Raw genomic sequence first — 72,089 nt, 5'->3', positions numbered from 1 at the left:
TTTTGAGTCCAAAAGAACCACATTTCGGTTCCGTACTCTTAGGGGTTTAGGGTTGGGTAATGGGGTGGATATAAGAGGATTCAAGTCTTTTAAATTGAGGATGGGTTAATTGAACATGAGAGTGACACGTGGCTTGTCGTTTAAATTAGGGGTAAATTCAAACGAAAGTATAACGGTAGGGACTCAGTTGATCAAATAGTATAGCAGAGGGAACTTTTAAATAATATTCGATAATATAGGGACAATCCATTTACTAAATGATAGGCGACCTTTTCAAGAAGTAGGAGAAATACATCTGGATAAAAAAAAAGGTGTAAGCAAGCTTCTCTCCAAACATATTGACTTAGAGTTAGCCAGGTTTAAGGAGAATTTTACGTGTTAAAACTAATTGGGAGAAGGGTAAAAAAAAAATCCTCTACTATGTGAAAAGGATCATTTATATCCTCCTGTTACACTATTGGTCCATCATTATCCCCGACGTTATAAAATTAGTGCAAAAATATCCCTTCTCTGTTAGGACCCTCCACCATTGCTACTCCATCTCACATGATATGTCATGGGCGGCTTTCCAGCCATGCCCCATGACCCCCTGGGCGCGCCCCGTGGAATCCTAGCAAGCCTCCCAATGCCTAGCGCCACGGACGACCCCGTGGTCTTGGCCGCGCCAAGTGACAAGCGCGCATGTGCCTCTGTCGCCCCACCGATATCCCTCGCCAGCGCCCAGTCGCAGGCAGATGCTAACAGCGCCGCGCGCGCAGACCGTGATGCCAAAGACAATGCTGCTGACAACGGACCTGTAGCTGCCTTATAGAAAACTAAGTCCTTTTCATTGTAAATATAGAGTAGTTTTATTTCATATACTTCCATTATGTTTCTCTAGCTTAGTCAAGTCTAGTCTTGTAGCTTTGGATTATTTTTTTTATGCATTATTAGGGGGGATCAAGCAATCAAACTTTCTAGCAAGCAAACAATTCTCTGTACTGGTGTCTCTCCCCCTCGACACCGCGTTGCTTTTTTGTAATAGCTTTTATTAATGTAATCAAGCTTTCTTTCATTCTCAATTCTCATTTCTGTTCTCTCAATTGCTCTTGACATTGGTTTTCCCGTACGGCACTGACAATCTCGTCTAGCACAGAGGGGACCTCAGTTGGCGGACAGTAACTGCACTGACATCAGTTGCTTAGCCTTACGTCGCCTTTCCAAGGAATCTCAGGAAGGCACCGCGTAACAGTTGGTATCAGAGCCTAGGCACGACATCGGACGAGGGAACTCATTGACATTACCACCATTTCTGACCATGGTGAATCATGGGGACCGCATTGTGATCCTTGAAGAGACTGTTGATGTATTACCGTCCATCGTGGATACGGTGCCTGAACTAAGAACCGGCCTAGTGCAAAGGTTGGACGACCTGGACCGTAGAGTGCTCTAGGCCAAAGTTGACATAGAAAACATCAGTCGCGACTCCGAGGGAGACCGACAAACGGCAGTCACAGAGGCAGCCGAAATTTTTGGCAAATTTGAGGGACTCCAACAGGAGCGTACCGAAGGTCTAGCCTACAGGGCACAAGAGGCAGACAAGGTGACTACCATGTAACAAACTATTGACGACTTGACATACAAGCTCAATGTTGTCAATGCTGCTTTACAGGGCCTGCTTCGAGGAGGTGGAAACCAAATCGGGGGCGCTGTGAACCCCGCTTCCGCGACACAAAAACTGAAAATTCCTGAGCCAAAGCCATACAGTGGAGCTAGGAATGCCAAGGAAGTGGAAAACTTCATATTTGATATCGAACAGTACTTCGATGCTGTTGGAGACCTAGAAGAAGCTAAGAAGGTAGCAACTACTGCCATGTATCTTCAGGGTGATGCTAAACTCTGGTGGCGGGTAAAGTACGAAGCCATTAGGGCCGGTGAAGATGCTCTCGAGACATGGGCAGAATGGAAGGCAGCCATACGCCTACAGTTCTTCCCCGAAAATGTTGAATACAACGCAAGGAGAAAGCTACGGGAGCTCCGCCAGACCAAATCAGTGCGGGGATACATGCGGGAATTCTCCGCGCTCATGCTAAACATACGTGACATGGGGGACAAAGACAAACTCTTCACCTTCCTAGAAGTGTTGAAACCCTATGCCCGTATGGAGCTGCAACGACAAAGGGTAGATACCCTACCCAAGGCGATCCAAGTAGCTGAATGCCTTGGGGACTATCAAGTGAAAGCTCGGAAGGACAAGCCTCAGCCGCCTCCCGAGCGGGATTCAAAGGGGGCCAGCCTAGCAATGGTGGCCTTAGCAGAAGTGGGGGAGATCGGAGTGCATCCAAATCTAAGGCTCCCTCCTCAGGCAGCAATAGTGCTGCGTCAAACAACAATGACCGGGGGAGAAAGCCTCCTTTAGGATGCCGTCATTGCGGCGGACCACATTGGAACAATGAGTGCCCACATGCACAGATAAACGCCCATCAGGCTTTTGATGATGGGACTGATGACGACTCAGATGATGCGAATCAGACTAAACAAGTAGATGCCTTCAATGCAATTGTTGGCTCTATTTCTAAAGCATTAGCGGAGACCAGTGCTAGTATTCGTAAGAAGAAGGACCCAAGTCCAATCACCAAGAAAGGGAAAAAGAAGGCGGATGAAGGGACTCCTCTTAAACAAGAGAGGACCTTGCTATTCGTCGAGATGAAGGTGAATGGCAAGCCCATTCGGGCTATGATAGACACGGGTGCTACCCACAACTACTTGGCCTCGACTCAGGTGGAGCGCCTTGGTCTAGTTGTAGGAAAAGGTAGAGGTCGTGTCAAGGCTATCAACTCACCTCCTCAGCTAGTGGGGGGAATAGCCAAAGAGGTACCGGTGAAGGTTGGCCCTTACGAAGGAAAATTCAACCTGCGAGTGGTGATCATAGATGACTTCGAGTTGATAGTTTGGTTGGAATTCTTAAGGCAAACTAACACCATGCCCGTACCATATGCAGACATGCTGCTGATGATGGGAACAAATGGGGCCAAGCCCTGCATTATCCCGTGCATGCCCATGAAGATGGGTTGAGAACATTTCGGCCTTGCAGTTGAAGAAGGGGGTCAAAAGACATGAACCTACGTTCCTGGAAACCCTCTACATTGAAGATATAGAACGCTCTTCGGGTCCCATTCCTGCACCTATGAAGGAGCTACTACTGGAGTTTGAAGATGTCATGCCACAATACATGCCAAAGCGACTACCGCCTAGCGCATTGTGGACCATGAAATTGAGTTGGTGCCGGGCGTGAAGCCACCTGCCCGGGCGCCCTACAGAATGTCACAACCCGAACTCACCGAGCTTCGGAGACAATTGACGGAAATGCTAGATACAGGGATCATTGTACCGTCTAAGTCCCCATACGGGTCCTCTGTTCTATTCCAAAAGAAACATGATGGCAGCCTGCGACTCTGTGTGGATTATCGAGCTCTAAATAAAATCACCATGAAGAACAAGTACCTTATTCCGCTAATGGCAGACTTGTTCGATAGACTGGGTGGTGCGACGGTGTTCACCAAGATAGATCTGAAGACAGGTTATTGGCAAGTTCGGATTGCAGAGGGTGATGAACACAAGACGACTTGTGTGACAAGATATGGGTCGTACGACTTCCTGGTCATGCCGTTCGGCTTGACTAAAGCCCCAGCTACATTTTGCACTCTGATGAACCATGTCTTTCGAGAGTACATTGACGAATTTGTGGTGGTCTATTTAGATGACATTGTGGTATATAGCCAAACATTGGAAGAACACCTAGTGCACTTGCGGAAGGTCCTGGCTCGATTGCGGGAGCATGAACTATATGTAAAACTATCCAAGTTCTCCTTTGCTCAAAAGCAAATTGACTTCCTCGGACATGTCATCGAGGAAGGGCGGATCAAGATGGACCACCAGAAGATTCAGGCCATCACAGATTGGCTGCCGCCTAAGGATGTCCACGCCTTGAGGGCGTTCCTTGGCCTATGAAACTTCTACCGGTGATTTGTGAAGAACTACTCTCTTATCACAGTGCCATTGACAGAACTCCTCAAGAAGGTCACACCCTGGGATTGGGGACCGAGGCGAGCGGAGACCTTCAACGCACTAAAAGCGGCTATGTCTAGTAGCCCCGTCTTGGCCCTTTCTGATTTGGCCAAGCCATTCGAGGTAAAAATGGATGCATCTGACTATGCCCTTGGCGGAGTCTTGCTACAAGAAGGGCACCCTGTAGCGTACGAGAGTTGGAAGCTGAAGGATGCAGAGTGGCGCTATGCCGCCATGAGAAGATTATGGCTGTCGTCACTGCTTGCACCTTTGGAGGCACTATCTGCTGGGGACCCCATTCGTGGTCAAAATAGACAACACATCTGTTAGCCATTTCATGACCCAACCAAAGCTGAATGGTCGACAGGCCTGGTGGCAGGAACTCCTAGCTGAATTCCACTTCAACCTGGAGTACCGAAGTGGGAAGACCAATCATGTTGCTAATGCGCTCGGTAGGAGAGATGATCTAGCATCGGTGTGCATACTCGCCACCCTAAGGGGGAGCGAATAGCCACCTCCATCAAGGACCAGATACAGGATCTACTCATCAAGGATCCTGCTGCTCAGTATTTGGTTGACTTGGTAGGACAGGGCAAGACTCACCAGTTCTACATGGAAGATGGTTTTCTGAAAGTGAAAGGGAACCGACTTTATGTTCCTAAAGGAGGAGATCTGCGAAGGACTCTTCTAGCGGAATGTCATGATACTCTGTGGTCCGGCCATCCCGATGAAGAATGCACCATGGTGTTACTTCGCCGTGCATATTATTGGCCTCAAATGGCTGATGATGTCACTCAGTATGTGAAGACTTGTTTAGTATGCCAGAAGGACAAGTCGGACCGCTTGACACAAGCGGGACTCTTGGAACCACTAGCTGTCGGAGATCTCACAACTATTTTGGTTGTGGTGGATCGGTTTTCCAAGTATGCCACCTTTATTGCAGCTCCACAATGTATATCAGCAGAAGATACAGCTAGACTCTTCTTCTCTCATGTCGTCAAATATTGGGGCCTGCCCAAAGATATTGTTAGTGATCGCGACTCATGCTTCACTAGCAACTTTTGGACCCAACTCTTTAAGTGCCTTGGGTCAAAATTGAGTCACAGCTCAAGTTTTCATCCGCAATCTGATGGCCAGACGGAGCGGTTCAATGGTATGTTGGACGAATATCTCCGCTACTTTGTAACCGGATCGCAGAAGAATTGGGTGAAGCTTTTGGATGCTGCTCAATTGTTTTTCAATTCACAAAAGAGCTCTAGTACAAATAAAAGTGCTATTGAAATTGTTACCGGACAGCAACCGCTACTCCCACACAATGTGAATGCACCAAACATGTCTAAATCTCCTCGAGCTGCTAGCTTCTCGAAAGAGTGGAAGCGGAATTTGGAGACAGAGGAGCTATCTTGTCAAAGCTCAAAAGCGGATGAAGAGGCATGCTGATCAAAATCGTCGCTTTGTTGAATACCAAGTAGGAGACAAAATGATGGTCAAAATCCTAAAGCGGTACTTATTTGCGGGGGTCCATGACCCTCACCTATTGCAAAAATACATTGGACCCTTGTCCATTGAAAGGCGCATTGGGAAAGTTGTATACTGGGTGGATACCCCATCTTGGTGGAAAATTCATCCCATCTTTCATGTCAGTCTCCTAAAACCTTTGCGGGAAGACACGAAGGATCCTTCACGGAGCCAACTCATAATACCCAGTATTCGAGATCCCAATTAAACCGGGAAAAGACGTGTTGAAGCTATCCTTGATGACAGAGTGATTCATGCCTCAAGGAAAGATCACCAAGAGTTCTTGGTGAAAAGGCAGGGCTGTGATACAGAGGAGAATACTTGGGAGAGGGGAGCAAACCTCAAAGCCTACAAGAGCCTAATTGAAGATTATCTTGCAAGTAAGGCCCCGAGGACATCGTCAACTCAGGTGGGGGAGAATGTCCTGGGCGGCTTTCCAGCCATGCCCCATGACCCCTTGGGCGCGCCCCGTGGAGTCCTAGCAAGCCTCCCAATGCCTAGCACTACGGACGGCCCCGTGGTCTTGGCCGCACCAAGTGACAAGCGCGCATGTGCCTCTGTCGCCCCACCGATATCCCTCGCCAGCACCCAGCCGCAAGCAGATGCCAACAGCGCAGCGCGCGCAGACCGTGATGCCAAAGACAATGCTGCTGACAACGAACCCGTTGCTGCCTTATAGAAAACTAAGTCCTTTTCATTGTAAATATAGAGTAGTTTTATTTCATGTACTTCCATTATGTTTCTCTAGCTTAGTCAAGTCTAGTTTGTAGCTTTGGATTATTTTTTTTAAGCATTATTAGGGGGGATCAAACAATCAAACTTTCTAGCAAGCAAACAATTCTCTGTACTGGTGTCTCTCCCCCTCGACACCGCGTTGCTTTTCTGTAATAGCTTTCATTAATGCAATCAAGCTTTCTTTCATTCTCAATTCTCATTTCTGTTCTCTCAATTGCTCTTGACATTGGTTTTCCCGTATGGCACTGACACTCTCGTCTAGCATACGGAGGGGACCTCAGTTGGCGGACAGTAACTGCACTGACATCAGTTGCTTAGCCTTACGTCGCCCTTCCAAGGAATCTCAGGAAGGCGCCGCGTAACAGATATGACGTTTTGGTGAGATGGGCACCATGTGGGTCGCCACATCACCGTCCCAATCACATTTTACTAGCTTCTTCCCCCTCTTCCACCAACACCTTCCCCTTCACCGTGTCTCTCAAAAGAGTATACACCAGAAAAAAATACTAAAGGAAGTTGTTTACTTATTCTATTGAGCAAACATAACACATAATATATTGTTATCTGGACATATTGTACAAAAAAAAAATCTCCAGCATACATATGCTTGTATATTCCTAAAAAAGGAGGGAAGGCAAAGGAACTCATTAAAGCTTTAATTCTGGGAAGGAAGCTCATCTCTCACCTTAAAGTTGAATGTTTTATAGTTGGATTATTAACGCTCTTCAATTTCTTAATTCATTTTTAAAATGAGGAGCTTAAATAAATTTTACAAAAATTGAGAAAGTGGAAAAGATAACTAGCCATCCAGAATTGTTTGAACAAATCATATGAAAACACAACATACATCCAATCGAGAAAAAAAACTGAAAGTGGAAAAAGACCGAAATTTCACATTATATCCAAAAGGAAAACGAAATAAGCAAAACTTTGTATCCAATTTTACCCACTTTAAGGGAAGAAAAAATAGAGCCAGTAAAAGGAATCCAACTAATATAACTAGGAAACTCTTCATGAGCTTCAACTTACAAAACATCAATTCAAGCAAAAAAGGTGATGGTGGCGGTAGTTGAGTAATAGAAGAGGTGGTGGTGGAAGAAGGAGAGGGTAAAATATTGTTGAGGCCACGTGAGATGGTATGGCCATGGTGGAGAATCCTAATGGAGGAGGGGTATATTTGCATCAGTTTTATAACATCGGGAGTAATTGTGAACCAAAAGTATAACGGAGGGTATAATTGATCCTTTTCGCATTGTAGAGGGACATTATTGGCCCTTTTCCCAAACTAATTCATTCTGTCTTACGAATCTGTTCTCTTTTTTCTTTTTTTGGTTCTTCCAATATTCCGTACTTTGAGCGACTTCATTCCCCGAGCTCGAACCTGAGCCTTCTGATTGAGAATGAAGGATACATACCACCCCTCCACAATCTTTTTTTTTTGAATCTTTTTTGAATATAACTAGCCATTGCCTGTAATTCGAAGTATCCTCCGCTAGGTAAAACGTAATGATTCAATACCGTGTGAATTTGCTTTCACCTTGAAGGATGTATAGGGTCAAATTTGACCGTCAGCATCTCTACGCCAATGGGTACGCCCAGTGAGTATACGCCAACTAACGTAAGGGTACGACTCTGACGTGGGGATAAAAGCGACATCGTTTAGGACTCAGTGTCTTCACTAGGAAAACGTTACCTATTTTTGTAACTTTTTGATTATTTCGAGGAAGGTCTCTTATTATATAAGGGAGACCTTCACATTGTAAAAAGGGGGGATTATTCGGGAATAATACAACTCTCTCATTTTCTCATACTCTCTCTCTATCGCTATCTCTAACGAATACTTTCTCTTGAGTTCATATTATCACTATTAGATCTACAACAACAACTTCATTTTTCATCTCTAGGTCTATTATATTTGATTACGATTTACCCTTTCTTACTTTTGATTGTTTTTAAGCTTGCAAAGTATATCGATAACTTTTGAGCCAAACAATTTGGCGCCGTCTGTGGGGATTTCGAGAATCAAAATCATAGTATCCACCTAGAGAGCAACCAACTACCATTCTCTACACCACACGAAAACAAAAGATGGCTGAAAATAACACCATAATGAAATCAATAGTGGGTGTTACAGCTAATCTCCTTGATCCTCTCAACGAGGCCGGTGACGAGGGCATCTTGAATGCAACCCCTAGCATCACGCCAGGTGCAGAGATCTCATCTTCCCCATCCGAAGATCTGACGATCTTGCATGAAAAAGGAGCTTCCACATCTGCGGCTAAGGAAGCACCCTCGGTAGTCAAGAAGCTACTGGAAGAATGGCTAACAAGCACTCTAAGTGGCTTGGTTGAGAAGTCACCGCAAAGTAACGACAGGTGTATACCAACGGTAGATACCACTGCTGCCATGGGTGAACCTGAAGCTGCACGAGCAAATAACAAACCCATCGAGGCACAGACCAACGATGGCACGCTAATAGCCATCCTAAAGAAGATAGAAGAAATGGAGAATGAAAACAAGGCACTCCGCGACCAAATGAAAGAACATCAGGAGAGGGTAGACAAGATCCCCGGCGCTCCCAAGTTACTACCAAAACGCGACGTGGGGAGGTTCGTTGAACAACCATACACTGAAGAAGCTGCCCCTCACCCTATCCCAAAAACCTTCAAGATGCCACCCTACTTGAAGGTATATGACGGAACCACAGATCCCGAGGATCATTTAATCCACTATGTCACTACTGTAAAGGGCAACGACCTATCAAAAGAACAGGTACCATCGGTGCTGCTGAAGAAGTTTGGTGAGACGCTGACAGGAGGGGCCCTAACGTGGTACTCTCAGCTACCAGCTAAGGCGATATCAACGTTCGAGGAAATGGCGGATAAGTTCGTCACCGCCCATGCAGGTGCAAAGAAAGCGGAAGCAAGGGTTAACGACATCTTCGCAGTCAGGCAAACCACAGGGGAGGGACTTAGTGACTTCCTAGCCAGGTTTAATTGGGTAAGGATGAGTCTACCAAACGTATGGGAAGGTATGGCAGTCGCCGCTTTCAAGAACGGGATAAACAGGAATGGTTCAAGGGCAACCAAGAAGCTACTAAGCCGCCTCATGAAATATCCCCCTACCACATGGGAGGAAATCCACAACGCCTATTGCGCTGAGGTACGAGCGGACGAGGATGATCTTAATGGGCCGACCCAACGGCTAACAACGATACACTCAGAAACAAGGAGGGATCGACGCAATGAAGGACGGCGAGAACAACTCCCACGCTCCAACAAAGACCGACACCAGCCATACACCAGATCCTCCCATCCACCACCAAGGCATACGGACGCGCTACAGCGACACGTCGCCCCACTCCGAAACGAAAGAGGTACGCCTCCTTTATTATCCGCCCATAACTTTTGTGTGTCTCCTTCAGAAATAGTGTACGCACTGGAGAAGCTGGGCACCAAAGTGCAGTGGCCGCAGAAGATGAAATCAGACCCCGCCACAAGGAAATCAAACGTCCTATGTGAGTTCCATCAGGAACGGGGGCACAAAACCGAAGACTGCATAGGCCTACGGCAAGAGGTGGTCAGGATGCTGAACCAGGGATACCTGAGGGAATTACTCAGTGACAAAGGGAAAATCAACTTTGCACGCGGACGGGAACAACCCCACGGGCCGCCGAAGCCTCCCTCCCCAGCACGCACGATAAACATGATCGTCGGAGGCAGCGACGACTTAGCGATTAATCACGTCAAGTTCGCCACCACGCACAAACTAAAGCGGACCATCGCCCATGAACGGTATGACGACTTCGAAGATAGTATCACCTTCGATAAGTCTGATGCCGACGGTTTGTCTTTCCCTCATTACGATGCTTTAGTTATCACTTTACGTATCGCTGATACAGATGTTAAAAGAATCATGATTGACGACGGAAGTGGCGCCTGTATTATCCACCCGAGGGTCCTCGTACAAATGGGACTCGAGGATAAGGTAATACTGCATTGCATAACACTAACTGGTTTTAACAATGCAGTGGAACGGACATCCAGAGAAATATCACTACCCGTTTTAGCAGGAGGAGTCACGCTGGAAACAACTTTCCACGTGATGAACCAGGAAACGGCGTACAACGTCATCATAGGGCACCCGTGGATACACGCCATGCGAGCGGTCCCTTCAAGCCTTTACCAAGTGATCAAATTCCCTACCACGCCATCTGAAAGAAGCCTTCGGGATATTGAGAAGGACGGGATGAAACTGAACCCGAGAAATGCGCCTTCGGCGTGGCCTCAGGCATAAGCCTGAGTTATCAGGCACGCTCGCCAGATGGGCCATAGAGCTCAGCGAGCACGATATCTCATATCACCCAAGAAACGCCATCAGCCAAGCTGGAACTAGAGGCACGTCATGCCCCCAACACTGACCTATGGCCTTGTGGGCCGAGTACGACTGTTGCAGAAGTATGGAGCTCGACGACTCATAAGGAGCTTTTCAATTGGAAACAATGACAAGCGCCCAGCTCGACTACGACAAGCAAGTAATTCGATGATAGTCGATGTTACGTACATGGCTAAGGCCATCGACAGTATTATTCCAGTTATGGCTCGGCTAAGGCCATCGACAGTATTATGGCTAAGGCCATCGTCGTCAACAAGTCGACCCAGCTCGACTACGACAAACAAGTAATTCGACGACAGTCGAAGTTACGTACATGGCTAAGGCCATCGCACGATATATTCCAAACAAGATTCAACGACAATTGAAGTTACGTACATGGCTAAGGCCATCAACAGTATTATGGCTAAGGCCAATTGGACTTAACAGTCGCCAATCCTGTTCGACTACGACGAAAGGCACTCAACACCCTCTCCCCTCCAAAATGAGAGTCTAAAAGGAGAAGAAAAAGGAAAGGCCGCACATAACAGGCATATCCGCTGCACCTGCTCGTGTGTTGCAACAGTTATACCCTCCTGGTCATAATCGGCGGTTAGACCTACCCCCGTCATCTCCACGTGGGCTGGACCCTCGTCAACCCATCTGCATCTCCACGGGCGCCTCAGTATCCGCCATCGCGCACCATCGCCCCTCACGGGCTGGGTGGCATCGGCAACAGCTCTCCTTTGTGGAGCCGACCTCCCAGAACGGATAGCATCGGCCATAAAAATCAGCCTCGATACTTGACGAGGTTCACTTCCCCTCGTCTTCAATCGCTATCCCCCCATGGAGAGTATTCAGCATTCGAGGCGAGTCGCGCACCGTACAGGAATGCTACAAAATAGCTCAAGATTGCGCCCACACCCAACAGCTGAGGGGGGCGAGCGCGGAGGCATAGCAATTAGCTATGTCAGGGACTAAGGTCAACCCGACAACGGACGCCGTTAGAGACCCCGACGTCGTGGAGGCCTGTAAAGCAACGGTCGAAGATCTTGACCCAGTCCAATTGGACGACACCGACCTTACGAAGAAAGCCTACATCGGGCACGGCCTCGCCAACCCAAGTAAGTATCGTGAATTCCTAACTAACCATGCAGATTTGTTCGCTTTTTCCCATTCAGATATGCCGGGAATCCCGCGGGACATCGCCACCCACAAGCTGAATATCGATCCATTACATCCGCCTGTGCGACAGATGAGAAGGAAATTCAACGCCGCTATCAATGAAGCGGTCAGTGAGGAAGTAGACAAGTTACTGGCCAACGGCTCCATCAGAGAATTGAAGTAACCCCAGTGGGTCGCCAATGTCGTCATGGTCAAAAAGAAAAACGGGAAGTGGAGAATGTGTGTGGATTTCACCGATCTGAACAAAGCATGCCCAAAGGATTCATTCCCACTACCCCACATCGACCAATTGATCGACACCACCGCAGGACATGAACTGCTGAGCTTCTTAGATGCCTACTCTGGCTACAATCAAATCATGATGGCCAAGGAGGACCAGGAGAAGACGACTTTCATCACCCACCAAGGGACTTACTACTACAAGGTAATGCCCTTCGGGCTCAAAAATGCAGGGGCTACATACCAAAGACTGGTCACCAAAATGTTCGAAGAGCAGCTTGGTAAGACTATGGAAGTCTATATCGACGATATGCTGGTGAAGTCGACAAGAAAAGAGGACCACATCGACCATCTGAAAGAAGCCTTCGGGATATTGAGAAGGTACGGGATGAAACTGAACCCCGAGAAATGCGCCTTCGGTGTGACCTCAGGAAAATTCTTGGGATTTCTCGTATCACAACGAGGAATCGAGGTTAACCCAGATCAGATCAAGACGATAGACGCGATACCTGAGATGTTGAACAGTAAAAAACAGGTGCAAAAGCTGACGGGGCGAATAGCCTCCCTATCCAGGTTCATCTCACGATCCTCCGAAAGGTGCCATAAATTTTTCAATGTGCTTAGAAAGGACAATGGGTTACAGTGGAATAAGNACTGAGAGGCCGCACTCAGCCTTAGCTGCATACGTGGTCAGAATCCTGCACACCTTCAAGGTGTAAGGAGTAAGCTGAGCCGGACACACATTGAAAAAACGGCAAAGCTCCTCCGCTAGAGGGTAAATCGGGAGACTATAACCGATCAAAAATGGGTACTCGTAAAATGTGTAGTACCCAGGCCTGTGCACATTGGCATAGTCCATCCCAGCCGGAGCCATTTCCACATGGTCAGGAATGTTGTGTGTCACTCGAAGGTCGTCTAGATGAGATTGCAGTAAATCACTATGCTCCCAGGGAAGGGCTGGACTTTTCGTTTGAAAATCCTTTCGAATATGCATTTCCTTTGGGAGGACGTTGTCTACAGTAAGGGGAACGAGGGCCTTTTTCACTTCCTCCTCCTCACCGCCAGAGGAAGGCGGAACCCTAGATGGGTCAGTGTCCTTGGTCTTTTTACCACCTTGACGACGTTTTACCATGATGATTCTGTTGGGGAAATAAGGCACTAACGACGAGAAATATGACTTCAAAGAAGTGGAGGAGTCTCACACGAAATAACGGTTACAAGAAAGAAAGGCAAAGAAGTAAACCAGAAAATGTTTTACAAAGGTTCGAAAGATGAATCGGATTGAACCTCTCCTCCATTTATAGGGTTAGGTTGCGCAGAAATCGAAGAGTCATGATTCAAAACGTCGCGCGGGGAAAACCAAAATGTCACATCATCCTCTGAACCGCTCAGGGGAAAATGTAATAATGACGCATACAGGCGATGACGTCATTCCAAAAAGAAAGCCACGCGTCAGTGGCTCAACAACGTCATACATTTTACCTCATTCATGTTGCCGCCCCTGGTCGAGGTCAAATTCTCCTAAGCCGAGGTTTGCATTTCCGCCCATTGAAGACGCCCACCGAATGCGTCTCCAACGAGCGGAGGGACTAACTGTATAGGGTCAAATTTGACCGTCAGCGTCTCTACGCCAATGGGTACGCCCAGTGAGTATACGCCAACTAACGTAAGGGTACGACTCGGACGTGGGGACAAAAGCGACATCGTTTAGGACTCAGTGTCTTCACTAGGAAAACGTTACCTATTTTTGTAACTTTTTGATTATTTCGAGGAAGGTCTCTTATTATATAAGGGAGACCTTCACATTGTAAAAAGGGGGGATTATTCGGGAATAATACAACTCTCTCATTTTCTCATACTCTCTCTCTATCGCTATCTCTAACGAATACTTTCTCTTGAGTTCATATTATCACTATTAGATCTACAACAACAACTTCATTTTTCATCTCTAGGTCTATTATATTTGATTACGATTTACCCTTTCTTACTTTTGATTGTTTTTAAGCTTGCAAAGTATATCGATAACTTTTGAGCCAAACAAAGGACATAATTTTATCAGTTACATCCTGCCCTACTTGATGGACGAGTGTGCTGCTTCTGGGTCTTTTGGTTCTTGCATTCATCAACTGCATGCAATCATTCATGAAGCTGAAACTGCAAAGGGATCAGGGGATAAATCTTCGGAAAGATACTGCCAAGAGCTTCCAAAGAATTAAAGTTCCCATGACTCTCTGTAACTACAACTGGTTAAACTATATTGATACATTGATATTGTGAATACTTTACATTATCCGTGTATACAACTTAAATCATAAAAGATATGACATGCTTATCCTCCTGAGATAATAATTATAAATAAATAAAAGAAGATACTTTGATATTGGTTACATGAAATTGTGTGCTTCATTGTATGGGCAAGAAGTGAAAAAAGATCAAATTTCTCCCAGTTCCTCATTCTTTGCTGCCCACTTCCCAAATTCGTCCAGCTTACCCACCAGGCAATAAATTCAACAAAATAACCTTGACTGCGAGTGTGAAGCCACAACATCCCATCAAGCCATTTCAAGAAAGAGAGACTTGACATTGACATGTGGATGGCCAAGAGCATTCGAATCACAAGCCGTTGGATAAGTACAGGTGGGCAGGTTTTGTTGGCTTTTAGCTGTTCATACTGGAACAGTTGTCCCACCTGGTATTTCTGATTATCTTTGCGAGAAGTATGGGTGTTTTAGAGCCTCATCGACACTAGGTCGATCTTCCTGAAATGACGATGCAGTTAACAGAACACAGAGTCAGATACTAATTTCATCTCAGTTAATTAACAAGGAGAAATGCCAAACGGAAAACATATGCGTCAGACGATGTAGGTTTTAGGCGTTAGACTTTTTGAAGACAGCTTACAGGATTCCATTGTAATAATTCACGTACTAGTCGCAGCGCCCATATGTTTGGAAACCTGCAGCAATAAAAAATATTCTCAGTGAGCTAGCAACTTGAAACTTTGTTGCCTCATAGTTTGTCCTTTTGATCAAGGTAAAAGGCATCGGGATTCTGGTAGGGAGTCCAGAGAGCAGACATGAATACAAACCCTATCTTCAGAGGATCCCTGTTTTTTATTTGACGAGAAAAGAACTCTTCAGAGCATTTCCACGGAGCTGGTGAAACTGAGGCCTGAATGAAGAAATAAGAATTTAAATGAAACTAATATCATAAAAAAGCAAATAAAAGTGAAAAGAGCATTTTGACAGATAAAATCTGAAAATATTGATCGACACCAACTAGCTTTTCCAACTGCAAATGTGGAGAAGTGAGACTCGACTAATTCAGTCTACTTATCAGACAAATGACGCATCACAAAACCATTAGGCTCAGAAATTTGGGAAAAGCATTTCACGGATTTAATGTGAAACTGAATTACAATATTCCACCACCTTATACTTCCTATTACATGTGAGATGTTCTTTTACACAGGTATAAAACTTCCAAAACTAGTAGGCTTCAGAAATGTGGGGAAAGCATTTTTCACAGGTTAGATATGAAAATGAAATACTTTTCCACCACCTAATATCTCCTGCCATAAACAGGTATAAGACTTACACCATACGGGGAAGTGCTCAAATAACAAACATCCACTTATATTGGTAAAATAAGGGGGAAAAATGAAAAAATGAGATAGAAGAATAAAGAATCAGTTGGATGACATTGAATAAATCTAATCTGTATTGGTGTAACTTGAACATAATAGCAAGAACTTGAACTAAGGTGATCTTTAAATGACGTACTGATAGCTCAATACACAACTAAAACAAACCCACTTTGCAATAGTTCCAAATAAGTGTCAAAACTTTATCACATTATATTGAAAGTGACTAAGAAATACTTGTCATTACAACAACAACAACAACAACAACAACAAAAACCCCAATAAAATCTCACAAGTGAGGTCTGGGGAGGGTAGATAGTCCGCACAACTTACCCCTACAGTGAATGTAGAGAGGTTGTTTCCGGTGGACCCTCGACACGAGGAAAAATGAGAAAAGAGCAGTAGCAACAAGCAATAACAATACTTGTCATTGTCATTGTCAAAAATAAATCTCTCAGACAAAACCCTGGCAACACACAGGATGTCTGTGGACCAATAGATTTAGAAAGAAAACCACTCACCTGGTCATATTTTGCTTTAGTTTGATGAAGTTTTGAGGTAACTCCAGAGCTCAGAATACACATTTCCATGAAAGATCTAAGCCTGTTAAAAAATATATTGCAGCGCTATATTTAGCAGAATGCCAACCTAACTGGAAAGAGTAAGAGCAATCCTTCAAACAAAAATTATCTTTTCATGCTCCCATCATCGGACAGACCATGTAAATGTGTAAAGGTCCTTTCCTCTATTAATTGATACCAAGTAAAAAACCTTTCCTCTCCAATGCAATGACTAACAAGGAGTAGCACAAATTGATTAGAGCAAATCTCCATCGAAGTATCTTATACAAATTAATACGAGTGGGAAAAAATTGAAATTCATTTGTAATTAGACTGTTGGTGATTTGTAAGGAAAAAGCCCGAAATCTTATGGGGTTTATGGATGAACTTTTCCTTACAAATATATACGGAGATAATATGCTGTTTTCCATTAACAGACTTAAGTACCAAGCAGTCGGCACCTGCCAATTGGCTTAAGATTGTTTCAGGAATTTAACTTCCGTTTTATTTTCTAATGAATCGTAGTCATTTAAAATGAAATTTGAAATCTAATTCAGTTGTTATTAGCTACCAAAGCGACACCGCGTATTTCAATCAAAATTCCCGGCTGTCTTAACATGTGATTAAGGTACACATAACAAGTCAACTACAAAGAAGAGTAACTTCAGTTTCGTGTTAGAATGTTAACTGTTAGCGATATAATGTCAGAGTAGAGTATTAGAAGAGTAAAGTAATTGTATTAGATGTCCCAGATTGAAAAATATAACATGTCTTGTTTTTAACACCTATAAATAGGTGTGTCTTATATTCATCAAATCATCAGGTCTTTAATACATCTTCTATTCTCTTAAAATTCTCTCACAGTACAACTCTATTCTTTCTCCATATTCCCATCACCTTAATTAAACATAGATTGCTGCAGAAATATAAGTCATGGTTAAGACATAATCTCATCAACTTTTAATCCTCAAGGTTCTGCTTTCAGTTGTGCAGAAATCAGACACCTTGTCTTCAGTGGTACTTAAGGCAGAACAACTACATCTTTTTGTGGACGAGTAACTGAAGACAATGTAATACTTACATATACTACCATATTGTAAAACAAGATACCAATCACCTCCCACGTGGAAAAATAATCAAAATAAAATGCAACATTTATGGTTTACACGTTAATTTTTTTCCATGAAGTCGGAAAAGTACTCTATCGAGTTGGCATAATCATTTCTAAACTGGACTTACTTGTAAGCTAGCTCCTTCAAGCTTTCGTTCCAACCCTCTAGGTGCTGATCTAAAAGAGCACGCGTCCTAGAACTCACCTGAAACATGTCTGGAGTACCCAAAACCAGTTCTAAGATCACTACACCAACACTCCACATGTCATACCTGTTCAACACAAACATAAAGCTCTGTGAGACTAGTGTATGTAACGTTTACAATAAACACACTTGTGATTAAGCTGATGTTCTTGAGTTTTTCTTTTTTGGGATAACTGTGGTGTCTGGGCCAGTTTGCGCGCACCTCGACTAATTCCACGGGATACCTGCCATCTCCCTCCAGCAACAGGGACCAGGTAACTCTATCCACCAAGGCTTGGATAGATGGGAAGAAATCACCTAGTGTTTTTTGCCTCTGCTGGGATTTGAACCTGAGACCTCATGGTTTTCACCCACTTCATTGACCACTAGGCCACACCCTTGGGTGCGCTGATGTTCTTGAGTTAATGAATGAATTTACGTTAATTGAATACCAATCATAATGATGAATAAAAATCTGGTTGCCTTCAGGAGTCATTCAGTTCCAAATTACACACTAGATATTCAAAAGACTTATATGACGTGTGAGAATACATGGGAGAAAAATATTATTGAAAAATAATAATGACAATGATACACTAAGACCTATATATATACAATACATGTCCTACTCCTAATACATATGAGATTAGGGTTATATGCTATTATATACTACTATTTATACAATGAAACTAACACTCCCCCTCAAGCTGGTGCATATAAATCATATGTACCGAGCTTGTTACATATATAACTAATACGAGGACCAGTGAGGGACTTGGTGAAAATATCAGCAAGCTGATCATTTGACTTTACAAATTTTGTAGCAATATCTCCCGAGAGTATCTTTTCTCTAACAAAGTGACAGTCAATCTCGATGTGTTTAGTTCTCTCATGGAACACTGGATTTGACGCAATATGAAGAGCAGCTTGATTATCACACACAAGTCCCATCTGACTAATCTCACCAAATTTCAGCTCCTTGAGCAACTGTTTGATCCAAATTAGCTCACATGTGGCCATAGCCATTGCTCGATATTCTGCTTCTGCACTAGACCGAGCAACCACATTCTGTTTCTTGCTCTTCCAAGACACCAAATTTCCTCCTACTAAGACACAATATCCAGACGTAGAACGTCTATCAAAAGGTGATCCTGCCCAATCAGCATCTGAGTATCCAACGATCTGCTCATGGCCTCGATCTTCAAACAATAAGCCTTTGCCTGGAGCTGATTTTATATACCGAAGAATGCGGACAACTGCATCCCAATGACTATCACAGGGAGAATCTATAAACTGACTCACAACACTCACAGGAAAGGAAATGTCAGGTCTAGTCACTGTGAGGTAATTTAATTTACCAACCAACCGCCTATATCTTGCAGGATCGCTAAGAGGCTCCCCCTGTCCTGGCAGAAGTTTAGAACTCGGATCCATCGGAGTGTCAACAGGTCTACAACCTATCACTCATGTCTCCTCAAGAATATCTAAGGCATACTTCCGTTGTGAGATCACAATACCTGAGCTAGACTGAGCGACCTCAATACCCAGAAAATACTTTAATCTGCCCATATCCTTAGTCTGAAAGTGTTGAAAGAGATGTTGCTTCAACTTACTAATACCATCCTGATCATTGCCGGTAATAACAATATCGTCAACATAAACGACCAGATAAATACAGAGATCTGAAGCAGAATGTCGATAAAATACAGAGTGATCAGCTTCACTACGAGTCATGCCAAACTCCTGAATAACTGTGCTGAACTTACCAAACCAGGCTCGAGGAGACTGCTTTAGACCATAGAGGGACTGGCGCAACCGACATACAAGGCCACTAGACTCCCCCTGAGCAACAAAACCAGGTGGTTGCTCCATATAAACCTCATCCTCAAGGTCACCGTGAAGAAAAGCATTCTTAATGTCTTACTGATAGAGAGGCCAATGGCGAACAACAGCCATGGATAGAAAAAGGCGGACTGATGCAATTTTAGCCACGGGAGAGAAAGTATCACTATAATCGAGTCCAAATATCTGAGTATATCCTTTGGCGACAAGACGAGCCTTAAGTCGATCAACCTGGCCATCTGGACCAACTTTGACTGCATACACCCAACGACAACCAACAGTCAATTTACCTGAAGGAAGAGGAACAAGCTCCCAAGTACCACTCGTATGTAAAGCAGACATCTCGTCAATCATAGCCTGTCGCCATCCGGGATGAGACAGTGCTTCAACTGTAGACTTAGGAATGGAAACAGAGGACAAAGATGACACCAATGCACAATGGGATGATGAGAGACGTTGGTAACTTAAACCGATATAATGAGGATTAGGATTAACTGTGGACCGTATACCTTTTCGTAGTGCAATCGGTTGATTAAGAGGAGACAAGTCCGCAGTATTAGCAGCGTCAGGTGTAGGACGTGAATCAAATGGGCCTGATGCTGGGGGCGGACGATGATGATAAGTCAGGAGTGGTGGAGCTGTAGAAGGTTGAACTCGACTAGGTGGTGGCACTGGAGCTATAGTTGGTGGCACTGGACTCGGTGGTGATACTGGAGCTATAGGTGGTGGAGCTGTAACTGGAACTGTAGGCGGTGGAGCTATGGAGGAAGATGAATGGGAGATAGGGACTGAATCTCCAAAAGAAGGAACAGGTAGCACCTCAGAAATATCTAAGTGATTAACTGGACCTGTGAAGTATGATTGGGTTTCAAAGAAGGTAACATCAGCAGACATAAGAAATCGCTGAAGGTCAGGAGAATAACATCGATATCCCTTTTGCGTTCTCGAGTAACCCAAAAATATGCACTTAAGAGCACGAGGAGCTAACTTATCTTTTCCTGGAGTAAGGTCATGAACAAAATACGTACTCCCAAAGACACGGGGTGGAAGAGAGAACAAAGGTAAGTGGGGAAACAAGACAGAGAACGGAAATTGATTTTGGATAGCTGAAGATGGCATACGATTAATAAGATAACAAGATGTAAGAACTGCATCCCCCCAAAAACGCAGCGGAACATGAGATTGTATGAGTAGGGTACGAGCAGTTTCAATAAGATGTCTATTCTTTCTTTCAGCTACCCCATTTTATTGGGATGTGTACGGACAAGATGTTTGATGAATAATCCCATGGGAGTTCATAAATTGCTGAAACAGGGAAGACAAATACTCTAGGGCATTATCACTACGAAATGTGCGGATAGAAATGCCAAATTGATTTCGAATTTCAGCATGGAAGGTCTGGAAAATAGAAAACAACTCAGATCGATTTTTCATCAAAAATATCCAAGTGCACCTGGAATAATCATAAATGAAACTGACAAAGTAGCGGAATCCTAAGGTAGAGCTAACCCGACTAGGACCCCAAACATCTGAATGGACTAAAGTAAAAGGTGACTCTGCTCGATTGTCAAGACGCTGCGGAAAATGGGAGCGGGTATGCTTACCGAGCTGAAACGACTCACACTCTAGAGTGGACAAGTGAGATAAGCCAGGTACCATTTTCTGAAGTTTTGACAAACTGGGATGTCCTAACCGTTTATGTAATAAATCTGGTGAATCAGTAACGGGAGAAGTTATTGGAGGAAGACAAGATGCGAGTCCATGTGATTTTGCAAGGATAAGGTAATAAAGTCCATCTGATTCACGTCCGGTACCAATGATCCGCCCTGTACTGTGTTCCTGTATAAAAACAAGGTCATCAAGAAATAGAACAGCAGATTTAAGTGATTTGGCCAAGCGACTAACGGCTATGAGATTAAAAGGACTACCAGGAACATAAAGAACTGAGTCTAAAGGTAAGGAAGGAAGTGGACTTGCTTGACTTATTGCAGTTGCCATGGCTTGAGACCCATTGACCATTGTGACTGTTGGAAGAGATTGACAATATGAGATACTAGTGAAAAGAGATTTGTTACCAGAAATATGATCAGATTCACCTGAATCAATAACATAAGACTCAGAAGGTGAAGATTGGGAGACACCAGTCATGCTACTATTTGTTGGAACCACGGAGGTTAATCCTGAAGATGTCTGTTTACGTGCTTTGTACTGAAAGAACTCAATATAATCCGGTAAAGAAACCATCTGGATTGGATTTAATGCATTAGATCTAACGAATTGTGAGTTAAAGGCTTCAGGTATGAATGCCATTATAATATTGCACCGGAAAAAGCAGAAATTTTCTGGAAATTACTGTTCACGCACGAAAAATAAAAAAGTGGTCGGAATTTGATTTAAATTTGATGGGTAGACTCAGATTTTTGAGGAGAGGACACTGTTCTCAAGAAGCTTTCCCGGAATCTGACCGGAAACAGCCTTTGCCGGAAAAAAAACACTGCTCTCGCCGGAAAATGCTTTTTCGGTAACTAATGAACCACGAAATCTTGATGGGTCGAGTCGGAAGATGCAGGCGACCAGTCCAGCAGAAAAATCGAACTTGAAAGATGCCGGAAAACTACCTCACGCGCCGGCGCGTGAGGTGACACTCTCGCCGGAACCCTAACTGCCGGAGGCGCGTGACGGCGCGTGTGAAGTGTGCCGGAGATCTTCACCGGGGTTTGGTCGCCGGTGACAGGAGAACCTTGTGGTGTTGGAATTTGCACAAACCCCAGTGAAACTCAGATTGACGTAAACAATTGCTTAAGTCACCGGAAAATTGCACGGTGACAATTGATTTCTTCCCGGATATCGTTGGAATGACGCACAACGATAATTATCTCACCAATGCTCTGATACCATGTGAGAATACACGGGAGAAAATATTATTGAAAAATAATAATGACAATGATACACTAAGCCCTATATATATACAATACATGTCCTACTCCTAATACATATGGGATTAGGGTTATATACTACTATTTATACAATAAAACTAACATGACGAATGCACAAATTATGTTATACAACTGTGGAGACATAATAACGGGCATATAACCAAAACTAAAATTAAGAAGTAACAAGAACATGACATACTTCATAGTAGTGAGAGTCAACCCTTGATACCAACTAGCATTCAAAAGAGCTTCAGGTGGAGTATATTCATAAGTTTGTTCAGCTCTGTGGAAAAGAAAAGGAAATAGAAATGAGAAAAATAAAAAATGTAAGAATATAAAAAGGTGGTGAAATTCCTTTGTATATCAGTATTATCACAGACAAAATGGCTAGGAGCAGCAAAAGAGATCATATGATTTTTTAAGTATACGTTTCTCAGCACAAAAAGTAGAAGATAAACATTCCATCATTTGGGTTATCAAGAAACTTCCCTAATGAATTCATGTTCAGCCCATACTTCGAGAGATTGTCGGAAGCCCTGTGATTAGCCCATATGAAAGTAGGGAAATGGTAATGCTCAACTGGTTATCCCAGTGCTTGGATCAAATGGACAACTAGTAACCTGATGCTAGGCTAGCAGGATAACTGAAGAACTAGATTAATCAGTGATACACTGAAACAACAATACATTTTCCGCGTGGCAATGTCTTATTTGGGTTGCATGCCCCGTGATGTGTCATCCTTGTTGTTTTTGATATACCAACCTTTTCACCTTTAGATCAACTGACTTAAAATTACTTTAAGTGCCGTATATGCTCTACGGCATAGGCAGACAACTAGGGTGGGTGGTGGAACCACTGATTACAGTGTTTGTTTAGTTCAAATATACATGCTACTATAACACTCAGCCAGCAAACTGGGAGGGATCAACATAATAGACAAGGGTTACAAAGGCGACCACACCATGATCGATTAGTGGGAGCAAATAAATATCAATAATATAAAGAACTCAGTAGTGTCGTCAATCAATAGTTGCATAATGCAGATGGTATACAAACATGATAGGAAATGACATCTGAATTCTATATCAGGTGACAATATTTGATCTTAGTTGGCGGGCATAGAGTCACATGACACTATAGACGGCGCACCCAAAAGAAAAACCACCACTCTATAACTAGGATTTACAAGTAAATGTACACTACAAGTTCAAAGTGCCTAGATGTCATTCAGTTAAAAGCAAAAAGAGCCGAAAAGAAAGATTCAGCAAATATGATACCTTGAAGGCCCAATAGACCCATACAAGTGCTTCAATGTGAAATCATCCACTGCGCTACCAAAGTCAATAATACGCCTGAAAATTGGTAAGGCTACTCAGAATAGGCAAGAAAAATGTTAACTATTATCCATCTACCAAATTATTAACTCATAATATCCGAGTCAGTGTGAGTCAATGTCCAATATTGGACAAATATTTTATTGAGTAATGACTAAACATTAGTTAGAGGCTGGGAATATTCGTGCTTCCTCTTTCCTTTTGATGACTCAAAAATACAACTTTAACCTTTACTCAAGGTAGACAAACATTCTTTCCAATCCAAAAAGACAAGCTAAAGAGAATCCTCCTTTTTTTTTCTTCTTCTTAGCCCATTCTGTCCTCTCCCTTCCCAAATTCCATCATCTCCACCCTGGCCTCTTTTTTCCTTCTTTTTCTTGCCAGACCTCCCATTCTGAGGAAACAAGTTCTTGGTATTGTTGACCAGCATAATTATAGGAGAAAAATCAGAGAATCAAATCTGTAATTAAAAGCTTGATTGTAGGAAAATTGTATTGTAGCTGAATATTCTCTCATTATTTTCATTTATTTACTTTCCTAGAATAGTTGTAGAACTTTTGTATAAAGGCATGTATCAGTAGGATGTAAAATACATTAAAATACAAAGAAGCCTTCTCTTCTTCTCAATTTCATCATGGTATCAGAAGCCATTGCAACCCTTTTGAGGTGAGTTTTCTCCCTTTGCAGCACTAGGGTTCCATGGGTTGAGTTTTCTCCCTCTTTCTTATAGTTTTCTTCCTAAAGTTTTTGTCCGAAGCCTTTTTTTCACCCTCCGTCAGTTCTATACAAAATCTGGTATCACTGGAAGGATTATACCTACTGTACGACCTACCCAAACAAGTTTTAGATTTTTTCGAGCACCAGAAGACAAGTCCGCGTAACCAGTTAGCTCCAGGAGCCTTTTTTCAGATTCTGAAGGTTGTTTTTGGGTTACCAGGTTCTTCTTTTTAGAATTTATATTCTGAAATTTCTTTTTGTGCTTCGGATTGTACAAAAATATGAGGGACTCAAAAACAGTAGATAACAATAATTCTGTAGACAATAATTCTATTTCACATGGTATTAGTATGGTAAAATTGGAGGATGCTGGTTCGTATTTTGCCTGGTCAAGGGCTTGTTTGTTGTTTATTAAATCCAGGAAGATGATTGGTTATATTACTGGAGAAAAGAAACAACCAGTTGTGACTGATGCCACTTAAGGTCAATGGGATTCTGATAATTCCCTTGTTATGACTTGGCTTTTGAATACTATGCACCCTCGAATTTCTAAACAATATTTGTTGCTTGACACTGCTGAAAAAATCTGGAATTCATCCAAGCGCACTTATTCTCGCAAGGGAAATGATGCCCAGATTTTTGAAATTCGAAATAAAATTCATGCGACTAAGCAAGGTGAGTTGACTATCACGGATTATTATTCTGAGTTAAGCGGGTTATGGCAGGAGATTGACTACTATTAGGATCTCCACGCAAAGTGTACTGATGATGCAGTTCTCTTTCAACGATTGGTTGAAAAGGAAAGGGTGTATGATTTTCTGGCCGATTTGAACCAAGAATATGATTAGACCAGGGTTCAAGTTCTCGGTAAAGTTCCTTTTCCTTCTTTTGAGGATGCATACTCTTATGGTCAACAAGAATCGAGTCAACGAGGGTTCATGCTTTATTCAGCATCAATGGAGAAGTCTGGATTAGCTGTATCTCATGAACAACCAAAGGCATTCACTTCTGATAAAGATCACTTGCACTGTGATTACTGTGGAAAACCAAGGCATACGAAGGAGACATGCTGGAAACTACATGGTAGACCAACTAGAGGCCGTGGAGGAAAACGTGTAGGTCCATCACGGGTTCAGGCTAATATTGTAGAAAATGTGGAGACATCCAGGGAAACTACTTCTGGAGAAGCTTTGTCTTCGAATGAAGTTCAACATCTTTGCCGCCCGAATAAACTTGACTCTTATAATGTTGCCACTTCCAGTTACGTGTAGTCAGGTATTGCCTTTAATGCTGACCTTAATTCTTGGATTATTGATTCTGGTGCGAATAGACACATGACAGGCTCATTTAAAGGCTTTAAAAACTACTATCCCAGTTCCAAAGGGGATTATGTCACAATAGCAAATGGCTCTCTAACTCCTGTCTCTAGAAGATGTTCTATTGTTTGTACACATGATATTACATTATCATCTGTTCTCCATGTCCCTGAGTTTCCTATTAACCTATTATCTGTTAGCGCCATCACCAAAAAACTAAACTATAGTGTCGAGTTCTTTCCTGATCATTGTATTTTTCAGGATCTTCAAACAAGGAAGAGGATTGACAGTGATAGATTGCACGATGACTTATATTGGATTGATGGAACTCGAGACTCTAGTCAGGCCTTTTTTGGAGGAAATAAGGATGTTAACTAAGAAATAATACAGTGGCATAGACGGTTGGGGCACCCATCATTTTTTTCTTTAAAGAAGTTATATCATAGTTTGTTTTCTAGAACTGAGTTTGAATCTTTGTTTTGTGATGCTTGTGAATTTGCCAAGCATAGTAGAAACTCTTATCCTTTGAGTGATAATACAAGTACAACTCCTTTTTTGACTATTCATTCTGATGTGTAGGGTCCTACTCGAACAGTTTCTTTATCTAGTATTAGGTGGTTTGTTACTTTTATTGATTGTTGCACTAGAATGACTTGGGTGTATTTGTTAAAGGCCAAAAATGAAGTTTTCTCCTGCTTTCAGTCATTTCATAAGATGATTTGCACTCAGTTTAAGACTAAGATAAAAATCTTGCGTACTAATAATGGCACAGAATACGTGGATAAAAATTATGGTGCCTATTTAGAGTCTTATGGGATAATCCATCAAACTAGTTGTCCTTATACTAGTGCACAAAATGGGGTTGCAGAAAGGAAAAATAGGCATTTGTTAGAAGTAGCAAGATCTCTTATGTTTACCATGAATCTACCAAAACCTTACTGGGAAATGCCATTTTAGTAGCTACCTATCTCATTAATATATTGCCACTAAAAACCCTCAATTTTCAAACTCCTTTGGAAGTATTAAAGGGTAAGAATGATTTTAATGTTCCTCCGAAGGTATTCGGTGTGTCTGCTTTGTTCATATTAGGAACTCTGGGAAACTTGATCCTAGAGCCCTTAAGTGTGTCTTTATTGGGTATTCTCCAACACAGAAAGGGTACAAATGCTATCATCCTCGCTCTCGGAGAATCTTTGTCAGCATGGATGTTACCTTTCGAGAATCTAAGCCCTATTTCAGTATTACATCATCACCTCTTCAAGGGGAGAATAAAAGGGAAGAGATGATTCTCGCGAGTTCTATTGTTGAAATCACTGCCAGTACCACAGGGGAAAGTAAAATTGAAGACAGAATACATGGGGAGACTATTGGACATTTGGATAGACCTGATTTGAAAACTTACTCGAGGAGAAATAGAGCAGAAGAAGTCATCATACAATCTGCCAAAGCTGAACCTTCTTCTACTGGTGAGTTACCTACATTTCCTAATGAGTTAGATGTACCTATTGCTCACAAAAAAGGAGTCAGATCTTGCACCACCAAACATCTTTTATCTAATTTTGTCTCTTATAATTCTTTGTCCCCCCCCTATAGAGCCTTTACCTTGTCTATTTTTACTGTGTCTATTCCCCAGAATTGGAGGGAAGCTTTTGCCGGTCCTAGATGGAAGCAAGCTATGATTGAAGAAATGAAGGCCTTATCAAAAAATAAAACTTGAGAACTTTTTACTTCACCACCAGACAAAAAGTCGATTGGCTGCAAATGGGTATTTACTATGAAGCACAAAGCTGATGGCTCAACTGAAAGATTCAAAGCAAGATTGGTGGCTAAGGGATTCACTCAGGTTTATGGAGTAGATTATCAAGAGACATTTGCCCCTGTTGCCAAAATGAACACTATCAGAATCATTTTGTCTTGTGCAGCTCATCTTGATTGAGACTTACAACAGTTTGATGTGAAGAATGCATTTCTTCATGGAGACTTAGAGGAAGAGGTGCATATGGAGATCCCGCCTGGATTCGATACCGAACAAAGTCAAGGAAAAGTGTGCAGATTGAAGAAAGCCTTGTATGGACTGAAGCAATCTCCTAGAACTTGGTTTGATAGATTCTGCAAAGCAATGATCTCCTTCGGCTACCAACAAAGCAATGCCGATGACACTCTCTTCATAAGTTATCAAAAGGGTAAACTCACTACTCTTCTCATACTTTATGTTGATGACATAGTAATAACAGGAGATGATAAAGAGAGATGACCCGATTGAAGAAGTTGTTGGCGCAGGAATTTGAAATCAAAAATCTAGGGAAGTTGCAGTACTTCTTGGGAATTGAGGTTGCTAGATCAAAAAGAGGAATCTTTATTTCTCAAAGGAAGTATATTTTGGATCTCTTGAATGAAACGGGTATGACAGGTTGCAAATCGATACAATCACCCATTGAAAGTAATCACAAGTTACAAAGCGGAACTGGAAAGTCAGTTGAAAGGAAAGATATCAAAGACTGGTTAGAAGACACATTTATCTCTCCCACACTAGACCAAACATAGCCTATTCAGTCAGCCTGGTGAGTCAGCTCATGCATGATCCCCGAGATCCTCATATGCAAGCTGTCTTTCCCATTTTGCGGTATTTGAAGTCTGCTCCTAGAAAAGGTCTGTTGTTCTCCAAACATAGCCACCTCCAAATAGAAGCCTTTACAGATGCGGATTGAGCTGGATCTCTAGATGACAGAAGATCTACATCTTGTTATTGTCCACTCGTAGGAGGAAACTTAGTTACCTGGAGAAGCAAGAAGCAAAGTGTAATCGCTAGATCAAGTGAAGAGGCAGAATAGAGAGCTATGGCTCAGGGTGTATGTGAACTTTTGTGGTTACAAAAGCTACTAGAGGAATTGAGACTGTCTGAAAAAAGGAAACTTTCCTTGTATTGTGATATCAAGGCTGCCATTAGTATAACTCATAATCCAGTCTAGCTCTAGCATAACCGAACAAAGCATGTTGAAATTGATCGACACTTCATCAAAGAAAAAGTGGTGTCTTGAGTTTGTTCCATGTGTCATCTGAAAAGCAGCTAGCTGATGTGTTTATCAAAGGTCTCAACAAACGGACTTTCCATAGACTGGTTTGCAAGTTGGGCATGTGTCACATCTTTGCACCAACTTAAGAGAGAGTGTTGACCAGCTTTATTATAGGAGAAAAATTAGAGAATCAAATATGTAATTAATAGCTTGATTGTAGGAGAATTGTATTGTAGCTGAATGTTCTCTCATTATTTTTATTTATTTACTTTCCTAGAATAGCTGTAGAACTTTTATATAAAGGCATGTATCAGTAGGATGTAAAATACATTGAAATACAAAGAAGCCTTCTCTTCTTCTCAATTTTATCACACTGTGATTAACTTTCACTGAGACTATAGAAGTTTCTTGAATCAAGGGAAATCTCTGAATTAGTGGAATAAGAAATTCCTGAATGCAGGAAACAAGAGTAAATTGTGTGCATACACTTCTCCACCATTACAAGGAAACAAGATACTTTAATGTACAATCAATCAACTGTCACTAAGACCAAAGAAAATTCAGAAAGGAGATATTAGAAGTGATGTTTTCCTGTGCTAGAACTATAAGAGTCATTTTAGGAAAGTTAAGTTCCTAGGTTGAGTATCATCCCGCATCGATAAATATCATACATGTTGTCTTGACACCTATAAAATAAAACATCTTGTATTCAGTAAATCATCAATAAATATCTTCTATTTATCTATTTTCTCACAGGAGCAAATATTTATGTCAGAGACTTAAGAAACTCCTGGAAGGAGGAAATAAGACCACGTTGTCTTCATGGAAGTTAGTTTCTCAACCATTCCGAGGAAATAAGGCACTTACGAAGAGAGACTGTCACTGAGATTAAATCAGTGAACTTAAATCCCTGGAAGTAGGAAAAAGAGTACATTTTCAGCACATAAATTATTTTCCCAGACACTTGATGATGTATCACGAAGTGGGAACCCAAAGGACGCAAATAAGACAGCTACTTTGCTGCAACAGGGTTTCAACCGAAACATGAGGTCATGTATTCGAGATTTCACTCAAGAATCTACAATAAACATCCAGCAGTATTAGCAGTTGACTATAATCTAGAAGACAACTCAACACAAAAGATATGGAAGAAATAGGTAAGTTGACGTACATCTTAGTTGTATAATTCTCATCTTCATTTGGATGACCTTTCAAGCACCTCCCAGAATCTTGATCCTCAAAGCAAACGACCATATTCTCTTGCATAAGACAATCAGAAGGCATACTAGTATAAATTCCATCCTATATATAAAAGACTCTTTGATATGTCATAGAAAGCTTAATGTGGAAAGCCTAAGTCCTAGAACAATCAAAGAATTGACAACTGTACTTCACATGCATATAGACAGTGGATACTTTAAACAAAGCTAAGAAATTACATAAAGCAGATTCTTTAAATCAGCTGAGAAAGAAAGAGTGAGATCAGCAATGTGTATAAGCATGAATTTCATGGATATTTAATTTAGCATCAGTGAGAAAGTAGAAGCTAAAAAAAAAAACAGCTGACAATCAAAATTTATAATCAACAACTCAAGAGAACCATCATCAAGCATTCTCAAAACTTCTTTTAAACTCAATTAGACTGGGCTGGCATATCGAAAGCATATCATTTTGTTCATACTGTTCCTTTTTGTCTCAGTTATAAGTTATAACAAAACTATTCATCCTAAAACTTTAACTGGAGTCCGACAAGAAGATCTAAGCTCCAACTCTAATTTATGCTAAGATAGGCCTTGTCCATTTTTCGCTTCAAACCTCAAACGTAATCTTTTTGTGTATTGACGTTCTGTATCCAGTGCTTGGCGGATTTCAGCTGATTCACCGGGCAGCTGGTAAAGCAACAAGCAAAGGTGTCGCCTTCCACTAAGCTAGGAGTACATAGGCTCAGACTCAGTAATTGAGACTTAAAACCTGGGATCTCCAAGTTATTACTCCTATGTCTCAACTGTTAGCCCCTAATATTGACACATGACGGATGTCGGGCAGAACCAATGTCAAGGGCTTGTACATTGCCCCTTGGCATAGGTTCGTGCGGGCGTTAGCAAGCAATGTGCGGAGCTGGGAGTGTGCCTAAGTTAGTGCATGGACTTGGGCAGGTCAGCTAGGCAAGGTGTCTTGGGTGATGGTAAGGCAGCCTTGATTGTGGGCGACAACTATGGCAAATGAAGGCGCATGGCACTTGGCTAAGGCATGCGTGCGGATCAGTGGGGCGGCAAAGGTTGTGACAAGGCATTGTCATGAGCTTATGGGTGAGGCATGGTCAAAAGACAAGGCAACGCAAGCAGAAGGCAAAGTGTGGGAAAGCTGTAGAACAAGTGTGCAAGCCATGTGACTGTGAAGAAGTGTGCTATGCATGTGCTGTGGAAGTTTACCCATGTGCAACGCACATGTTGCAGTTGGCCAAAGTGCTGAAGAAAAGTTCATTTCGTGGGAAGATAAATTCAAAAACGTGGCTGTATCTTTATGCTTGTTTTAGGCTTGGCATGTGCCAAGCACATTGTATAACTGCCCCGTGTAACTGCCCTCTGTAATCTGCCATAGGCAGCCCCCTTTATAATGTTGTATTTGATTGGTTTAAGGCAAGTAAGCATATGTGAGCCTTCCAACTGAGTGTCCTTTGTATATTCTACGAGAACAGATTAAAGGTTGGGTTTTACCCGTACTACTGTGTGTTGCTTACGTTTTACAAGTCTGAAATAATTCTAAGTGTCAAACTGTGTGCGAAAAACAAGGCTGAGTGGCTTGAGAGTCAGGCTGCTGCCGTGCAGTGCTGGTTGCGAAAAATTGGCCCCGTAACAACTGGTATCAGAGCTTTGCTCGTTGATTTGGGACCATCGCTGGTGGAGCCACTTCAGATTTGCGTGATCGTGTTGGAGGTGTTGATTGGCGTAACTGATGATCCTTTGGATCTGGATGATCTGATTTCTGAGATCTATCATCTAAAGGATGGGACGGGTTAGTTTCGTGATGGTATTCAACAAACTTGTGAGGCCACGAATGTTCAAGTTGAAGATCTGAAAAAGGAGATCGAAACTCGGAACTTGGAAATTACTGTTCTTCGAAGGGCGTTGGCTGCTCCTGGCCATGGCAGTGAAGAACGTTCTAAGGTAAAGATCCCTGATCCGAAGGCGTTTGGTGGAGCGCGTAGTGCTAAAGAACTGGAGAACTTTCTGTGGGATATGGAGCAATATTTCGTTGCTACCAAACTTCCAAACAGGGAGAAAGTCACAGTTACAAGCATGTATCTAACGGGAGATGCTAAATTGTGGTGGAGAACTCGCATGGCTGATGACGAAAGTGCAGGCAGACCCAAGATCGATACGTGGGAGAAACTCCGGAAAGAAATGAAGGACCAGTTCTTACCTAGCAACGCATCTTGGCTTGCTAGGGATCGCTTGAAACGTCTACGGCAAACTGGAACAATTCGTGATTATATTAAGGAATTCACTTCCTTAATGCTAGATATACAAAACATGTCGGAGGATGACAAGTTGCATAATTTTCTTTCTGAAATGCAAGCGTGGGCACAGAACGAACTCATGAGACAGAACGTGAAGGATCTCCCGAGTGCGAGTGCTGCAGTGGATTCATTGGTGGTACCCGGAGTCTTTATGAAATTCCTTCTACTTTAAAACCTAAGAAAAAGGAGGAGAAGAAAGGGGAATGGAGGAAGGAAGTTCGAAAAGAAATCGTGGAAAAGGGCAAGGCTACTGTTGACGGATCTGTTAGAAACAAAGGCATTGCCAACAAAAAGGGTGGTGGTTGCTAGACTTGCGGCGGACTTCACATTGCCAAAAACTGTCCGAATCGGGAACGGGTTAATGCTTTGCTTGCTACAGAAAATAATCGGGATGGAGAAGGTCAAGAAGTTGCTGCTGCCTTGGTAAATCCTCTGCAATTGCTGAATGTAATCTCGTTGCTTAATGCTACAAGTGATGAGACGAACCCTCACTCTTTGCTGATGCACATTAAAATGCAAATTGGAGAAAAGGGCGTGATAGCAATGGTAGATACTGGCGCTACTCACACCTTTGTCTCGGCGAAATTGGTGCAGAAGTATGGGTTGAATGTGAGCAAATGTCCCTCTTACATGAAGACTGTGAATGCTAAAGCCCAAGCCATTGTGGGTATGGCTTATAATGTTCCTATGTCTGTTGGGAACTAGAAAGGGAAAGTTAACTTGATGGTAATTCCATTGGAGGACTTTGAGGTGATCCTTGGAATCGACTTTATGCGAAAAAATCGCTTTGTTCCAATGCCTCACTTGGACGGGGTGATGATCATGCATGAAATGACTCCTGGTTTTGTAAAGGCTGTTCATCCTTATGGGAAAGAAGAAACTCAACGGAAGGCTTCATTAGTTTCTGCCATGATGGTCGAAAAAGGTTTGAAAAGGAGAGATGATACTTTCCTTGCTGCTATGGTTGAGGTGAAGCCTGATGTGAAGGTTGAAGTGTCGGACTGCGTCGCTCAAATATTGAGTGACTTTACTGATGTGATGCCACCTGAATTGCCTAAGAATTTACCACCGCGGAGGGCTATTGATCACAAGATAGAGTTGCTGTCGGGTTCAATGCCTCCTGCTCAACCTCCTTATCGGATGGCGCGAAAAGAGTTGGCTGAATTGCGGAAACAATTGAACGGGTTGCTCGATGCGGGACTGATTCAACCATCAAAAGCTCCATTTGGTGCACCTATTTTATTTCAAAAGAAACAGGACGGGACATTTCGGATGTGTGTTGATTATTGGGCGTTGAACAAGGTGACTGTAAAGAACAAATATCCGGTTCCGTTGGTGCAAGACTTGATGGACAGATTGAGCAAGGTTTGCTGGTTCACGAAGCTTGATTTAAGGTCTGGTTATTGGCAGGTATGGATAGCTGAAAGTGACGAGTCTAAAGCTACATGTGTTACGAGGTATGGCTCATATGAATTTCTTATTATGGCGTTTGGGTTGACAAATGCCCCTGCTACTTTTTGCAACCTGATGAATGATGTGCTGTATGGGTACTTGGATGATTTTGTCGTCGTCTACTTAGACGACATTGTTATCTATAGTCAAACCTTGGACGAACATATGTCACACTTGATTAAGGTGCTGTCTCGTTTGAGGGAGTACCAGCTTTATGTGAAGATGGAAAGGTGTGAGTTTGCTAGACAGGAGATCAAATTTCTTGGGCACTTGGTGAGCCAAAATCAGGTGCGGATGGACCCGAAAAAGGTGCAGGTCATTGTGGAGTGGCAGGTGCCTAATTCTGTGAAAGAGTTGAGATCTTTCCTTGGGTTAGCAAATTATTATTGGAAATTCATTGCTGGCTATTCAAAGAAAGCTGCTCCTTTGACTGATTCGTAGAAGAAGAATGTTAGGTGGGCGTGGTCTGAAAAATGCAGTGGTGCGTTTGATATGCTGAAAGAAGCTATTGCCTCAGAACCTATCTTGCGGCTTCCTGATTTTGAACTGCCCTTTGAAGTTCATACTGATGCTTCTGGCAAGGCTGTTGGAGGTGTGTTGGTTCAAGAAGGCCACCCAGTGGCGTTTGAAAGCAGAAAATTGAATGAAGCGGAGCAAAGGTATTCGGCTCATGAGAAAGAAATAGTTGTTGTGATTCATTGCTTGCAGATTTGGCAGGTGTATTTGCTGGGAACTAAATTCGTTGTGAGAACGGATAATGTGGCTAATACATTTTTCAAGACACAGAAAAAGCTATAAGTCCGAAGCAGAATCGTTGGCAAGAATTCTTGACAGAATATGATTTTATTTGGGAGCACAAGCCGGGAAAACACAACCAAGTTGCTAATGCATTGAGTCGGAAAGAGGTATTTGCTGCTGTTTATTCTATTACTCGACTTGAATATGATTTTCATGATAAGATCAAGTCGTGTGCTGCTAATGATCCATTGTACATCAAAACAATGAATCATGTGAGAGAAGGGACAGTAAGGCGGTACTGGATCGAGGACGATCTTCTCTATTTCAAAGGGGGGAGAATCTTGGTGCCACTTGGTGATGGGTTGCGTCGTGAACTGTTGAAAGAGACGCATGATACTCTATGGGCTGGTCATCCGGGAATTGAAAGGATGATGGCTCTGCTATCCCGATACTACTTTTGGCCCAAGATGGAGCATGACGTGGAAGCTTACGTGAAGAGTTGCCTTGTGTGTCAGCTTGACAAAACTGAGTGAAAGAAAGAGGCGGGTTTGCTGCAACCTCTGCCTATTCCAGAAGAAACATGGCATCTGTTTCTATGGATTTTATCAGCGGGTTCCCTAAAGTTAATGGGTTGTCTTCGATCATGGTTGTGGTTGATAGGTTTTCTAAGTATGCTATTTTTATTGCCCCAACAGAATGTCCTTCAAAGGTTGCTACTGAATTATTCTTCAAGAACGTGGTTAAATATTTCGGAATGCCAAAGGATGTGGTTAGTGACAGGGATGCACGATTTACGGGCCGCTTCTGGACGTATTTGTTCAACTTGATGGGTACAAACTTGAAGTTTTCAATGGCAAATCATCCCCAAACTGATGGCCAAATGGAGAGAATCAACCATTTGCTGGAAGAATACTTGAGGCATTTCGTGACTGCGAGTCAGCGAAACTGGACAGACTTATTAGACTGTACACAATTCTCTTATAATTTGCACAAGTCTTCAGCAACGGAGATGAGTTCGTTCGAAATTGTTTTGGGGAAGCAGCCTGCACAACCAACGAAGATTGCACAACAGAAAACTGGGGGTAAATGTCCAGCTGCCTACCGCTATGGTTGGGATAGACAAGCTATGATGGAAGAAGCAACAGATAGCTTGAAAATGGCACAGAAACATATGAAGAAGTATGTTGATCGAAACAGGCATCCATTGGAGTTCAGAGTAGGTGACAAAGTGCTGTTAAAGCTTACTCCACAGATTTGGAAAAAGATTGACAGCCGGGTTAGACATAAAGCTTTGGTTTCAAGGTAAGATGGTCCTTTTGAAGTTGCTCAAAAGGTTGGTGAAGTTGCTTACCGACTGAAGCTGCCTGAAAGAATGAAGATTCATCCGACTTTCCATGTGAGTTATCTAAGGCCTTATGTTGAAAATCCTGAAGATCCGGACAGGCACAAAATAAAGAGAGCTCCTCCCGAGGTGCGCACTCAGCTTGAGGAAGAAATTGAGAAGATTCTTGACCACCGGTTTCTTGGGATGCATAAGAAGAATAGGCGGACAGAATTTCTGATTCAGTGGAAGGGGAAGCCCGAGGCAGATGCGACTTGGGAAAAGGGTGGTACATTGTGGCAATATGAACAACAAATTGAGGACTACTTGAAGTCAGCCTCGACGAGGGCATCGAGTTCAACTAGTGGGGGTGGTTTGTTAGCCTCGAATATTGAGACATGACGGATGTCAGGCATTACCGATGTCAAGGGCTTGTACATTGCCCTTGGCATAGGTTCGTGCGGGCGTTGGCAAGCAATGTGCGGAGCTGGGAGTGTGCCTAAGTTAGTGCATGGACTTGGGCACGTCAGCTAGGCAAGGTGTCTTGGGTGATGGCAAAGCAGCCTTGATTGTGGGTGACGGCTATGGCAAATGAAGGCGCATGGTACTTGGCACTTGGCTAAGGCATGCGTGAGGATCAGTGGGACGGCAATGGTTGTGACAAGGCATTGTCATGAGCTTATGGGCGAGGCATGGTCCAAAGACAAGCAAAAGGCAAAGTGTGGGAAAGCTGTAGAACAAGTGTGCAAGTCATGTGATTGTGAAGAAGTGTGTTGTGCATGTGCTGTGGAAGTTTAGCCATGTACAATGCACATGTTGCAGTTGGCCAAAGTGCTGAAGAGAAGTTCATTTCGTGGGAAGATGAATTCGAAAACGTGGTTGTATCTTTATGCTTGTTTTAAGCTTGGCATGTGCCAAGCACATTGTATAACTGCCCCGTGTAATCTGCCATAGGCAGCCCCCTTTATAATGTTGTATTTCGTTGGTTTAAGGCAAGTAAGCATATGTGAGCCTTCCAACTGAGTGTCCTTTGTATATTCTGCAAGAATAGAATAAAGGTTGGGTTTTACCCGCACTACTGTGTGTTGCTTACGTTTTACAAGTCTGAAATAATTCTAAGTGTCAAACTGTGTGCGAAAAAGAAGGCTGAGTGGCTTGAGAGTCAGGCTGCTGCCGTGCAGTGCTGGTTGCGATTGGCCCTGTAACCCAGCTACCCAGTCAGGAATCAAAGCTCAAATGTAACTTAAGAACCATAGGTAGAAAGATAAACAGAGGAAATAGTGTTGTTCTTCAATTCAATTTGGTTGGAATAATCAAGAACATATATTGATTTTATTTCTGGTAGTCCTTTATCTTCACTCTTTGTTTGAGTTACATTGATGATGTTCCAAAAGTTCTTTAGTTTTGAAGCAACATCATCCTGTTCCAACAATAACATATCTTCTAATATCCATGGCTGTTGATCTCATCAGTTATATTGCACAAAGTTTAGATAAGAAAGGCCAGCAGAAAAACAACTCCTTTAGTGCATTATATAGTCCATGTCGGTTAAGTGTATGAGATGTAATCTTCTTATATGGCCTTGTATTTTCATCAATTGAGCTAACTTTTGGGATTGAGTTAGATGTAAGGTCTATTTTCAAAACATGGTTTTAAAGCAGACAGAGGTCTTTGGTTCAAGTCTAACCGCCACCTTTTATTAAATAAAAAATTTCACTTGCTTGACCCATGAAAAAAAATTCATTCTTGCACGTGAGATGTGTCGAAGTCATAATTAAGTAAATAAAGGTGTGCCTTCATTTATCAAGTAAATAAAGGTGTTTCAAACCTTACCTTCTACACTTTTCCTTTTAGAAAAAAGGTGTGCACTATTTAACAGCTTGATCTTTTAGATGAGATGGTCACACAAATCAACATGATTTCAGAGCCAGACCTACCCCTGACGTTGGGCTATCCAACAATGGGGCACCCGTTACTCCACGCTTCCAGATTTCCAAGCCTTAACGTGCAGGGTGGCATTAAATGCCACACTGGTTAAGTGTGTGTGTTGTAGTCTCCTTATCTAGTTTTGAAAATCTTTACCACTTGAGCTAGCTTCTGGAGTTAAGTTAGGCTCAACATACATTTTCTTAGCAGATATTATACTTATAGGGATACAAGATGTGAAGTGATACCAAGCCTTGTCATTTGGTAAAATCTTTGTTGCGAACCACTCTGAAGCTGAGAAGGGTCCTCCCCGAAACGAATCAATTTACCCCTACCTTCACTAGATAGGGGTAATGTCTGCGTACACTTCATCCTCCCCAGACCCCACTTGTGGAATTTTACTGAGCTTGTTGTTGTTGTTGTTACTTGACCTAAAACCTCCGAAAATATGGCTAAGGTTGATTGAAGATGATGTTAAGCAGCATGCAGAACCAGTGCTGAAGTGAGTACACTGTGAAGCATTCGGAATTTCATCGTGGAATTGGATATGTGTAACATCAGATAAGTAACCTTTACCACTATTCAAATAAAAAATCAGCTGCTACAATTATAAGTTTACTAGTTTTAGGGTATGCGCTTTGCGCGTGTACATATATTAATGAATACACAAATTTAAAATTTACACACATGTTATTAGATAATTTGTTTGAGTTATAAAATATAATTTAATTTTTTTTAATAATAAATATTATTCCCATTTAGTTAGCATAACAAATGAAGGAATTTTATTTATACGCCTTATTGTTATTTTGTCCGGACTTATGTCGAAACTTATGAAAATTGTTAATATTTACAAGTCTTTAAAGATTTATCAACTAACACAAATTAAAAATCAAATCTCTTGGTGTCTTAAAACGTTGCGAATGAAAAAGTTGGCATGTAAGGTTTAATGAATGAGTAATATTGAACTAATATTTTACAAGAAAAAACTTAGTATAAAAATTGTAGCGAGACGTTTTCATTTGTTAGACTGAATGCAAGAAAGAAACAAATGAAAACTCATTTATAATCTGGTTGCCTTCTACAATTTTACCTTATTGCTTAAAATTTGTTTTTTCGCCGATTTGAATCTTTACTTTTTACTATAATTAATTTTGTTATATTTTATGATTTCTTTCACTGTCGATATTCTTATTACAAAAATACAATTTATGTACTTTAAGTGTTTTGTTAATTTAACAAAAAACAAATTCTTATATGATAAATTTGTAAAATAATTGAATTGGATTCGTCTACTAATAATTTAATTCAACGACTTAATTATTTGTTCTCAACATTAAAAGAAATAACTTAATTTTTATTAATTCAAATTTTGAATATTTGCTCATTCTAATTTTTAAATATGTGAGAATAATTATAATTTTTCCAATAAGAATTCGATTACAAATAGTAAGAAAAATCATATGTTTTGAATTTTTATGTTTTCAGAATTCATTGTGTCTCCTATAGAATTTTGCTAACTCACGTTTTGCATAATAAAGAATCTTATAAGTATAGTTCAATACAGCTATAATATTAATGGGCTTTAAATAAAGAAAATTTTAATAATAAAATTTTAGTTGATTTTAAAGGCCTAAATTAGAAAAATAATTAAGCGACTATTTTATCTAGTATAAAATCTATTTTTAAAGGGCAAAATTGGCGAACGATATTTCACTAAGGACTTTTATGCTTTTAATATTGTATAAATAGATAGATAGGTAGATAAATATTTTAATGCTCTATTGAGATGTACAATTGCTCCAACTACACCAAATAGTTATGATATTTTGGGACGGTTCTAATTAAATTTGTCAAAATAACATAACATTTCAATAAACGGAGAGAGAAGAAACCAAAATTCAAAAGAACAATTTGTTAAAAAACTTGTTTTGCCTGTTTTTTCGCTTTTGGTTACCAAATTAGCCGATAGGCAACTGAAATAGACTAAAAAGGTGTAAATTTTTTGTATAATTTGGATTTGGCCAAAGATAAAATTTTATTATATTTAACTATTTAAGTTCAAGCTAATTTATATTATTTATAAAAAATAAAAAGGGTAAAGACTTGAAAAATAAATATGCCTGACGGGGATTTGAACAAAGATAGAATTTTATTATGTTTAACTATCTACGTTTGATACTAAATATGATTAAATTATGTTTTATCAAAATAAAAAGGCCAAAGACTTGGAAAAAAATTGCCTAACGAAAACTTGGAAACTTTGAAGGATTTAAGAAGAGTCCTAATATTTAGGATCTTGTACATAGTTAAAATAAGGAAGTATTTAATAAATAAATTTTTATTTGATTTCAAAGTCCAAATTTTTAGGAAAATAATTAGATGACTATTTTGTCTAGTATGAACTCTATCTTTAGAGGGTAAAAAAGACAAACGACCGACATTTCGCTAAGGGCCTTCGTGCTTTTAATATAGTATAGATATAGATAGATAACTCTAGAGTATATTTTCCGATCCTTTTTGATATTTTTGTACAAAGCTTTTTCAATTCTTAATGGGCAAAACGCAGCTGAAGTTTTGGACACATTCTGGTGACACATTAACCACAGGTATTTCAACCATCAACTGATGTGTAACAGAGATATTACGATCATGACAAGATTTAAGTGCCATCAACTGCATAGAACAGAAATATTGAAATGAATAGGTTCACGAGGAAATGGAAGATCATTCATCAGGATGGAATAAGATACTTGGAGGAGCTTTCAAATAAGAAAATAGTTATGGTGCAAGCAAAGTAATCAAAAACATGATATTCCGATTATTAGTAGTAGTTACTTTCATATGAAATGTGAAAATTCCCGCAAGGCAAAACCCCAGATTTCATTACTACAGGACTAATTCTAGATGATTAAACCTGCAGAAGATGACATTGGAAACAAGAACATTTTAGACTGGCGATGTGGCAATCAACCGAACAATATTTTTGCAAGAATGTTTAGCACTTTAGATTAAACTTGCAGATGATAGTGGAAATAAGAACATTTTGGGACGTTACGACTGACAATGTGGCAATCAACAGAAAAAAGTGTTTTTTTTTTTTTTTTTTGATGAAGTAATGAGTTATATAGAAAAAGGCATCAAGAAGATGCAAGAAGTACAAGAGGGGGAAAGAGTCAGCTTTGGTACAAAAGAGCTGACAAAATCCAAAAAGTTAATATGGCAATCTACGGGGGCTAAATACTGCCAACTAAATAACCAAAGGAGACATCTAGCTTTAAGTGTGTGTGTTGGAGTTGATATCCCATCAAAACATCTGTGATTCCTTTCCGTCCAGACACACCAAAAGATACAAGCAGGGATCATCTGCCAGACTTTTCTGATGACTCTATCAACTTTCCAACCAGACCAGCATTCATAGACTTCTCTGATGCTTTGTGGCATGACCCAACTGAGACCAAAGATAGAAAGAAACATGCACCATATGTCTGAGGCAACTGAGCAATGTAGCAAAAGGTGTCTGTTGGTCTCTGAATGTTGCCGGCACATAAAACATCTGTTAACAATTGGCATACCTCTTCTGTTAAGGTTGTCCTGTATTAAACAAGTTTCATTAAGGGCTATCCAGCTGAAGCAAATGATCTTTGGGGGAAGGCTTGTCTTCCAGATGTACTTCCAAGACCATCTATCAATGATTTCATTAGTTGAGCATAAATGAGAGTACCCTGCTTTCACTGAGTAGAGGCCATCCATCCACTTAATATTGTCAGCAATGTTGTGGTTGACTGAGTATCCCTCTAATTTAGCCAGGAGACTCAACAACTGTGGAATTTCCCAGTCTTGGAAATCCCTTCTGAATTGGATTTGCCAGCAATTGTCTTGCCAATTCTGAGAGATAGAGGAATCTTGATCATTAGCTATCTGGTAGAGGTCTGAGAATTCATTCATTAGGATAGTCCCTTGTAACCATCTATCCTTACAAACTTGATGTNGATAAATTTCCAAGGCCCTACTCCATATGGTCTTCTTGACAGATTGGTGCACCAGTGGCTTTGAGATCCATGAATTGCAGTTACCACCTGTTTCCATAGCGTATTCCCTTCTTGACAATATCTCCATAGCCACTTCATAAGCATGCACTTGTTATGTATGTTGAGGTCCCTGATACCTAGTCCACCAAGTTGCTTTGGCATGGTAACTTTTGACCATTTGACTAAGTGAAGTTTGTGACACTTGCTGCCTCCTTCCCAGATAAAGGTTCTTCTGATTTTATCCAACTGCTTGACTACCTTGTTCGGAATTGGAATCAGAGACATGAGATAAGTAGGAATACTATCCAATACACTATTAATGAGTGTCAATCTTCCCCCCATAGAAAGATATTGTCTTTGCCAAGAGGCTAACTTTGTTTCAAACTTCACAATCACACCACTCCAAACTTCAGTTGATTTAAATTTGGCACCAAGTGGGAGTCCCAAATATGTAGTTGGTAGTGCAGCTATATCACAAGATAGGATTCCGGCTAATTCATCAAGGTTGGGGACATTGTTGACTGGATATACCTTGCTTTTCAACATATTGATATGCAAGCCTGATATATCCTCAAAAAGTTGTAAAGTGAGATTGAGATATAATACTTGAGATCTCTCTGCCCCGCAGAAAATGAGTGTATCATCAGCGTACAAAAGATGGGAGACAGAGAGAGAACTCTCAGGATTCAGGCTTACATGAAAACCATTGAGCCACTGTAGTTGTTTGGCTTTGTCAAGCATCTTGATCAGACCCTCTATGGCCAAAATAAAGAGGAAAGGTGAGAGGGGATCACCCTGTCTCAAACCCTTCTGCGGAGAGAAAAAATCCACTGGTCCCCCGTTAACAAGAACTGAATATTTTACTGTAGTGATGCAAAACTTAATCCACTTTAGCCATCTATTCCCAAAGCCCATCTTCTTGAGAACTGCTAAGAGATAAGACGAGTTTAGCTTATCAAAGGCCTTCTCCACATCCAGTTTGCATAGAATACCTGGCTTACCACTCTTAAGTTGGCAATCCAGAACCTCATTTGCAATGAGGGCTGCATCAGTGATCTGTCTGCCCTTGATAAACGCATTTTGATGCCTAGAGACCAAACCACCTATCACCTTCTTGAGCCTTTCTGCTAGGATCTTAGCAACTATTTTATACAGACTACCAATCAGGCTGATTGGTCTATAATCTTTAAGATCTATAACTCCCTTCTTTTTGGGGATCAATGCAATGAAGGAAGCATTGCAAGACCTCACCATGTGGCAATTATGATGGAAAAATTGTAAAGCAGCCATTAGCTCATTTTTAATGAACCCCCAGGCCTTTTGAAAAAATGCCATTGTAAAACTATCAGGTCCAGGAGCCTTGTCTGGAGCACATGCCTTGATAATTGATAGTACTTCTTGCTCTTCAAATGGATTCTCTAACCAGACCATGTCTTCCTCTGAGAGAGTGGCTAGATCATCAAATCTAGCTGTAGGTCTCCATTGTTCAAATTCAGTGTATAGATTCTGATAAAAATCAAGAATTTCCCCTTTGATGTGCTTTTTGTCCTCAATGATCTCAGAATCCACCATCAGTCTATCAATACAATTACTTCTTCTGTGAGAGTTAGCAATTCTTTGAAAGAACTTGGTGTTCTTGTCACCTTCCTTGAGCCAGAGACATCTAGATTTCTGCCTCCAAGAAATCCCTTCAGCTCTAACAAGTTGCTCCAGTTCCAATTTCAAAGCAAGCATTTTGCTTTTTTCCTCCGTTGATTGAACTCTGTTTTCAGTGAGTTGCTCGAGTGCCATTAGTTCGTCTAGAATCTTGCTCTTCCTAATCTCCACCTTGCCAAAAACTTCTTTGTTCCATATGGTAATGTCCTTTTTCAGTAGCCTTAACTTCTGTGTTAGGATAAAATCTGGGCTCCCATTTAGATCATAGCTTCCCCACCATTCTTCAATTTTCTCCATGAAACCATCTACTTGCAGCCACATATTTTCAAATTTAAAATAAGAGGGGTTCATTTCCCAATCCCCATTTTCCAGCAGTAGTGGTTTGTGGTCTGAGATGACTCTTGGTAGTGCAACCTGTTTCACAACTTTGAAGCATTCGTTCCATTCCGGTGAGATTAAGAACCTATCAATTCTGGATGACTGATATAAATCCTCTCCCCTGGACCATGTGTAGTATGCCCCTTGTAATGGAAAATCGATGATGCCCAGGTCTTGGATGATTTCTGAGAAGCCCCTCATAGCTCTAGATCTTCTGACACAGTTATATCTCTCGCTTTCATATCTACACACATTAAAATCACCCCCAACCACCCAATATTCACTCCAAATTCCCCTTATTGCAACTAATTCATTCCACATTACTTCCCTTTCCAGGTTGGTATGTGGACCATAGATCCTAGTAAAGCACCATCTGAATTCTTCGTATGAGTTCTCTAAAATACAGGAAAGAGAGTAATACCCCTGTTGAATCTCCAAACACCCCCATTGCCTTTTGTCCCACATAATTATAATGCCACCCCTATTACCGCACGACTTCAACTCTGCCCAATCGGCCCACCTGTTCCCCCAAATTTGTCTAGCTAAATTAACATTCCAGTCTTCAATTTTTGTCTCTTGGATGCATAGTATATCTGCATTCCACTTCCATACCATTGAGCCAAGAGTATCCCTTTTCCTATTGTCGTCAAGCCCATTAACATTCCAGCTTAGGATCTTAAGCTTCATTCAGAAAAAGCTTTGTGATGCCTACCCCTGTCTTTCCTTGCCACCCCATCATAATTTATCCCACATTTCAGCCTGTCGACTTCAATTACCCCTTTCTTCTTCTTATTCTTTTTCCCAGAATCCGCCAAGTTTTTCTGCTTAAGCTGCAATTGCCTTCTTTCTTCCATTCTCAATATCATGCCCAGTAGTTTTGAACCCATGAACATTCACCCCAAAAGCTTTGCATGCTTTCACCATCACTAATTTTGTCCACTTTGATGTGTCAATTACTGCAGGTTCATGGACCAAAGTTGAGGTAGATCCCTTTTCGTACCATGGAAGCATTAGAAGGTTGTTGAGAGAAGAGGAAGAGGAAAAATCTGATTCTGAATCACTTGCCTGAATAATTCTGGGTATGGGCTGCTGAACACTGATTTTGCAATCAGCCAATGATTCTGCTTCATCATCGGCATCAGAGTTCTGATGGGTGTCCTCCGATATAGTACGTATTGCAGATGGGACTGTCTTTGAGAGAGAATCGGGAATTTCTAGAGCTTTAGAAGATGGTTGGGCTTCAGATAGGGCTTCAAATCTATTTAGGTCGTTAAAGAACCCAATTGCCCTCCAATAAGAAGTGTTCTGATTATTGTTAAAAGACCCCCTCCTACAGGGCTGTTTTTTTAGGCCTTTAGAATAGAAATTGAGCTGACCCAATTGCTCTGTATAAACTTTGGCCTGTATTGGAGCTTTTGAATTTGAATTAACTACATCCACATGCAGATCCACGTGTTTGCTGCAGGATGGGACTTGACCTAATATTTGTTTGCTCGATAGTACTGTTCTGCCAACCCTCGAAGTTGCACTTTTTGGGACTGCATCAGTCACCGGAATCTGCTTTCTGGGCAGCTTCAAAATTACATGCTCATCAGGGATAATAGAGATTTCAAAGCACCAATCTCCCACCGCCAGTTCACAGGAGTGAGGAAGATCATTGGAGGTATTTTTAACACAAATCCTGGCCCAGAGAAGATGGTTCCTTAACTTCGTATCCTCATCAATGGCTATGAAGCCTCCACATAAATTGCCGACGGTGCGGAATGCATTCATGGACCAAGCATGTACAGGGATACCGAAGGCCTTGACCCAGATGTGTGCTTCTTTCTTGATGGTCAGTTTCGACCCGGAGACCACCACTCTAGAGAAAGATGACGACCGTTCCAAAACCAATCGCCAGCTTTGATTCGCATCGCCTCCTGCCTTGATAGAAAATCAAATAAAAATAGACAGTGAGACCTGCCTTAATTTTCCATCTATTCTGGAACCACTTCCGGATCACTTCGAGATTGGGACTTTGATTGAAAGAGTCGTTGAAACGACCTATGAGACATTTAGAAAGGTGCTTGGGATTAACAATTTCTGTAGTGTCGCTGCTTTCGAGCTTCCCGGATGTGTTAGCAATACTTTCCTGCCCACCTACAGCTCTCAGATCACCATCTTCATGCCATTTTGGAATTTTTGCAGCATCCACATAAGATTGTTCACCTGCTAGATTGAATCGTGGATCAGAAAAGTTCCCCAGAAATCGTATGATTTTATTAGCAATATCAGTCCACCCAGTGTTGTAATCATGTTCTGGAATAATAATAGCATCTTTCTTGTCCCCAAGCCATGCTTCAACCCTTAGGAATCTACCATGAATGTTGTAGTTTTGATACACTCTGTATGTGTAAGCTTCAATCTTCCGTCCCCATCTTCTACAGAGGTTTCCTCTCCCCAGTGATGCTTGTAACATAGCATCGCATACCCAGTGCAGATTATCAGCATCGATGATAAGCTTGCTAACAAACCTTCCTCTGCGTTCCGTGATTGAAAACCATTTTTTAAAGTCAGCGCTAATGTTTTGAAGCTCGAAAGATTTTTTGCCAGATATAAAGAATAATTTTCCCATCATAACTAGTAAGTCAGAAAACTGAAAAATTGAAGAGCATAGTAGTTAAGACCAGGAAGATAGCCATCGGAAAAGAAGAGAATCACCGGAAAGAGTTTTTGGGCTCTCTCCTCGAAACTCGTGCCTGAGAGCTTTTGGTACAAGCTATTCCTAGATACCTCCAAATTTCGGAGATAACAGAAAAAATATTTTTGCAAGCATGTCTGGCACTTCTGTGGGTTGCAGCCACCTCAACATAGGAAATCCCAAAAATTTCCAGCACGCTCCTGACTATAATCCATAAGGAACAGATAAAGATTAACTATCTACAGTAGAATATAGCACTATAGCTGCATATACCATCATCCAGAAAATGTCAAATGGAAGATCTTATTAACAACTAAGCCAAGCTACTAGAACATAAGGAACAACATCTCAACAATTATTTAATGCAGAGAGGAAAAAATGATAAAAAGAAGGATTGGAATAGCACATCAAGGAAATACCAATTGCAAAATCAGATTACGCATTTCCTCTTGCCCTGCTTCTGTTGTTTTCAACCATTTCCACCATTTTGAAGGATGCAATATCTGAATATGCTTTATATTTCATTTCCTTCCTCCGAATTATTTATCACTTCTTCAGCGGTATTGAGAAGCTTTGATAAGGATATCCCTTCATGGCGAAACACAAGCCATATATCATTGGATCGAGACTCAAAAGACTCGACATATCTGGCAATGTGATTAAGACCCTCCTCAGGGGTAGCTCTCAGCGTTTCCTTCTTTTTACCATATACTTTATTGAACTTCAAGGAGCCCTGGATCCCTAGATCCACTGCTGCATTTCTTTCCACAGGATCATGAAAATCTGGTGGTATATTTAACAGGAGGGAATTTGATTCTTCAGCTCGCAATGAACCTCCAAGAACAGTATAAGCATTCAAGAAAATTTCACCAAAATATTTCTCTCGTAGCCCACTTAAATAGACAGAGGTGCCTTTCTCCACCTGTTAGCAGTGGCTAGCCTTAATCAACAGAAATGCTTCGATAACAATACAGTAGAACTGAATACCAGTCTCATGCTAATCTAGGTGTACACTAACCAAAACAAAAGCAAAATTTCTTAAAATCAAGATGTACAGCTAGCCAGAAAAAACACAAGGAAAACAACTTAAAAATCAAGGTGCAAGAAAGGCATAAGAAAAGAAGCCTAAAGGTCTGATAGAAAAGATCACCACATGCTATACACCATAGCAAGGTTCTGAGAAAATATTAGAGAAATTCGGAAACAGATGCTTAGATCGCAAAGTTGTTCAACATTAGTGGTGGTGCTTTTTTATGGATTTCCACTTCAAGGATTTCTCCCGTTGGACTTCAAGATTTGGAATATGAAAAGCATATTGTTGCTAGAATCACGACGTAGTATTTCTTCTAAAGAATCTGAGATGTGGATCATCCAAGGCACATCACCATGATGTAGTCCTCCAGTTAGAACCGAGGTCTGAAACCAAGCTCCCCCTCAAAAGGATAGATGGAGCAATTTGGTGAGATCCAATGTAATCCAACTTTCGATTCACTTGTGGGATACAGTGAACTGTATCTTTTTTGTGCTAGTTGACCTACGTCACAATCTTATTGTTGGGTGGGACTTCACCTTTGAACCATACCGGACAAGTTTTTGTCTCACACAGCAAAGGCCGAAGACCATGGTAAGTTTAGAAGAGATGGAAAACCTAGCTCCTGCCAATTAGGACGCGGATAAGCTTGTAAATGCTGGACAAAAGCCATGTATCTATTCATTTATTTATTTCTTTTGCATGTTATATATTGAGGACAAGATGCGAGGAGGAGCACAGACGCCCCGGTGAGGAGGTGTGAGAGATTGGCATTGAAGGGCCTACGGAGAGGTAGAGGTAGGCCAAAGAAGAGGTGGGGAGAGGTGATTAGGCAAGACATGGTGCAACTTACTAACCGTTGTTTAGTTTCATTGTTGATCACCTTACTATCTTGTTATTTTTATTATGCTTTTATATGGCTTTTTGGTACTGTCCCTTCTTGTCTATATTTTCATTAATGTGGTGCTTATGCTTTCCTGAGCCGAGGGTCTATTGGAAACAACCTCTCTATCCTCACAAAGTAGGGGTATGGCCTGCGTACACACTACCCTCCTCAGACCCCACGGCGTGGGATAATATATATATATATATATATATATATATATATATATATATATATATATATATATATATTTTATTTGCACCGGGTGTCCGAGTCTCTAAGAGACCCGACTAATCCCGGGGGTGCACAGGCCCTCCGCAAGTGCACCACGGTTAATTCAGGTTTTACCCAGTCCGATGGCCCTTAGGAATTGTTTGCACCCAGTGGGTTTCGAACTTGAGACCTTGAAAGGGAGCAAACCCCAAGGCTCAAGTCAATTGCCACCGGGCCAACCCCTGAGGGTTGTACTTATTTATTTATTTTGCATGAAGAGACTTTGTCTAGGAAGTTTATACCACAGGTTTGTCACTCATGGAGAGTTTGGGTTAGTGTGTCGACTACGTCAATCCCTATATAGCCTCAAATATTCTCAAGAGTATGGTTGGCCGATTTAGTTCTATTGTCCAGCAATTTGGCATGCTTCAAAGTGAGGAAGATCATTCAGTATTGGCAATTGTATTTTCTTAATTGTTTATGTTAATGATATTGTTATAACATGTGAGAATTATGAAATTACCATTCAACATAGACATCTCATCGGTCAACTCCAGACCAAGAAGACTCATAGAAACTGAAATACTTCGAAGGCACCAAAGTTGCACGATCTAGAGCCCGTTTGGCTTAGCTGATTTAGAGTAGCTGATAAGCATTAGGTGCTGAAAAACACTTTTAAGTACTGAAGCTGATTTAAAAAATAAGCAGTTACGTGTTTGGATAAAAGTGCTGAAATTAATAATAAGTAGCTGAAGAACTGGGTATACGAAGAGTTTTGTTCTAAAAAGAAGTATTTTAGGGATAGAATAGTAAATATTTTGGTCAAACCTAAAGTGCTTATAAGCTGAAATTTGATAAGTTGGGGGAGACCAACTTATGGCTTTTGGCTTATTTTTGGCTTATAAGCACTTAACTTATAAGCACTTTTAATTTTACCAAACACGTAGATAAACCACAAAGTGCTTATAAGTCAGTTTGACCAGCTTATAAGCTTAGCCAAACACCCTCCTAGCAGTAGTATTATTGGTTCACAAGTTGGTTTCCAAGGAAAACATAAATTGGATATGCCGAAAGAAACTGGTATGCTGCATTAAGAAACTAATATACCCTTATAGATCTAAATGCAAAACTTGTTCCTAGAAAAGGAAGCCTATATAAGACCCAGGTTAATATCACAGACCTACAGGCAAATCTAATTATCTTACGGTTACGCAATCCAATATCTCATTCTAGTTAGTGTGGTTAGTTAATTTCTCACCTTGTGAAAGTCATTAGAATGCTGTAATCCGTATTCTAAAGTATATTAAGAGGCAGAGGTGGCTCAATGGATTTTGTAGCCTAAAGCCAGTCTTTGATAAAAGGCCATAAAACGTTTTTTTTTAATCAATTTTTTTCTCAACGGACAATCTAAAATCTATTTAGTATATCTTCGCTAAAATAGTGTTGGTAATAGCTATGATTGGATTGATTTTAATTTTTAAAAATTTGTTTCAATTGAGTCAACATTAGAGAAATTGTAATTTTCTGAGATATATACATTATGTAATATTTTTCAGTTCCAAATTTGTGAAGATCAACGTATGGCCAAAAAGAATTACATTCCAATTCAAGAAAATCAATATGGAATTTCACTATTATACTACTACTATGTATAATTATATTTGTAAATTTTGGGACCTTTAAAACCTTGGGGCCTAAAGTCACTGCTTCACCGGCCTTACCCTCTAGCCGGCACTGTTAAGAGGTCTCCTGGACAAGAACTGTTATACCAGGACAGAGGACATGCATAGATTATTGGGTATTCTGATAGAGACTATCCACCTTCGGATAGTGCAACTTGTTTGGATACTCGATTACTTGAAAAGGAAAGAAGCAATATATGTTGGCAAAATCAAGTGTGAAAGTTGAACACCAAGCCACAACTCTAGCCACATATGAGCTTATATCATTAAAGCAGCTTTTTTAACTATTCTCCTAACCAAATCTTCCAAATCCAAACCCAAATACACATTGTTTTCCGAAAACCAAAACCTACCAAATAAAACCTACTCTTTAATCCAAAATCCACCTAGGTAGATACTGCCCCAACAAGTGGCTATTACTCATTTAAAATCTCAAACACACCTTGAATTCTGTCCACTGAATCAACAATCGTGGTGAGCACAGTTTTTCAGAAACAAAAAGAGCAAACTGCATATACACCCCGGGGGATGGAGGAAACAAGAAAAACACGCAAACAGGTTAAGCACTCCTTGCAGACATTGTACCATGCTCGAGTATACAGCTTGAAATGATAAACCAGAACGAAGATTGAAACATTAACTAAGTTAAAACATTTGGTCTTGACTTCACAAAGACAATTTCCGCACAAAGACTATCATTTATCGAGTCATCCATAAAGCATTGTTCTTGAACAAACGGGGAAGTGGAGCTTGTGAAGGTCAGTTACCTGGAATGTTAAAGAGGGGAAGGGGAATACAAGGGAAAAATAAGTTCAAATGCGAATTTCGTTGTACCAAATCGACATGAATGTCACCTTTGATAAAGTTCTGATGCTATCGGCTGTCATTAGGTAAAGGATAAAAGAGGTAACCAGCACGATACAGCAAAACCAATTCTAAGAAATATTCTGCAGATTCAATACCAGGATAGCAACATTACCATGATACGCTTCAAAATGAACATGCATCCTTCAGAAGGGCCATCATCACAGACATCAGCAGATGATGAATCCTTCCTTCTTTCATTATTCGCCCCTCTATCCGTAATATTAGCTGAGAAATTGTTACTTTTTGCAGACTTGATGACATGAGAACAATTCCAGTAAACAGCTAGCCAAACTTCACCATATGATCCACGATCATATTTCTTCTTTAGAATGTACCTAATGATATAAAATTAATTTGACGTAAAAAGAAAGATACAGATCAAGCACTTATCAGAAGGAACAAAAAACATACAGAAAAAAAGTATAGAACCTGCACATACAGCTTAGGAAGAATAGTAGGATGAAACACATTGGTCAACAAGCGATCAAGAGAAAAGACTGAAGCAGGTGATAAAGAAGCCATATGTTCCAGAGGTGGAAATAGAAGAAGTATAATAAGAAAAACTCATGACAACTATTTCAGCATGAGAGAGAGTACACGCATAAGTTTATTTCCAATCAATCCAAGTAAAATTCTCTGTGAAATCACATGTAGTATCATTTGAAGGTGATACATGAGCTAGTTACTGATCAAGCAAAACAACAGTCGGTCCACTCGAATAGAATATGCTAGTCATTCCAGGTCCATTTTGTGTCATAAGGAGCAACACACGTAGTTTATCCTGCTGGCAGTCCAATTCAAACAGAGACTAATATATCTGCAGATCAGTTTATAAGGATTATTATATAGTGAATGCAACATGAACCAAAACGATTCGCTGAAAAGTACCTTGAATCTACTCTGGCATGATCATTTGTGCTGCTATCATTGAACGGAATAGATTCGAGCAAACCAAGGAACCTAGCAAAGCCTTCAGGATTAATGCACTGGTCCTTGTTCTCACTAAAGTTCATCCCAAAATGAACACACATGAGCTGATCATTATATAAATCCAAAGCTCCACCTACATTAAACAAGGCAACTGGAAAATTAGTTATTGTGGTGCCTAGGCAGCTTTACTGATAGAGGACTTCACATGCAATCTTCAGAAAAGTGAAGAGCCAAACTGCAATTAAAAGAAGAGGGGCTAAATGATGTGTAAATATCAAAAGAACAGAGCAGTTTTCATACAGATTCACACAGGAGAAACAACCACATGATGAAAGCGCAGGAACTTCACTGCTTACCTGGATTCAGACCAATGCTATCAGGTAAAGCATGAAGGAGCTCATGTTCATATTCATGGATGTCCTTCTGAACCCAGAATGTATACTCATCATTAACATCGAGGTTCTCAGATAGATAGAAACATCCATAATTGCTGTGTTTTCCTTCAACCTGAGACGAGTAGAAGAATTCATGTAGCTGTTAGCATCCTTTTATATGAGCCAAGAAATGCTTGCAGATCACGCATTTGTTTAACGCTACAGTGAATTTTAAATAAAAAAATGCCCCTACGGTCACAGCAGATCTCCTACCCATGCCCTTCTCCCCTGCTCTTTCACCCCATTGACGAAGATTTCACACTCCGCACACCATTAAGTTGGACTATTGATTGCTGAATTAGCAGACCGCCCGGAAATCCCCACCCAGCCTCAACAAGCAAATTATAATGCTATGTCATAAAAAAGAAGCGAATGCATCAAATCATACACAAGTATCCTTAGTTCCCAGCCTCAAGATCAGAGAGGATGCATTAGTAAATAAAAAGATCAACCCAGTTGTTTTCGGTCTTACCAATAATCGGCCAAAATTGTAAACAGGAGGATGACCATGCTCCTCCTCAGTAAGCACTGTTAATCATAAATGAAAATAAGATGAGCTAGGTCCAAGAACCACACTAGGAAATGACGATCTGAAGGATCATAATCTTGACAAGAAAAAGGATGCCACTACATAAATACACGACAATAAGAAATTGGAGTTCTAAAATACTATTCATCTCGTAAAAATTGTGCACCAAGGAAATCTACAATCAAGTCAAGAATACACCTGATAAAGGGTGATCCCAAAATATGAAATGGCTAACTGAGTTTCAGTTAAGCAAAATTTGCAGCTCAAACTACAACATTAAAGAACATACTGCAATATAATATTTTATAAGTAAAGTCATTTTACTCCAAAGGATGGGGTTAACAATCAATGTTAAATCAACGGTGGAGCTCCTGCATTAAATAAAAGGCATGTCTGAGTATGAACCTTCAGAAACCAATACACGGACATGCAGAGAGAAGACAGAACTCGAAATTCAGAAATTATCCAAGTGCAGAGTTAAATTTTGAAAATATAACCCAATGCATGAGTCCTGCTTTTCAAAACACACTGCCACGATAGAACGCTCTTTTATCTGTTATACATTGCTTCACAAACTTCTAAACTCCATTGTCTATCTAAGTTGCTCGGACATGGGTGCGGGTGTCCCATACGGGTGCGGATATAGAGGTTGGATCCTTCTAGATGTAAATTTTAAGATTAGGGGATACGGATCCTAGTACAGATACGGGTGTGGGGTATGTGTATATATATATATATATATATATATATATATATATATATATATATATATATATATATATATATATATATTATGAGAAATGTTGAGGAATACTTACCTATAGTTTGTCAAGTGTGAATTTCTTTTTTATTCTCAAGTTGTAGATAAGTAAAGGATTGATCTATTAGATAAGGTATGCTATTTTCTTCAAATTTACCCTAGTTTTGATTCTGATTTCAGGAATCAAATTGTATCTCGTTTCGAATTTTTTTGTCTGTCGTGGTCAAAGTACCCAAAATTGTTTGACCAAAACCGGTACGGATCCCATACCCACACCCATACTAGTGTCGTGTCGACATGGGTGCAGCACCTAAACTGCCATATCGGAGCAACTTAGTTGTCTATTCCCTAATTTCCTGTTTCTATCTCAGCCATTTGAGGTCTCGTGAGTAAAAAGCAGAAGAGCACTCAATTTTACCTGAATGTTGAGAAATATAATTGCTATCCCCTGAAGATGAGCAATTGAATTTTCTCATTCCTGCATGTGTTTTCTTCGCCAACCTTTGCAATGAACCATTCAATCCAAATGGAAGGATAACAGCTGCCATGTTGTCCATACTTCCCTTTTCAAAAGCAGCATTTACTATGCAATCAGCTAAGGAATATGAACATGAATAAGTGAGTTCCGATCGCACAGTGAAATCAGCATGTAAATTCCACAATATGTCACAAATATCCTGTGAGCTAAGCTTTTCAAAAACGCCATCAGAAGCAGCCACCAAATAGCTGTCATTGGCTGTCAAAGGTTGCCAATCAGTGACCTCAGGTGCGGATATAACGCCATAACTAATAACACATTAAGTTGTTGATAAGTCATTTCTCAGGTTAAAATAAAAGTCTTTTGAAATTTCCAAAGATTTTACTAGCACTGCAGGAAAATTAAGCCGATGTATTACTGCGTGTCTTTTAGTTCAAAAGTTATAAACACAGACGACTCAAAGCATGCATCCAAGTTCACCAATTAAGATGCACAAAAAATAATGCATGCTTCCAAGTCCACAATTTAAATTTGCAAACAAAGCAACGTGGGGAATGACATATCAATATAGATATCCTCCAGCATAATGTGAACCTTACCTTTTAAAAGACACATCACCTATTGCTCTTGAAACAGCCAATTGACCATTAACCCTAGCTACGCCACTCCATTCAGAGACATGTCCTCCTGCAGTCTCCACTCGAGACCTCTCGTCATCCCTATCTGGGTGGTGGTCTCTAGTCAATTCCTTGGAAATCAGAAAAGGCCACTGGTTAGAAGCTGCCAGCTTGAAGCTATTGAAGTTCGTCACAGGTTCGAAAACCCCAAAGCCTCTTGTTTGCCTATATAACCTCAATAAATTAGCTGCAACCAAAAGAGAATTAAAATAACTCTCTTAGAACAGTCCATGTAAAGCAACTCATACATTATATAAAAATATTATTTGATAAAGACATTACAAATATGATTCTACACCATGAAGATTGTTACTTGACATAGAGCCCAAAGGGGAGAACTTCTGACCTTTAGCCGCTTCTTGAGATTTATATTCTTCAGAACATAAAAATGCCTTTTAATCTCCGATATTTGCAACTAAAATTTGATTTTCTGCCATAAGTATAACTGTGGCGGTAGATCCAGAATCAAAATTGTGTCTAAATGCATCCTTCAGAAGCAGACAAGTTAATATTAAGACAATGCGTAACAAAGATTTAACTCTGATTGGCCTGACGAAAAAGATGCCACTTGAGAGGTTACCCTTGAAAATGCAGAATCAATATCATCAATTGCCCTTAGCAATGCTTCCCTCAATATTTCCAAGTGAAAAGATCGATCAATGATTGAAGACACAGTGAGCTTGAGCCTACATAGAAGAAATGACATTTTTCCTTGGATATTTACATCATAGAATTTTTTTTGGACAATAAGAGATGCTATTGGATAACTAAATATAGATAGATGACACCCTGTAATAGCAAATCAAATCAAAAAGTAGACTGTAGCTTATTTATCATTTTACAGAATCACTTTAGTTTGCAGTTAAAGATATATATATATATGTCTAATAAAAATATTCTTCCCCTTGACATAGTAATATTGAGGATCTAAGCAAGGACGGGAATCTACTCTCACTGTTCCTGTATACAGGTGTAAACTATCAATGATGCGATAGCCTTCAAGAGACTCCATAAAAGGAATCAGGAACTTTTGCTCATCTTAGTGTAAGCCTTGCATATATTTAAAAAAAGACATGATGCCCTACCGTTTTGTGCTTTTCCTTTCTGTGGGTTTTCTTTAGAGTAGTGGGAAAGAGAGGGGAGTCCTTCGCAATTCTTAAAAGTATGTTTGTTGTTTAGCATGTGTGGAAGGGAACTTAATGGCATGTTGCCAAACAAACAACATTTTCATTGTTCTTGTTTTGGACAATAAGAGATGCTATTGGATAACTTAATGGCATGTTGCCAAACAAACAACATTTTTTTTTTTTTAAACATTTACTATTCAAGAGGACGACGAGAAGGAACAGAGTGTAGGAGACACCTCCCCAAGTTCAACTCATCCGGATTCCAGTTCAGAGTATTCTGTCCTCTTTCATTTGGCAAGAGTCCAATCATTTTCCTTGAAAGAACTGAAAATGTTGCATCAAGAAGAAAAAATGTGTGCAGTGTGAAATACTGCAGTAATAGCTTTGATGCAATTTCACTTGCTTCAGCACCATTATGACCATCAAAAACTGCGACAACACCAAAACCCTCGGGGGTTGGCCTGGTGGCAACAGACTTGAGCCTTGGGGTTTGCTCCCTTTCAAGGTCTCAAGTTCGAAACCCACTGGGTGCAAACAATCTCTGAGGGCCATCGGACTGGGTAAAACCTGAATTAACCGCGGTGCACTTGCGGGAAACTCCTTGCCGAGGGCTTGTGCACCCCCGGGATTAGTCGGGGCTCTTAGAGACTCGGACACCCGGTGCAAATCAAAAAAAAAACTGCGACAACACCAACTGTAACCTCAGTAATACCTTTAACACCTGCACCATAAAGATAATTTAGAGACAACAGTGCAACACAAGGACAAGTAAGACTGTATGTGCACCCACCATGGTAAGTAAGATGGGGTCTTACAATAGATTAGGGTCTGAGTCTGATACAGCTATATGGAGCTGGTACTGCTGGGTAGGGTCTAGAAGTTACAACCGACTTATTGAGTCTTTAAACTGTTAGTGACTGGGTTAAGCTCAAAAACATACCATATCTATGCTTATTCTAGAACTGTAATAGTTCTAAACATCTCTGATTTACTGAATTCATCAAATAGAAAGTCCACTTCTCTTTTTTGGTCCATACCAAAATAATTTTTTACTTTTTGTTCTAGAAGGATATGTTTTTTATCTTTTCAACTATAATCAACTTTACAAAAATTTGCATGACATCCACATTTAGAGCCTGTTTGGCCATGAAAAAAATTTCACTTTTTTTCGAAAAATTTTCATTTTTTTTCGAAATCAGTGTTTGGCCATAAAATTTTCACTTTTCACTTGAAGATGAATTTTGGAAATTTTTGAAAATTTGAAAAACTCCAAAAAGTTGTTCTTCAAAATTTTCACTCAGATCATTCACAAAAATTCAAAAACAACCCAAAATTATATTCATGTCCAAATACAACTCTAATTTTCAAATATCATTTTCACTTGAAAAAAAAACACTTTTTTCGAAATTTTACAATTCTTATGTCCAAACACCCACTTAGTTTCATTTTGCATTATTTCTTTTAGCATGATCAGCATTTAGTCTTCTCAATAAAACCTTTTTGTACTCCATTCTTCAATACTAAACAAACACCATGTTGCTCCACATATTCACATATCAAATGTTTCATATGACTTTATACCATGTGTGGGAACTTTACATTTTTAGGGGAAACAACAACAATAACAACCCATTGTAATCCCATAAGTGAGGTCTGGGGAGGGTAGGATGCACGCAGCCTTACCCCTCCCTTGGAAGGGCAGAAAAACTATTTCTGATAGACCCTCGGCTAATGAAGATGGAAGAAGCACTGATAGCAAGTAATAGCAAGACAATATATTTAGAAAACTAAATCGAAGATAGCAATAGAGAATATAAAAGAGGTACCAATAGCAAGTAATAGCAAGACAATATATTTAGAAAACTAAATCCAAGATAGCAATAGAGAATATGAAAGAAGTACTGATAGCAAACTAAGGAAGTACTGATGGCAAGTAATAACAGAACAAGATAAGCGATAATAGCACATTAAGGATAAAAGGGGTACTACACTAACACTAATACTATCGAACTAATGAAGACAAAGGGAAACGCATGACTACCTATTAACCTTCTACCCTAATCCTCAACCTCCACACCCTCATATCTAGGGTCAAGTCATCGGTTAGCTCAAGTTGCGTCATGTCCCGTCTGATCACCTCTCCCCAAGACTGCTTTGGCTACCTCTACCCTTCCTCTTACCCCCCCCCCCTCCCAAGGTCAACCTCTCACACCTCCTGACTGGGGCATCTATGCTTCTCCTTTTAACATACCCAAACCATCTCAGCCTCGCCTCTCGCATCTTTTCCTCCACAGGGGTCACTCCCACCTGGTCCCGAATAACTTCATTCATGATTCTTCTAACCTAGCATGCCCAGACATCCATCTCAACATCCTCATTTCAGCTACTTTCATATGCTGGACATGGGAGTTCTTGATTGGCTGCACTCTGCCCCATACAACATAGTCAGTCTAACCACTACCTTGTAGAACTTACCCTTAAGTCTCAACGGCACATTCTTATCGCACAACACACCGAAAGCGACCCTCCAGTTCATCCGCCCTGCTCCGATACAATGTGTGACATCCTCATCAATCTCCCCGTCATTCTGAATTATAGACCGCAGATACTTGAAACTCTCTCCTTGGAATGACTTACGTATCAAGCCTCACATCCCCGTCCGCCTCCTGGGTAACACCGATGAACTTGCACTCCAAGTATTATATCTTGGTCCTGCTCAACTTGAAACCCTTAGACTCAAGGGTATGTCTCCAGACCCCCGGCCTCTCGTTAACACCACCTGGCGTCTCATCAATCAGGACTATGTCATCTGCAAATAACATGCACCAAGGCACCTCCTCTTGAATGTGTCGCGTCAATTCGTTCATTGCTAAGGAAAACAAAAACGGGCTAAGTATTGATCCGTGATGCAATCCCATCTCAACCGGGAAGTATTCAGAGTCTCCTTCTGCTGTCCTAACCCGTGTCTTAGCTCCATCATACATGTCCTGGATCACTCTAATATACGCTACATGCACTACTTTAGCCTCCAAACATCTCCATAGAACCTCTCTTTGGGACTTCGTCATAGGCTTTCTCTAGGTCAATGAACACCATATGCAAGTCCTTCTTCATCGCGCTATACTACTCCACCAATCTCCTCACAATGTGAATGGCTTCAGTAGTCGACCGTCCCGGCATAAATGTGGGTAAAATGTAAGTGCTTTAGTTTTCTTAAATATAGTAGAGATAAAATTGTATTTAACAAGGTAAAAGTAAGTGTGTAACTCTATATGAGTACTATATGCGTGAGAAGTTTGTTTCCCAATAAGCCGGACATTATCATAGAACACACCAAAAATAAATGGTGGTTTCAATTTGAAGTGGAAGGAACACTAAATATTTAATATTTTCAACTATTCTTTTAATAACAGTGTGACGTCAAATTCAGCCAATCAAATCGAAAGGACAAAAAAATTAGAATTCTACGTCAGGGATAGAATCAGATTTTGCACTCAGCTACACGCTCATAAAAAAACCTCTTGTTTATCTCTAACAATTAATCTAGTGAAGTCAATGCAAGTTCTTCTCCACTAAGCTGCAACCAACCCGCAATTTCCATTTTAAGTTCGATAAGACACATAAGAGGTTTTCATTTTCTTGATAATTAACACATAAAAGCTTTTCCGGGTATCCTTTCTCCACTTTACCAATTTTTCTTCAAATACTTAACTGGAATAATTGATACAAAATAAGAGTGTCTTTTGTACTGCGAAAGAACTTTCTCATGGAAAATGTTTTCCGGTGTTTAGCCGGTGAGTAAAAAATATATTTTCAAAAACAAATAGTACTCCATATATTAAGGATTAATGGTATTATTAATAAATCGAGTATTGAAGAGTAATAATAATGTCTTAAATGTTAGTTAAAGCAAGTAATATGAAGTTAAAAATTAAGGTAGTTTTACTGAAAATGACTTCTGCACATAAGTGAGGGAAGTCATATTCCCTCTTTTGATGGAAAATATTTTCTTTCTGGTAACTTAAACACCAGCAAATAGAAAATGAGCTTCATCAAACCAAACACGCCCTAACATGAAAATAAGTAAAGTTTTCAAGTATAGGTTCATACTTCTTATGTCATTATCAAATTAAGAATTTGATTCATACAATAGAATTATAGAAGTCAAGGTACTTGCTAAATTATCAAAAGATAACAATAATAAAATTAATGTAATAGTTTCAAAGTGTCCACCTGGATCCAAACACATACTTTTAGAACATAATTATGTAACATTTCACATATTTCACATGATGAGGGTAAAAGTTGAAAAAAAAAATTTACCGGGGAAAGGGATGCGAATATCGAGAGCACAGAGAATTCGATCTTCTTGAGACTTGCGGCGACCTTGATGCAAGGCTGTTTGGCACCTCGCATTCGGCGATTTGGATTCGGAACCATGATCTGGAAGCTTCCAGCGAGGGCATTTTGGAGATTGAAATACGGCAGGTGCACCGCCTTCTTTATACACCGCCAAACATGTCGACGATTCTCCGGAAGTACAAGTACTCACACAAAGAACAAACCCTAACACGAAGGCGAGAAATTTGCATAAATTCATTCTGTTTTCTGGTTTCTGTTCATAGAGAAATTGAAATTGAAAGCGAAGAAGAGGAGCTTCATGGTATTGAGAGAAATTGAGACAAGGTAGAGTAAGAGAACAAGATTCGCGCGGTGAATTTGAACAGACGATGCTTTATAAGGGTGTGGGTCTTGGGGGTTATTTCACATAATCAAAATACGTTGGGTCTGTGCACGTGGAAACTATTTCCGGAAATAAAAGTTCGGAGTATGAAGTACCAAATCATTTAGGTAGAACTTAAAAAATATTTGAAGCGAACAACGAACAGTCAAACAATCAAGCCTGGAACGTAGTCATTACAGAAAGATTAAACAAAAATATGAAAAATTTTAGAAAACTCTTTGCAAAAATAGACGAAGCAGAATCCCTAATTTTGAAAAATACTTAGAGTTGATTAACAGTAGGGAATCAGAAAATTCTTAAGGAAAATGGTCATACAAACTTGAAAATACTTCAGATACACAAAGATTCGACCAACAAATAACAAGGAAACCAGAACCCTAAAGTAACACAGTGCTAAAAATCGATTAACACAAAGAAATAAGAGATCTTTAAAGAAAAGTCATTTGACGAACTCCGATTCATTCCAGATCTACAAAGATCTGGACGGATTCATGTTCAAAGATTAGGGTTTTGAGGAAAGGGGGAGGGGTAAAGAGAATCTGGCTTTGAACCATAAAACATCGAGAGAGTAGCACCCACAAACGGAGGTAACCATAGGCGGACTCTTAAAGAGTCTCGAACAAGATCCGGGATAGATCTTTCGGGATTCCTTTCATGTAATAGCAAAGTCGAATAACCAGAAGAAGTAGGACACCAATGGAGGTCTGAAACAATTATGGAACCTCATAGAACAGGTAGGAATCGAAGGGATTTGGGCTAGGTTTAGGTGGCGGCGATTAGGGTTAAGGTTTGGTCTCAGAGAGAACTAGAGAAGAGTGGGTTTCAAGGCAGCCGGTGGTGACAAATGACTAGGTTTTAGGGGTCTTTTGGACTAAAAAGGGAAAGGGGAAACGGTGGCCGTTGATCTCCATGATCAACGGCCAAGATCAAAGGGGTTTGGGGCCGGGTAGAGTCTTTAGGTTTGGGCTGGGGTGGATTTGGGCCTAGTTCTAATTGGATTGGGATTGGGGAATTGAAATTGGGATGGTTTAATAGGCTAGGTCCGAAAAAATAAAAAGGGCTATTTGTTAAATACCCATTTAATTGATAAAAATAATTTTAAAAAATAATTAACAGATTATAAAAATAATTTTCATGCCTAGAAATATTTTAAAAAAATCACTTAGTATTTAAAAAAATACAAAAAACTATTTTATGGTAAAATAAAGTAATATGCATGCATGGGCTATAATTGCAAAGTTTTTTGCAATTATTAACCTAAAAAATGTAAATGCGGCTATTTGTGAAATAACTAAAACTTAGTACAAATGCAAATGATAAAATTAAGCCACAAAATTATTATAAAACTATTTGTGATGCAATTAGTAATTTTTTATATAAATGAAAATACTGGGATAAATTAATTAAAACCTTTAAAAATGCAAAAATTATGGAAAAATATTAATTGATGCTAATGCCTAGTTTTGGAGGTATATATGCATTTTGAAAAATATTATAGGGAAAAATTGGGTATCAACAGCTGCCCTTCTTTACCCGGGAAGGATGAAAGAGTTTTCGGGTAAGGAAATGATGACCAATTTTGACCGAATGGGATATTTTAAAAAATAGAGGCCGAACCCTGCTCTTTGAGCTACCTACATATCCCTGGTTTTACCATGTGTAGTTTTGGATTCATCGGCGTAATACACCGATGAAGTCATCACAAGAACGGACATGAGACTTTGGAATGGGTGGAAAGATGGTTATGGTGAGCGGTCAGATTTGAGAAAATTTGAAAGAACTGGAGTGGGATTGCTCTTGTTGGGGTAGCGGTTGCTTGTCGGGTCACCTGCAAGTAAAGAGATACTACAAGTATATATTTGTGCGAAAATTTAAACATGATGCAGATTCCCTTCAGACCATGAGGATTGTCTTTGCACGGTAGAGGATGATGTCCTTAGACCATGATGTCCTGGGCCATGAATTGTTTAGTGGGGGATTCGCAGGCCATGAAGATGTTCTCGGGCCATGAAAATGGTGCCTCCGAACCATGACACCTTTGAATAAAGATATGCAAATTTGAGAGGTCCTCAGGCCATGGCATGGTGTCTTCCAGCTATGAGGATGATGCCTTTAGACAAGACACCTTTGGAGAAGGCGATATTTCAGCCCATGAGATGCAATAATATGATGCTAAAATCAACAAGACAAGGCTTAGTCTTGTGAGGTTGAGGACAAAGCTTAGCCCGAAAGAGGAGCAAATAGGTAGTGCCAGAGAGACAGTGCTTAGTCTCGGCAAATAAAGGCGATGATTGGCCTTATGCAAATAGGAGGCAGAGCTTAGCCTCATGCAAGATTCGGGACAGGGCTTAGTCCCATGCAGATGGAAGGCAGAGCTTAGCCTTATGCAGATATGGAGGCAAGGCTTAGCCTCATGCAGGATTCGGGACAGGGCTTAGTCTCATGCAAACGGAAGGCAAAGCTTAGTCTTATGCAGATATGGAGGCAGGGCTTAGCCTCATGCAGATGGAGACAGAGCTTAGTCTCATGCAATATTCGGGATTGGGCTTAGTCCCATGCAAATGGAAGGCAATGCCTAGCCTTATGCAAAATGGAGGCAGGGCTTAGCCTCATGCAGATGGAGATAGAGCTTAATCTCATGCAAGATTCGGCACAAGGCTCAGTCCCATGCAAATGGAAGCCAAAGCTTAGCCTTATGCAGATATGGAGGCAGGGCTTAGCCTCATGCAGATGGAGGCAGGGCTTAGCCTCATGCAGATAGAGACAGAGCTTAGTTTCATGCAAGATTCGGTACATGGCTTAGTCCCGTGAAAATGAAAGACAGTGCTTAGCCTTAAGCAAAATGGAGGCAGGGCTTAACCTTATGCAGTTGGAGACAGAGCTTAGTCTCATGCAAAATTCGGGACAAGGCTCAGTCCCATGGAAATGGAAGGCAGAGCTTAGCCTTATGCAGATATGGAGGCAGGGCTTAGCCTCATGCAGATGGAGACACAGCTTAGTCTCATGCAAGATTCGGGACAGGGCTCAGTCCCATGCAAATGGAAGGCAGAGCTTAGCTTTATGCAGATATGGAGGTAGGGCTTAGCCTCATGCAGATATGGAGGCAAGGCTTAGCCTCATGCTGATGGAGACAAAGCTTAGTCTCATGCAAGATTCGGGAAAGGTCTTAGTCCCATGCAAATAGAAGGCAGTGCTTAGCCTTATACAAAATGGAGGCAGGGCTTAGCCCATGCAGGGTTTGGGACAGGGCTTAGTCCCATGCAAAAATAGAATAAATAGCAGGTGATAGCAGAGTTTTCTTAGCTGGTAATAGATTTCAGTATCACGGTTGTTATGAAGATTGTGACTTGGAGGCATGTATATTCTCCTCTCCTGCATCCAAAGAAAAATCGTGAGTTCTGTAAAGAGGGAGGTCGGTTTGTGCCTCCGTCGGCTTGCTTGGCTTGCTTTGCTTGGTTCGAAGGTCCTGTTCAAATCATTGGGGTTATCATTGGCTAAACAGAGTCATTTTACAAGCAAACATGCATAGTTTTCAAAGATGTAATAAAAATATATTATTTTAGATTGGTTAGATGAATCAGTGACTGTGAAACGACCCAAGACATTGCAACCTCCCCTGTTATAGAATTTTGAGGGTCCTCCTCAAAATTCTGCCCCAGTTAGATGGACACGTCTAACTACTGCACATGCTGCGATCGGCTTAAATTGCTTCGGAATTTTGAGGGTCCTCCTCAAAATTCTGTCCCAGTTTCTGATTGTAGGGAAAACTAGGATTTTTACTAAATTGTGACCGAACCCACAAGGCTGCCTACGTATCCCCTCTTAAATGGGAATCAGGTCGAGCGTAGTTCAATTAACATCATTTTGTGAAAACATAAATAGTTACACATAGTATCGTTTGACTGCATCTGAGTTGATCAATTTTGGCTAGACATCTCCGTCAATTTCTGCAAATATGAGGGCTCCTCCTGTTAATACTTTGTAAACCATGTAAGGGCCTTGCCAGTTGGGAGAGAATTTCCCGTTGGCTTCATCCTGATACGTAAAGATCTTCTTCAACACCAGCTGCCCCGGTATGAACTGTCTCTGCTTGACTCATTTGTTGAAAGCTCTGGACATTCTGCTCTGATAGAGTTGTCCACGACACACTGCATTCATCCTTTTTCCGTCTATGAGGGCTAGTTGCTCATAACGGCTCATTATCTATTCTGCGTCGCTGAGCTCAACTTCTTGTATGATTCTCAAAGAAGGAATCTCCATATCAGCAGGAATAACAGCTTCAGTACCATAAACTAGTAAGTAGGGAGTTATCCCGGTTGATGTGCGGACTGTGGTACGATATCCCAATAGAGCGAATGGCAGCTTCTCGTGCCATTGTTTGTGATTTTCTACCATCCTTTCTCAGTATCTTCTTGATATTCTTGTTAGCGGCTTCTATAGCTCCGTTCATCTGAGGTCTATAGGCTGTGGAATTCTTGTGCTTGATTTTAAAAGTCTCACACATGTCTTCATCAGATCACTGTTGAGATTGGAGGCATTGTCAGTGATGATTGATTCTGGAACTCCAAACAGGCAAATAATCCGGTCGCGGACAAAATCTACTACGACCTTCTTAGTTACTACCTTGTAAGATGCTGCTTCAACCCATTTGGTGAAGTAATCAATAGCTACCAAGATGAACCGTTGCCCATTTGAGGCAGTGGGCTCAATTGGACCAATGACATCCATTCCCCAGGCGGCGAATGGCCAAGGTGAGCTTGTTGCATTGAGCTCATTTGGCGGCACTTTTATCATATCGACATGTACTTGACATTGGTAGCATTCTCGGACATACTGGACGCAATCTGTCTCCATGGTCATCTAGAAATGACCGGCCCTAAGTATCTTCTTGGCCAAGATAAAACCATTCATATGCGGGCCGCAGGTCCCAGCATGTATCTCCTCAGTTAGCTTAGAAGCTTCTTTTGCGTCGACACACCTTAGCAATCCCAAATCAGGAGTTCTTCTGTACAATGTTCCTCCGCTGTGGAAGAAATTATTGGAAAACCTCCGAAGGGTACGTTTTTTAGTATGATTTACATGCTCCGGATATTCTCCTTTTGCCAAATATTCTTTGATATCATGAAACCAAGGCTGGGCACAATACGCCGGCTGGCTATGGATCCTTACTAGGATGGGATCGATGAAGTTCTTGTTGGGATGCTGTATCATGGATGACAAAGTGGCCAATGCATCGGCAAACTCGTTCTCAATCCTAGGAACATGCCGAAACTCTATCTTCGTGAACCTCTTTCTCAATTCCTGCACATGGTGCAGATATGGCAATATCTTGGAATTCTTGGTGGCCCATTCTCCTTGTACCTGGTGCACAAGCAAATCGGAATCACCGATTACCAGTAGCTTCTGATTATTCATGTCGATGAGCATGCTGAGCCTATGTAGGCTTCATACTCTGCCATGTTGTTGGTGCAGGGAAATCTGAGTTTAGCAGATACCGGATAATGTTTGCTAGTTTCTGATACCAAGACGGCTCCAATGCCGACTCCCTTGAAATTTGTCGCTCCGTCAAAGAACATTCTCCAACCGTCGTAGGACTCAGCAATATCTTCTCCTATGAATAGCACTCTCTTCATCGGGAAAATACGTTTTCAGGGGTTTCTCCTTCCACGGGGTTCTCAGCAAGATGATCTGTCTGTGCCTGTCCCTTGACTACTTTCTGAGTCACATAAACAATGTCGAACTCGCTCAACAAGATTTGCCACTTAGCCAGCTTGCCAGTGGGAATGGGTTTCTGAAAGCTATATTTCAAGGGATCCATCCTTGATATGAGGTATGTTGTGTAGGCACAGAAGTAATGCCTCAACTTCTGAGCTATCCAGGCCAGAGCGCAGCAGGTACATTCCAATAGAGAGTACCGCGCTTCATATGGAGTGAACTTCTTACTCAGGTAATAGATAGCTTGTTCCTTTCTCCTTGTCTCGTCGTGCTGCCCCAGAACACAACCAAAGGCTCCATCTAGCACTGCAAGGTAGTGTAGCAAGGGTCTACCTAGCTCTGCCGGGACCAAGACTGGTGGTGTTGATAAGTATTTCTTGATCTTGTCGAAAGCCTTTTGGCAATCTTCGGTCCAACTAGTTGCAGCATCTTTCTTCAACATCTTGAAAATTGGCTCACATATATCTATCGATTGGGCTATGAACCGGCTGATGTAGTTTAGCCGTCCTAGAAAACTCATTACATCTTTCTTACTCTTTGGCGGCGGTAGCTCCTGGATGGCTTTGAATTTTGAGGGATCCAATTCTATGTCTCGGCGACTGACAATGAACCTAAGTAACTTTCCGACAGGAACCCCGAATGCACATTTTGCGGGGTTTAGTTTCAGGTTGTATTTCCGCAGTCTGTCAAAAAACTTCCTCAAATCGACTATATAATCTGTGGCTTTATTGGATTTGATGATGATGTCGTCCACATATACCTCGATCTCCTTATGTATCATGTCATGAAAAATGGTAGTCATAGCCCTCATGTAGGTGGCCCCAGCATTCTTTAGATCGAATGGTATCATCTTATAACAGTATACTCCCAATGGCGTAATGAAAGTCGTTTTCTTAGTGTCCTCTTCATCCATCCAGATCTGATTGTAACCGGCAAAACAATCCACAAACGACTGGAGTTCATGCTTGGCACAATTATCGATTAAGATGTGTAGGTTTGGAAGTAGGAAATCATCCTTTGGGCTGGCCCTGTTGAGATCTCGATAATCAACACAGGCCCTGGCCTTCCCATCCTTCTTTGGAACTGGCACGATGTTGGCTAGCCAAGTTGGGTATTCAACCACCCTAAGGACCTTGGCCTTGATTTGCTTAGTAACCCCCTCCTTGATTTTCAGACTCATGTCAGGCTTGAATTTCCTGAGTTTCTGCTTCACTGGTAGACACGTTGAGTTGTGGGAAACTTGAGAACCAAAATGGATGTACATAACCCGGTCATATCATCGTATGACCATGAAAAGATGTCCTCATATCCTTTCAAGAATTGTGTGTACTCTTCTTTTTCCGATGGCGACAAGTGGATGCTGATGCGGGTTTCCTTGACAGTTTCAGAGTCTCCCAAGTTGATTATTTCTGTTTCATCCAGATTGGACTTAGGCTTTTTCTCAAAGTTTTCTACTTCTCTGACAATTTCCTCGGGTATGACATCTTCTTCTTCTGAATTACTATCCTTTTTTTGCGTCGTCACATTACATGTCACAGTTGTTGGATCGAGACAGGAAATGGTAATGTTGTATAGATAAAGATATGAGAGAAAAAATGGTAATAATAAATATTGATTCATGGAAGCATAAAAGCGATTTTCAATAATTTAAACGACGTTTCGGAACATTGGAAATATTATTTAAAACAAAATTCCAAAAAGGGAAATCATTTTTCTGAGAAAATAAACAAAACAATGTTGTTCAGCCTTGCAACCTCGGGACTAGTCGGGCCCTGGATGGTCTGACAGTCCAATTCTTGAGGAATGATCCTTTCTCCACAGCTCGGATGGTAGGGCCTTCCTCCTCCTCCTCCTCCTCCTCCTCCTCAACAATTACATAACAGTCCATGTCCTCAGCCTCTAAGAATGGGTCCCTTAAGGCTGCCAGTGTTGCTTTCTCCTCTGATCCCCATATAATGTCGGCCTGTTGGAAGGTCTGACTCAAGTGTGGTATAAGATGCTTCAATGGATAATACGGACCATACCATGGTGGTGACCAGTTTCTGTACTCTTCCCAAGTGTATCGGTATCCCAGGTCAAAAGTAGTGCCATGACACTTTGGCTGTATTGGCTTGGAAATGCCCTGAAGATTTTTGCCAAGACCTTTGCCAGGCTCATACCCTCTCCAGTTCATCATGCTTGCTATATTGCTATCCCACCACTTTATCTTTGTCGATTGCATTGACCCGCTTGATATGATGATAAGTTTCTCCACTGAGCCTTCTTCTACTCTCAACCACCGGGATAGTCTGACGGTTGTAAATGGGGTTGCTCCCATCTCCATGGATAATCACCTACTAATGGTTCCACTCAAACTTCACTGACTAATGCAAAGTTGATGCCACAGCCCCAATGGCGTGTATCCATGGTCGTCCTAACAACAGATTGTAGGATGCAGATATGTCCAGCACCTGAAACTCGACATCAAACCACATACGCCCCATCTGCAGACAAAGATTAATTTCGCCGGTGGTAGCTCTCTGAGACCCATCAAATGCCTTCACGTTCATGGTCCCTTCTCGTATGTCGTATAGGCCTTTGCCCAACCTCTTCAGTGTTTTCAATAGGCAAATATTGAGATTGGATCCTCCATCGATTAGGACCCTGGTAATGAAGTAGTCTTCTCATTGCACTGTGATATGCAGCGCCTTATTGTGACTCAAACCCTCAGGCGGCAACTCATCCTCGTAGAAAGTGATTTTGTGACTTTCCAGTACCTGTCCCACCATGTTAGCCATTTCTCCACTTGTGATGTTATTGGGCACATATGCTTCGTCCAATACTTTCATCAGAGCGTTTCTGTGTGCTTCTGAATTCTGTAGCAGCGACAGGATAGATATTTGAGCAGAATCTTGTTCAGATGATCGATGACTGAATACCCCCTTGTTTGTACTTTCCTCCAGAGGTCATCTGGACCTATTTCCATAATGGGAGGTCTGTTAGAGGCCTGTTTACTGGACTCTCCCAAATGCTCGGTGTGTATAGACCATTTCAGTCCTAGTCATCCCTTATATCGCACCAGATTCTCCCATCCTTTTCTTCTGGCTTCAGCCACGTAATCCCATGGTACAACCTTGGTGCTGAAAGGCGGTGTGTTTGGTACTGTCACTGTAAATGGTGTGGCTACTTTCACCTCAAATGGAATAGGTTTAACTGCAGGGGGTGCTACCTCAACTTCAAATGGAACTGATGCCGTTACCTCGACCTCCACTGGCGGCTGTATCTGCACTATAATGGGATTGAGTGTGACTGCGAGCTTCTTGGGATCGTCACCCTCTTTGATAAGTCCGATTGATCCCTCCGGATCCCATCTTTATCCATTTCTATCACATTGACACCTTCACCCCTGTGATCTATGAGGGGGTTATTGCGGACATTAGGCATAGCCTCCTTTGCCTGGATGACCTTGTTGTCAATCAAAGCTTGAATTTTGTCCTTCAATGTGCGACATTCGTCAATGGTGTGCCCTTTCATACCGGAATGATACGCACAGGTTTTGTTTGGGTTGACCCATTGAGATGAGTTCTCTACTGCCACAGCCGGAATATGAGTGACATAACCAGCGACCTTCAACCTTTCGTACAACTAGTCGATGGGTTCAGCAGTGACAGTGTATTTTTTTGGGTGGTCTATAATAAAAATTAGGTCGCGGTCTTAGGTAGTTTTGACGAGTTGGAGGAGACTAAAAATGAGATGGTTGAGAATTATAGGTGTGATAGGCACTGGCTGGTTGGGAATATCTAGGGGATAAGGGTTGATATGTAGGTGGAGGTGATGGTTGATATGTGGGTGGAGGTGCTTGATATGTGGGTGGAGGTGCTTGGTATGCAAGTGGGGAGGTTCGGTATACGAATGGAGTTTTGGGTCCTTGGGCGACCATTACTGGTCCCACGTCCTTCTTCTTAGATATACCCCCTGACTGCAATGCTTTATTAGTGGCCTGCAATGCCTCAAAGTTTGTTACCATCCCGCTCTTGATGCCTTCTTCGATCCTTTCACCAAGTTTGATGATATCAAAGAACTTATGATTTTCAATAACCATCAACCTTTCATAGTATTGCGGATCCTGTGCTCTGACAAAGAACTTGTTCATTTGTTCCTCGTCCAATGATGGCCAGACTTTGGCCACTTCTGACCTCCAACGAGTAGCATACTCGCAAAAAGTCTCGGTGGGCTTCTTCTTGAGGTTCTGAATGTAGAAGACATCTGGTGCATTCTCTGTGTTGAACTTGAATCGGTCCATGAAATCTGACACCATACTCACCCAGTTGGACTATTTCTTAGGATCCTGACTGATGTACCAGGACAAGGCATCTCCCATAAGACTCATCATAAAAAGCTTCATCCGGATCTTTTCATCTTTTTCGACCCCGACAAGCTTGTCACAATAGGTCCTTAGATGAACCCTGGGATCACCTGTACTGTCAAACGTCTCGAACTTGGGAGGTTTGTAACCCTCTGGCAGTTCTACATCTGGCTGTATGCATAGTTCTTCATAGTACACTTGCCTCCTTCTACGCCTTGAACTCGTCTAGTCAACTTCTTGATCTCCTTGGCCAGGTTCTTAATGAGCATGTCCTTCTCAACAGATTCTAGTGCGTAGGAGATGGGTTGAGTGGAGTGAGGTAGGGTCTCCACATATATAGGGTTGTTTTGGTGACCTGGAGTTTGAGTATAGTGGTGATCATTGGTGGAATTCTGGGGTTCAGGAATGACTGCTGGAGCATTTTGTGGAGTATGGTAGGCGTTTGGCTGGTACTGTGGTGGGATAGTTTGATTTTGTGGTGGAGTTGTATAATGGTGAGGTATATGAGGATTTTGTGGGCGCTTGTTGGGTGTGTTTTGAGGTGGTGTGGGGTCCTGAGTGTTTGGATGACTGATGTCTGGGACGCTAAGTAAGAAGCATAGGTTTGCCACATTCCGAACATGCTCAAGCTCACCCTGGAGTTCCAGTATTTTCTGTTCGAGCCGGAAACTGCTTCATTTGGGGCCTGAGTACCCCGACCATCAGAAGTTTTTGCATGTTCAACTGTGTGTTGTTTTCCTTTTTGGTGCCATTCAAATCTTCCATTTTTGCTTTTCCCTTGCCTTTTGGTGGACTAGGAGGAGGGAGGGCCCCTGAATCTTGTGTGATAAGCTAATGATGCCAGTATACACGAACTAACCTTTGGGGAATGGGAGTAATCAAAAGAAAGAAAGAAAAACAAAAGGTAGCCAAGCCATTAATAATTTTGAAAAGTTTGCAGTATTTAAGCACATATTGCGGGAATGTAAACTCGCGTCCTACTTTGGGAGCCCCTTTGTGCCCGAGGTAGGCCTAACGACAAATAGATTTGGAGAAATTTAGTGCTAATAATTGCCTTATTTCATTAATGTAAAAAATAGACGACCCAAAACGATTCTAAATAAGATAATGTCACTAATGGCACTTGGCCTTATTACATTTAGAAAGCAAGTAAACCTAATCTATTTGGTCCCAGAAGGACCCTCTCATGACTGGATGCTCTTGTCGATCAATTTCCCCAGTTCGCGCAGGTTTCAACAGTA

The 72,089-nt window shown here is 41.1% G+C and overlaps 1 pseudogene; it reads right to left on the bottom strand.

Annotated features, from left to right (window-relative positions):
• Window positions 1-14,496: 14,496 nt before the first annotated feature.
• Window positions 14,497-60,842, bottom strand: LOC109206723 (annotated as a pseudogene).
• Between the last annotated feature and the right edge of the window lie 11,247 nt (window positions 60,843-72,089).

Source organism: Nicotiana attenuata, unplaced genomic scaffold (genome assembly GCF_001879085.1).
Source record: "Nicotiana attenuata strain UT unplaced genomic scaffold, NIATTr2, whole genome shotgun sequence".
In the NCBI taxonomy this organism is placed as follows: Eukaryota; Viridiplantae; Streptophyta; class Magnoliopsida; order Solanales; family Solanaceae; genus Nicotiana; species Nicotiana attenuata.
Note: the sequence above shows the minus strand (reverse complement) of the source record. Positions and strands in the feature narration are given on the sequence as shown.